The 72,089-nt window shown below is 42.3% G+C and overlaps 1 protein-coding gene across 1 annotated transcript; it reads left to right on the forward strand.

Moving 5' to 3' along the window:
* The first annotated feature begins 340 nt into the window (after positions 1 to 340).
* Positions 341 to 43,005, forward strand: Agpat5 (1-acylglycerol-3-phosphate O-acyltransferase 5). Its single transcript, XM_036166347.1, has 8 exons — positions 341 to 843; positions 17,581 to 17,650; positions 25,188 to 25,303; positions 26,912 to 27,001; positions 35,168 to 35,258; positions 38,490 to 38,651; positions 40,154 to 40,277; positions 42,772 to 43,005. Exons 1-8 carry the CDS (start codon positions 625 to 627, stop codon positions 42,995 to 42,997), a joined length of 1,098 nt encoding a protein of 365 aa, XP_036022240.1. The 5' UTR covers positions 341 to 624; the 3' UTR covers positions 42,998 to 43,005.
* The last annotated feature ends 29,084 nt before the right edge of the window (positions 43,006 to 72,089 follow it).

Genomic DNA, 72,089 nt, shown 5'->3' on the forward strand with positions numbered 1-72,089 from the left:
TGCGGCACGCCAAGCGGCTGCAGCCGCCCGTAACCTGCGGCGCTGAGCTCCCCCTGCGCTCCACGACCCGAGTCGGCTCACGCGTGTCTTGCAGGGAGCATCCCCGTGTCCCCACGCCGCTCTCTTCAGGCTGGCCCAAGTCGGGATCGCCCGCACAGGCCCAAACCCACCTTCTCACATCTTCCCGGGTTCATCCACAGCCAACATCCGCAGCCGAGCATGCGTCGTGACGACACCGGGTCCGGGCCAATGGGAGCACGCGTTACGGCCACAAGTCGACCAATCAGGAGGCGCCTTGTTGCCCCGGAGGTCCCGCCTCACGCCGTCTCCCCGCTGACAGGCGCGGTTCGCCCGGGAGCAAAGCGAACGCGCCGGAGACGAGCGCCCCGAGGCGAGCGCGCCCGGCAAGCCGAGGCGTGCCCTTTCCGCGGTGGCGGCGAGCGGGGGCCGCCACAGTCCCCGCCGGGTCCGGGGCCCCCGCGGCCCATGCTGGGGGCGGAGCCAGGGTGGAGGGCGGCGGCGCGGCCGGCCCCGCGCGGTGATTGGCGGGCGGCCGGCGGTGGCTGAGGTCCTGGCGGCCGCGCGGGCAACGCAGGCGGAGTCGGCGGCTGGCGAGCCGAGAGGATGCTGCTGTCCCTGGTGCTCCACACGTACTCTATGCGCTACCTGCTCCCGAGCATCTTGTTGCTGGGCTCGGCGCCCACCTACCTGCTGGCCTGGACGCTGTGGCGGGTGCTGTCGGCGCTGCTGCCCGCCCGCCTGTACCAGCGCGGGGACGACCGGCTTTACTGCGTCTACCAGAACATGGTGCTCTTCTTCTTCGAGAACTACACCGGGGTCCAGGTGAGGCGCGGCCCCGGGACGGTGCAGCTTGCAGCGCGGCGAGCACGTGCTGCGTGCAGCACCCGGCCCTCCCGCCGCGGGGTGGGGTGCGGGGTGCGGGGGGTGGTGGTAGGGGAGAAGTTTGTGCTTCTCACTGGAGGGTTCCTTCTGGAACGTCCTGCGGAGGCTAAGTGTGTTCCCGGGTCCACCCCACCCCCCGCCCCGGCCGGCTGTTCCTGCCTGTCTCGGTGCCTGGCAAAGTAGGGCATTGAGTCCGAGGTGGGGATGGTGGGACTGGCCCCATTTGCACTGCCGAGGGCTTTTGGATGAGGAAGCCCTCTAGACGCTGACCGGAGTGACTGTTGTGAAGGACAACTCTTCGCCTTGCGTCCGTCCCTCCCGGGTGAAAGCGAGAGCCTGGCGAGGAAATGAATACATTGGTTACAATAGGAGCCTCACTGTGGATACAGTTCTCCGCCAGCTTCCACTGGGCTCCAATGCGGGGCTGATCGCTTGTCAGATTGCTTTCTTCCTGCTACTGTTTCTCTTTTCTGTGGAGGTTGAACTTGGAAAACAATAAAAGTAGAAAAGGCCTCCCAACATGGCTTTGGTTGTATGAAGTCTCTTTAAAAAAAGAAACTTGCGAGTGTTGCTTCTCTCTTAGTGTTCAGTTGACAAGAAGAGCTCTGTGTGGGATCCCCCTCGAGTTCAGGATGGACAGAATGGAGCTGTGTCATTGATGTTTCTTCATCCCCCCCCCCCCCGCCCCTACTTCGCAGCTCTTTTCATTCTGTGTCAGGGGATGCAGTCGGGGAGAGATCCTTATTGAGTTTGCTCCAGTTGGAAATGATGTCTGAGGAAGAGAATTAGGAGAGGCTAGAAGTCTCACTCATTATCTTATCAGTGTTTTCCTAGGAAACAGAAAAATCACCGTTCCACGTCGAGGTTTCTGAGCAGTTGACTTTTAGAATAGGATCTCATTCAGAATTTTCAGGAATTCTAGGCTGATGGCTAGAATTCCTCCCTCTTCCACTTTACCAAGTGTGTCAAATGAATGCCTGGTATAACCATGGGGTAAGTATTTAATGTCACATATTTTCACTAGCTGTTGGGACAGCTGAGAATGGGACTTAAAAAAGTTGCTGACCTTGCACATGACAAGTACCCCTCAGAGCCTCGGGGACCTCAAGTGCGGCCCATATTCTTGCTGCAGAGAAATTCAGGATGAGTCAGAGTGAAGCAAAGTTAGAGAGTTTATTGATTGGGAGAGAGGGCATGCATTTGAGGACAGCCGAGTGCAAACCTTACGAAAGGAGTATACCCCAGTGTTAGAGCAGCTGCTATAGAGGTGATTTGAGGACTTTTGAAGTTACTAGTATGAAGGAGGCAATCTTAAAACTAAGATTAAGAGAAAGAGGGAAAAAAAATGTGTTCTTCTACTCCTTTTTCATATCGAGCTTTAGAAACCATGTAGTCCTGGTGAGCTGGAGTTCTGTACATAGACCTCATAGTCCTCAAGCTCACAGAGATCTGCCTGCCTCTGTCTCCTGAGTGCTGAGACTAGAGGCATGTGCTACCATGTCTGTCTTCAACTTGTTTAGTATATGAAACTTAAAGGGGGTTCATGATGGTACTGAGCAAATTTATACGAGGAAGAAATATAGCTAGACGTAAATATAGATCAAAATAAAATCATAGTAATTAACTGTTCGTTGGTTACAAGAGTTTAAGACATAGGCTTTTTTTCTACCTTGGTTCACTAGCCATATTAATTTTTTTGTTTGTTTTGTTTTCCAGACAGGGTTTCTCTATGTAGTTTTGGTGCCTGTTCTGGATTTTGCTCAGTAGACCAGGCTGGCCTAGAATTCACAGAGATCCGCCTGGCTCTGCCTCCTGAGTGCTGGGATTAAAGGCATGCGCCACCACTGCCCGGTACCATATTAATAATCTTATGTGCAATAGTTTTAGAGAATATGTACAGTGTAGGATAGTCTCCAGGCAGCTATATCCAAACTCTTACAGTTCCTCCTCAATTCCACTTGAGGAGGGAGAAGGTGAGGGTGAGGACCTCTTGCTGTCCAAAAGTAGATTGTGTGGTATTACATTGGATTCTGTGTAAATATAGGTGCTTCCCTATTCTCATTTTTGAGATCATATTCATTGCTGAAACTCTAAATTATCTGTGTATCCTTTCAGGTTTAAAAAAATCTTTGTGTGCATGTACGTGTGTATGGACTGCATATACATAGGTGTTCATATTCATGATTATGGGGGCACTGTGTCATGGCATACATACAAAGGTCCTAGGATAGTCTTGGGTATTGATCTTCACCTTGTACTTTGAGTCAGGGTCTCTTGCTCCCCACATGTGTGCCAGTTTAGCTGGCTTCTGAGTTTCCAGATCCTCTCCTGTGTCTGCTTCCAGCTCACTGTAGGAGCACTGGATTACACACAGTGCCTTGTCTGGCTTCATGTGGGGTCTGGGGATCTGAATTCAGGACCTCATGCTTGTGTGACAAGTGCTCTACCCACTGAGCCATCTGCCCACACCAGTATAGTTTTTCAGGTTCCTGTAGTTGGTCACTACTGAAAGTGAGCAGTGTGTCCCCTTTCCGATTTATTCCTTTAGGGTAAGTAATGGGATGTTTCTAAGTTTTACTAATCTAAAATCCATTGAAAAGGAACTAGAGGGACTGGAGAGACATCAGTGGTTAAATGGACTGCTCTTACAGTAGACCTGAATTTGCTTCCCAGAACCCCCATTGGTTCTTTCACAGCTACCTGTAACTCTAGCTCCACGGAGGAGGTCTGATAGTTCTGACCCCCTTGAGTACTAGCACTCACACACACATATCCCCACCCCTCCGTGTGTATATTTTAAAATTATTTGTAATCTTAAAAAAGGGGGTGGGGGGAGTAAGCAACTGGAGTCTCTTTAACATCGTAAAAAGCCCATTTCTCGAGGCTACCACAACAGATTACCTCAGGGTTAGTGACTGAAACAGATCGGGTTATTCTCACAGCTCCGGAGGCCAGAAGTCTGAAGTCAAGGTTTAGTTTGGATTTCATCCCTCTAGGATTTTTGTCTCTTTCAGTTTCTGGATGCTGGCCACTTTCTTTGACTAGAGGCCCATCCATATCTGCCTCATAGTGAGAGTGTCATTTCTCCTTTTCTATATCAAATCTCTATCTCCCTTTGTATTGTGGTGACATTTGTAGGCCCACCTGGATAATATAGGATAATTTTGATCTTCTCAAGATTCTTAATTTCATCCTCAAGACTAGTTAAAAACAAAAAATAAACAAAACATTTATTTACTTGTGTGGGTACACTTGTTCCATGGTGTGTGTGTGTGGAGATCAGAGAACAACTTTCAGGAGTCACTTCTTGCCTTCCACCATGTAAGTAAGCCCCAGGGATTGAATTTAGGCTGCTAGTCTTGGCAGCAAGCACCTTTACCTGCTGAGCCATCTTGCCAGCCTCAGAGACACCTTTCCAAAATAGGGCAGTGTGCACAGCTTCTAAGGCTTAGGGTGTGGATGTAGGGCTTGGGGGGCACAGTTCAGTCCTTCACAACAGTGAGTTCTAAATACTCAATATTTTGTTGTTATTTCTTAGTTTAGTGTTGTAGCTTAGTATTTGTTTTTGCTTTCTTTGATATACAAGTAAAAGGAGGCTGGCTTTCTCTGCTTTGGTTAACTTAAATAATCTCATAATTATTTATGAATTTGTAAATTTACCTCACATTCCTTAAGCAGAACATGTGATTAGTTGTCTAATTTCAGATCAAGCTGATTTCTGAATAACAACTGACTTCTTGCTAATGTTTTGGTGCTCTCTTCCTTTTTTTTTTTTAAATTTTATTTTATGTGTGTGTGAGTGCTTTGCATGTATTTATGTGTACCATGTACCTGCCTATAGGAGCCAAATAGAGAGAGGGCATTGGATCCCCTGGGACTGGAGTTACAGATAGTTGTGAGCCACCATGTGAGTGCTGGCAATTGAACCTGAGTCCTCTGCAGTGTTCTTAACTGCTGAGCCAACTCTCTAGCCCTCTTTTAATTCTTAATTGATTTTGAAATGACTATCTCCTGATAGCTGATAGTGTACCAAAAACCAACAATATGAGCAAACCCTTCAAACCAGACCTCATAGCAGATGTGATATAAACCTTTGTTTGTTTGTTTGTTTGTTTTTCAAGACAGGATTTTTCTGTGTAGCCCTGGCTGTCCTAGAACTTGATCTCTAGACCAGGCTATTTTGATCTCACAGAGATCCATCTGTCTCTGCCTCCAAAGTGCTCGGATTAAAGTTGTGTGCCACCACCACTTAGTAACTTTTTAAAATTTCAAACTTTTATTCATACTTTTACATGGTCAGATCATAACTGACTTTAAGATTGTTTCTAGACAGGTTCTTTATAGAGTCAAATAGAACAATTTTAAGCCTTACAAATGAATTTAAAAAAATATGGCAAATACACAAGCTCTGCAAATAAAATTGTACTAACCCTTCTTGGTATCAAGTGAACAGCTTAGGCAGATATCCGGACGTTGCCCATGAATCACATAGACATGAGGAAGAGATAACTTTCATGTTGAGAGATTATATATGATAGGACGAGGACATTGGCATTTGGTTTTGCTTTTGTACAAAAGGGTCTTGGATTGGGCTGCTTGGAGACCTAGAATAAGAGGCCATGTTTGTCCTTGAGCCAGAGTTGAAGGCAAACTTGTGGGGAGCTGAGCAGAAAGTGTTCCATGCTGGCAGAAGAGTTACTGGGACACCTCCAGAAATGGCAGCAAGCATGTTGTGCCGTCTTTAGTTGCGGTAAAGCTGGATTTATCACATCTCTAATCAAAGACTCTGGATGAGTACTCAGGTTGAAATCACCATTTAGACTGTAGTAGTCATGATAGAAAATGAAATATCTTTATTTTCTTGTTTATATATTTTTTTTTTCAGACAGGGTGTCACTCTGTAGCTCAGGTTGGCTTAGAATTCTCTCGAACTTATAGTGATCCTCCTGCTTCGGCATTCTAGGTCCTGGGATTAAAGAAGTCAGCCACCACACCTGGCTTTAACATTTTGAGTGTATATGGTGTGTGTGTATGGTGCTTGTGTGTAAGTGTTCAGGTGAAGATGTACACACAGGGAAGCCAGAACAGGATGTGGGTTGTCTTCCTGTATTGCTCTCCCCCTATTGCTTTAACATGGGGTCTCTTAACTCGTTCAGAAGCTTACCATTTTCAGCTAGGCTAGCTAGCCAGCACACACTCTTGGGATTTACTTGTCTATCCATAAATTTTGAAATTATAGGCATGTGTAGACATGCTTGACCTTTTTTTAAGACTTGGGAACTTGTGGTTCAAACTCAGGTCCTGATACTTGCAGGGCAAGTATTCTTACCTGTTGAATCATCACCCCAGTACTTTTAGCTTTTTTTTTTTTTTTTTAATTATTAAAAGTTAATATGAGTGGGCTGGTCAAATGGCTCAGTGGTCAAAATCACCTGCCACCAAATCTGATGACCTGAGTTTGATTTCCAGTATCCACAAAGTAGAACTATTCTTAAAAGTTGTCTTTTGACCTTCACAAGCATAAGCTTGGGTTGGGCCGTGTGGGGAGATGGGGAGGGGAAGGGAGAGAGGAGAAGAGAGGGGAACCAGGTGCAGCAGCCTGGAGGCCAAAGGTACAAAAGGGCGGGTAACCATAATATCTGGATTATATAGGGAAGAGCTTCTGGGGAAAGGGTAGCCCAGCACCTGGACTGGAGAGTTCAGGGTAGAGGGTGGGGGTGGGGGTGAGATATGCTAGCCATACCCTGTAATGTTAAGGAGAACCTGGAGGCGAGGTCCACTTTGATATGTTAAATAGGCATCTCAGCCATTTGTCCCAGTTTTGAAACTAAACACTAAGAAGCGTGAAGTCCTGAGTTCAAATTTCTGGCAATCACATAACTGAGTTCAAATTTCTAGCAATCACATAGAAATCCATGTGTGGCTGTGTGTACCTGTAGCCCCAGCACTGTGGTGGATGGAGACAGCATCATTGGAGCTTGGTCGCTGCCATCCTGACATCAATTTCAGTAAAGACCCTGTCTCAAGGGCATAAGGTAGAGAGTGATAGAGCAGGGTACCAGAGGTCCAGCTCGAACCTCCAGCGCTGAGCCTGGGCATGCACACATGTGCATACACCACTCATACCCACACCCCAAAATTAATTCACGTTTTCAAGTATTCGAGTATTTCTCTTCTCGTTGCAATGAAATCCAATAAAAACTGGTTATTGGTATGTGAACATGTCTCCTCAATACTGGTGAATGTTTTTGTCACCATTTTATTTCCACTTAAATTTGTTATTAACAATTAGAATTTACTTTAAAATATGATTCCCATTGATGACTTTGACTGCTATTCCCTTCTGGCCCAAATATTAGTATTTTAACAACAAGTCTTAGGTTATTGTTTATTTACATATTTATTTTGGGATACAGAGTCTCACTTTATAGAGGACACCAACCTTGAATCTGGATATCCAGCTTGGGTCTCAAGAATAGCTGGGATTATAGGCCTGTGCCATCCTCACCCCTTGGCTGAAATCCTTAATGTAAAATGAGTTTAAATTTTTCAATGGACCTGCTCTATGTTAGAGAATAGTTTGAGAGTACTGAGAACAGATAGTGGTTAGGTCTGAGTTGCTGCTGCTTGTATAATGTGTGCAGACTCCAGACTTCTCTACGCTTTGTACCTTGCACAGAAGCTTCTTTCGAGTTCTCAGAAACAAAGGCTTCTACCTGGCGGCCTTATAAAGCTGGTTTGTTCTTTCTGACTTATCGAGCATCCTAAACTTCCTGAGTCAAGTTTGCATTTGATTCTTGCTGAAGGCAGCCAAATTGCTGGGATGAAATATGTTTAACTTAGAGTTGAAGGGGACTCCCAGGTCATCCAGTCTGACCCTTGTATCAGGTCTGAATTCGTTCCACTGTCAGTGATCTTTAAAAAAAAAAAAAAGTTAATTGTTTATACCCCCAGTTTTGTTCCTCTTTGCTTATTTATCATCCTTGTGATACTTAAACACACTAAATTACTTGCTTTGTTTAGCTGGGAGCAATAGACCTGGGTAGACCTGGGTGTGCCTTTGCTCTTAAGCAAAATGAGCAAAACCTTTGGTTCAGGAAACTAAAACGTTTCCCAAGTCTAATTCTAGTCTAACACAACTTAAATCTGACTAAGAAACTGGCTAAACTAAAGAGATTTATAAGAGAATTTTATAAAAATGTAATTAAAACTTTATTTTTATACTTTTTATAAACCTAACACAAACCTAGTATTTAATGTTTCAGTAGTGAAGTCTTCTGTAAAATGCTTTTATTTATTCTTTGAGATTTTTATATAATACATTTTGACCATATTCTTTTTCCTCTCCTCTGCCTTGTGTAGTCTTTTATGCCTTATTTTTCTATTTTGAATAACAGATGCTATCTTAATTGGTATTTCTATTGCTGTGAAGAAACACCATGACCATGGCAACTTTTATAAAGGAAAACATTTAATTGAGGTGGCAGCTTACAGTTTTAGAGGTTTAGTCCATTATCATTCTTGCAGAGGCATGGCAGCATGCAGATAGACATGGTGTTGGCTACATCTTGATCAGAAGGCAACAGGAAGTCAACTTTGGGAGTAACTTGAGCATAGAACTGAAAGCCCGCCCCCATAGTGATTCACTTCCACCAACAAGCCCACATCTACTCCAACAAAGCCACACCTCCTAATAGTGCCACTCCCTTTGGGGGCCATTTTATTTCAAACCACCACAGATATAATGAAACATTCAGACATTTTGAGAAAGCCATATTTCCCCATGTGCTTACTATATAAACATCTTCCTTAGGTCTGTAACTAGTTTGGTGTGAAATTTTAGACTGCTTTGAAGAACTTTAAATAAACATTGAAGTTGGGGGAGATGCCTCCATGACAGCGATGTCTTGGATGGGTTTTTAATCATGGCATTGCATATGACTGTGCACTTTCATGAAGAAAGCCAAGGGAAGCATGGCTGCTTTTTTTCTAAAATGATCCAAAGAGCTGAAGAAACTTGGGAGATGACACTTCTTAATGGAATTAGAGGTTAATTCTTTCTGTATTTTCATCTTACAGTTTCCTAGACAGTGGTTGATATTAATAGCTAGAGAATCTAGCACTAAGTAATATTCCCAAAAGGGTTCTCAGAACTTTGGTTTTCATCTGTGTATCCATATATCAGCATTCACATGTGCACTTTGTTCCAGGTGCTGGGCTGGTGTCTAATGGGTAAAGAACTGTGTGGAGCTCACATTCTATGGGGAGACAAGCAGTAACAAGATGACTCCCATTGACTGCTCTGTGGCCCTGTTTACCCTAAGGGCTGGAGGGTAGGGCTTTAGAAAGCTGCTCTGAGCAAGTGCTCAGAGTGTGTGTGCTCTGAAAAAGTATCAGTGTGAAGCTATGAGAGCAGTCCAGGTAGAGATGCTGGTCAGGGCAGTGAAAGAGCACATGTGCTGAGAACGACAAGAACCCTCCCAGGTCTGTTCCAGAAATAGCCAGTATGGGGGCTGGGGAAATGGCTCAGAGCATAAGAGCAGGTACCCCGCTGCCACAGAACCTGAGTTGTGTTCCATGTCAGGGGGCTTACAACCATCTGTGACTCTGATTCCATGGGGATCCAATGCCTCTGTCCTTTTCAGGCACCTGTACTCATGTGCACATGTCAATACACCTGGACACACAATAAATGAAAAATACAATCTTAAAAAAAAAAAAAGCAGGTATGAATGTGTGATTGGTAGCAAAGCCTTTACTGAATTCTACTGTATGCCAGTATTGTTTATAAAGATCATTCATCCTACACAGTAGGCACCATTCTTAGCTTTTTATGGACAGAAAACAGGTCCAGATAGTTCACAATGTAGTCTTCATGACAGTCCAATTTGGGGGCTGTGTTTGAAGATGCTTTTACAGGTGGTGACTGAAGTGAGTTCATTGTTCTAGGGGTATTCCTGCTATAAAAAACATAGAGAAACAATCACAGAAAATACTTGATATTTGAAACTATTGAATAGTTGTCTACTAGCTCTTCCAAATAGAGGGAAAGGAACACCTGAGAGTAACTTCTTCTTTGGGCTGTTCAGATATGCTACACTGCTGCTGACAAATTCCTTTGAATCTTCACTTCCAATACAAGTCACATAATTATATGCTTGAGCTAGGCAAAGTGGTTCTCAGTTGATACTAGAGAGAATGTGATACCAGAATTACTGTGAAGACTTCAGACGTGGCATTTAAGACCATTTCAGTTCTGCCCTGCCCTACTGCACCGTTCTCTGGTTTCACTCTACCCCATCTGTTCCGTTTTGCATTATAAAACTAATCTCTATAGTGTACTTTTGAACTGATCCTCTATTATTAAGGTGCAGCTCAAACCTGTGCTAGTCTTCATCTGTCATCATCACACCCTACCCTTTACATTATCAACATCATTTTGACATGAAATTTGTATGCCATATATGTATACATATGTATATATATATATGACAAGATTGTAGTCTTGGAACTGTGAGTAAAGGGAGAATGAACTTCCTTTTGAACAAAAAGGCAGAATACATCAGGGAATCCCACTCTAGAGGCCTGTGGCCCTGTGATAAGTCTTGCTTTTTAAGGAATGGGAGTTCTAGAATGGTTTGCTAAGATGGTTAAGTGTTTATCTAGCAAGGTTCACAATTGCTGAGACTATTGAACCCCCGGGAATATGATGAAACGGGTACAGCAAGACAATGTAAAAGAATTCTGGGACTGCCAATGAACAGAGAAACATTTGTTGGCTGGGTTTGAAAGCCTGTGGTTTTAGAATTTTTAAAACTGCAACACACCAAAGTTTCCTTTATTTCTTCCATGACACTAAAGCCACTACAGCTAGAAGTGTTGTGAAGGTATTTGAGTGTCTGTGTATATGGATAAGAGGTAGTTCACAGGCTGGCAGCTTTGCTGTTACATCTTAGGCTGGGAATTCAAGGATAGGAAATAAATGAATTTACATCTAGAAGAGTTACGTTAAGTTCTAGCCATGTAATAGGTGGTAACCACAGTTAGGGACCAGTGTTTTGCATTGATAAAATGACTATCATTCAGGATAGGAAGAAGTCAGTTAATAAGAAAGAACAGTAACTGTGTAATGAGATAAGGACCAAAATAAAGACATAAATAACTTTGGAAGTAAGGAATAGTGCAGCTGAATCCCAGTTTCTTTAAATGGGATTGGGGCTGTTCTTGGTATTAGTTAGTGATTCTCGGTGACTTGCAATGAATGTCACTTCTCTGTGCACCTATAGAATGCTTTGTTCCTTTTCTGAGTATGTTTTGTTGTAGGACATTTTTATGTTTTTTTTTTTATTCTTAATGGTTTTTATATCTTACACTTATGATTAATATTCAGAATGAAAAAACTGTGTATGTTTCTTTAATTTTTTTTTTTAAATTTAAAATAGCATTTTATATAGCCCAGGCTGTCCTCAGACTCATTATGTAAGATGACCTTGAACTTCTGCTGTCCCTTAATGCTAGGATTTCTGTGGTGCTTAGGTTCAAATCCAGGGCTTCATACATGCAAGGCCAGCTAGCACTCAACCAACTGAGCTTTCCCCAGGCCTCATATGTGAACCTTTTTAGTGAATAGTTCTGTTAAGTCTTTGGAATCTTGGAGAAGCCTGGGTATAATACCTTTTCCTTTGTCACACTGTATCAAGTAAGCTTCTCAACCTTGGTGTTCTTACCCTTAAATGGAATACATTTGTCATGCTGATTTGAAGACTTTAATGGTTAATCTGCACTGTCAACTTGACTAGATTTAGAATCACCCGGTTGATATGCTTCTGAATTTGTCTGTGAGGGTGTTTCCAGAAAGGTTTAACTGAATGTGTCCTTATCACATAGGGATGAGGCAAAAAGAGGAAGCCAGGTGAGCAGGAACATTCACCTGTTTCCCAGCCATGGACACTGTGTAGCCAACTGCATCACACTCCTGCTACCATGCCTTTATACCTTGATGGACTGGGTCTACTCTGAAACACACCTCATCCCCCTAGACAGGGTTTCTCTGTGTAGCCCTGGCTGTACTGAAACTCTCTAGGTAGACCAGGCTGTTCTGAAACTCAAAGGACTAAAGAGTGTGCCACCTTGCCCGACGAAAACAAATCCTTCTTAAATGGCTTCTTTCAGATACTTTGACACAAGAGAAGTAATTAATGAAAAATTAAATGAGATAATATATTGTCTAGTTCAGAGTCAGAAAAAAATGAACCTTTCTGAAGGACAGTGTCAAGAGACATGCATGCTGATTGTATGAGTTTTGTGATATGTAAGTTTCTACTCACATACCACATGGTAATTGTTTTGTATTATGATCATTAATCAAATTGTGTTTACTATTTTAGTCTTGTACAAAGTATAATTTTAGTAATATAGCAAATTTGCTGTTTACTTAATGAAACGTTGCAAATGCGCCTCAGAAAAAAGATCACAGGTTTTGTACATATTACAGTAGAAATCTCTTAGTCAAAATCTTGTGTTTCTTTACAAGGGCACGCCTAGAACAGGTCTTTAGGTGATTTCATTAAGCAAACAGAAGTGTGGTTGCACCAGTTAGCCTAACCAGTCAGCATGGTCTCTTAAAGCCATAAATGCAATGTGGGAGAATTTTTTAAAAAGATGTAGGAATTCTCTAAAATAACTATAGTATAGTAAGTACATGAACCAATAAGTTATTACTATAAATATTGTGCAGTGGTATATGCCATTCTTTTATGTGACTGGCAGAATTTTTTTCTTTTTTTTCTTTTCTTTTTTTTTTTTTTTTATACTAGTAACCCCTAGAAGATGGCTATCGTATAGGCTTTGGGAAGTTTTCAGCTCTTGAAACCTGAGGACTACTGCTCTAGTTATCTATGCTGTCCATGGTTAACTAAAGTGTTAAACGGTGCATGATTGTTTCGTGGACATAAAAACACATTTAAGAATTCATTTCAGGGGCTGGAGAGATGGATCAGCGGTGAAGAGCACTGGCTGCTCTTCCAGAGGTCCTGAGTTCAGCAACCACATGGTGGCTCACAACCATCCAAAATGAGATCTGGATCTGGTGCCTTCTTCTGGCCTGTAGGCAGACATACAGGCAGGACACCATATACATGTAGATAGTGTGTAAGTTCTTAACACTTTAAATTTTCTTTTTAATTTTTTTTTCCAGTGTCACTCTAATCCTAGGGTGGCCTCACATTCATATAATCCTTTTGACACAGCTTTCCAAATGCTGGGATTACAAGTAGGAGCTACCGTGCCTGGCTTCTTAGCTTTTTAAAATTTGAAAACACTACAACCATCTAATTAGTTACATATTCGTTAATAAAATAGTAGTAGCTGGGTCTGGAGAGATGGCTCAGGGCTAAAAAACACTGGCTGCTTTTCCAGAGGGACCCAGGTTCAATTCCCAGGAGCCACATGGTAGCTCATAACCATCTGTAGCTCCAGTTCTATGGAGCTGATGACCTTTTCTGGCTTCTGCAGGCACCAGGCAGGCATGTATACACAGACATACATGCATACACATGAAACAGTATTTTAAAAATGATAGTAATATCTTGAAATTTTATATTTTTGTATGTATATGCATACATGTGTGTAATATGCATGTTTGCATGTATGTGGGTGCTTATATGCAAGCACATGTGGCAACTAGAGGCTGATGCCAGATGTCTTCCTGCATTCTCTCCACCTTGTATATTGAGGCAGGGTCTTTCACTTGAACCTAGAGCTTACTCATTTGGCCAGTGTAGCTAGCTGCCTTGCTCCAGGGATCCCTGTCTATACTTCCCTATAGCTGGGATTACAGGCAGGCTACTGTGCCTGCCTTGTATTTATGTGAGTACTGGGCATCTAAAGTCTAGTTCATATGCTGTGGCAAGTGCATTATCCACTGAACCTCATCCCTAAAAATCTCAATCTTTTATGTATGTGTATATGAATTATTTAGTTCTTTGGTTTTTCAAGACAGGGTTGCCCTGTGTGTAGCCCCAGCTGTCTTGGAACTTGCTCTGTATATCCTCCTGCCTCTACCATCTGATTGCTGGGATTAACAGTGTGTACCACTCCCACCCTCTCCCCCAGCTAAAATCTCTATCTTTTAAATGAAAACTTTTGGGGCTATAGAGATGGCTCAATGGTTAAGAACACTTTTGCAGAGGATCAAAGTTCAGTTTCTAGAAGCCAGGTCTAGAACCACCCATAACTACAACTCCAGGGGATGAATGTCCTTTTCTGGACTCGCAACAGCACCTGCACTTGCATGTACATGTACCCTCATATATATAATTAAAAATACATCTTTAAAGTAGTTTCTTTCCCTTCAATTAATAAATATAAAACATAACCTTTATTCTTCAAAGAATGGAAGAAATTTGAATTATTTTAGATAGAAGTGTTTATTCATTCTTGGAACTTTAGAAATGTAGGGTCTTTAAAATTGTATATATTAGATACAGAAATGCTATATATGCATTCTTTTCTCAATTTATTAATATCTATTTGAAGTACTTGTGATGATATGCATTTCTTTAAGATTTACAGTTTGATTTTTTACTTTGTTTTCAGATCTTTTGCAGTTTTACAAGTCGAGGACTATTCTATAGTTTCAGTTTTTGTTTCTATAGATTCCAAGCAGTTGTAGTTTAAATGAAATAGTTAAAAGGAGGCTAGTGCTCATATATCTCCTCTGAGGTAATGCTTTTTGGTTTCTTTAAGTTTCAGCTGGGTACAGCTGCCCTTTCAGAAAGCTATTGTGCATATGGGCAAAAAAACAAAAATCTACTTGTGCATACATATACACACTTGAGTCTTGTATGTTTATATAAATAAGTACATAGATAAAATCTCTTACAGGGATGTATATTAAGTTCTGGGTGCTTTGTTTGTTTGAGGGATAGATTTTCTTGTATCCCATTTTTCTTGTATTCAAATCCAGTATATGTAAAGCTGAGGATATCCTTGACATTTTCTGTTGCTCCTGCCTCCATCTCCCTGGTGCTGCAGGTGTGAATTACTATGTCTGGTAAACAGGAGCCTTCTGTACACTGGACTTAGCACTCAACTGAGCTACATCCCTAGCTTCATGAGTTAAGTTCTTGGATGCTACTTTTCTTCCTTGTTTTCTCTCTTTAAGATTAGAGAAATTTGTTGGTAGAAACAGAATAGGCAGCCTTTGCTGAGCTTTGCAGTCATACTTGTGTTTAAAAGCAGTAGTAGACTGGGTGGATTCTTAAGCTGACCTTGCCATTATCTGATCCTCGGGCTTGGTTTTAATTTGTTTTAACTGACCATAGGTTGGTTTTTTTGTATTGTTTGTTTTCTTGATTTTGGTCGCTGTTTTTATACTTTATTGTTAAGAATTACACAAAAGTTAGCTAAGGCTTTTTTTTTTTAAACTTACCTACATGTCAAATCAGTGCTGAACCAGTCCAGAAAAGGACATCCATCCTCTGGACCAGTAGTTATGGGTGGTTCTGGATATGGCTTCTGGAAACTGAACTCTGATCCTCTGCAAAAGTGTTCTTTTTTTTTATTATTATTATTATGTGTTTTAAATTTTATACATCAGCCATGGGTTCCCCTGTCCTCTCCCCTCCCGCCCACAAAAGTGTTCTTAACCATTGAGCCATCTCTAAAGCCCCAAAAGTTTTCATTTAAAAGATAGAGAGAGATTTTAGCTGGGGGAGAAGGTGGAGGTGGTACACACTGTTAATCCCAGCAATCAGATGGTAGAGGCAGGAGGATATACAGAGCAAGTTTTTACTTTAATGCCTTAACTCACCTATGTGTAAAATCAGTGCTGATCCAGGTAGTCTTCATTTCCTTCTGTGTCCTAGAATGTATTGAATATACTATTGGGGTGTGTGACTGTGTGTGTGTCTGTGTGATGGAGGTATGTGGGGGGTGTGTGTTGCTGGATGGTGACCCCAGAACCTTTAGCATGCATGGCAGGCTTTCTACCAGCAAGTGGAGGCCATAGCTGTGGTGTTAATTTTATGACCATAGTCAGGGTACCACTTACTTTGTGGTTTTTTCTCTAGTCCTCATTATGCTTGTTTTATTTTTAAATTAGATACAGTCTCATAAAGGACAGCCTTGAAGTTCTGTCTTTTAATCCTGTGAAAACTGCCTTTTAGTAGTTTGTTTGCAGTCTACATTCAAAAGATACATTTTAGTAATATCAACCAAACCATCCACAGGAAATGGAGAAGGATGAATGGTAAGAGAGGGTGCTGGGGACAGAGAGAGACAGAGAGAGAGTTGGATGTGTATAACTGACTCTTGCTGTGTAGCTCAGGCTGGCCTCAAATTCCTAATCCTGCTTTATCCACTCAAGTGTCAGGGCACCTTTGGATGGTTTGAGTGTTGTCTTCAGCATGGAAGCTAGACCTATCTCTAAAGAAACCTAGATACCTTATCAAAAAAAAAAATTATATCCAAAACACTGCTGTGTATCTGTAGTTCTTCTAAATCCAGCTTGAACCCAGTAGTCCTCAAATAGTTCTAGTTTGTTGCTAAGAGAAGGATGATTGGTCATGAACTAGCACCTCAGTATTAACCCTGCACAGATCAACTAATCATTTGTTATTTACTTGTTTATAATAATAATTGGACAAGTGAATACACTCACTGCGCAGTTTTATAAGGTAACAGAGACTTTAGTCTAAGTCCTTGACATCCTGATGGTATATCATGTAGCTGTATTATTTTCACAGAGGGTTTACTAATGCCTTTTTCTTTTTTGTTGTTGTTAAGTAAAATATTAGTAATTTCACAACCAAGGAGGTAATCCCTTCAGATATTGCAGACCCAAAGCCTTAGGTAACTTTTGCATAATCCATAATGATAAAGTATAAGAATAGCAACTAAATAAAAATGCCCCGAAGAAAGAAAACAAATGAGCATTAGCAATCCTTTGTTCCCTTTATCATTGAACACTTAAGATCACAACAGAACCAGGACAGTGAAAACCTGTCCTCATCACTTAGTCCAAAGGTGAGATGTAGCCAAGTGGGTAGAGTGGCACTTGCTGCCGTCCCAGCACTGGGGAGGTGGAGGCCAGCCTGGGCTGCTCAAAGAGACCCTCCTGGCTTCCCTGTTCCAGTCTCCTCACTCCTCGGCCTAAGTTTTGTTCCACACACTGGTGTACTAACAGAGGACTCCAACACACGGCTTTCATTTGGTCTTTGTTCAGAAAACCTCTCATCTCATTAGCAAAAACCATACCCAACAAATACACCAGCTCTCCATTTTACAGATCCTTAAAATATAGAGTAAAAATATACAGTATTTTCATAGTATTCATGTTATGTCTCATTATAGTTAGTATTTATATGCCTGTCTCTTCCATTGTACGGTGAAGTTTTATATATTATTAACAATCAATACGTTTTCTGGATTTTCTTACAGGGATATCAATCATTCTGTCTTACTTTATGATCATTAACCTGTCCTATATTTAAGTACTTTATAAGCATGAGCTATTTATGGTGTGTGGGGCTCTCAAGAGAACTCTGATGTTTGTTAGTCATGGATAGGGCTCGTTATAGTATGTGCTTGTCCGTTTTCTTTCACATTCTTTTTTTGTAATTTCATGCACATGTTTTGAATTATCAAAGTAATGATTCTTTTTGTCTTCTCTTTTAGATATTGTTATATGGAGATTTGCCAAAAAATAAAGAAAATGTAATATATTTAGCAAATCATCAAAGCACAGGTATGTATTTCATTTGCATGAAATTTGGGCTTTTCTACAAATGATAAATGAGCATTAAAATATACATACATACATATGTTTTAGAGACAGGATCTCATGTAACCCAGAATGGCCTTGTACTCTCTAAGTAGCTGAGAATGAGTTTAAGCTTGGGATACACCTGCCTTCACCTCCCAAGCACAGGAATTACAGGTGTTTTGTACACATGGCTTATGTAGTGCTGGGATTAAATCCAAGGCTTCATACAGGCTAGGCAAGCATTGTACCATCTGAGCTACACCTCTAGCTCATCAAAATAATATCTTTAAGGTCATTTATTTAATTAGTTTCTTTATGTGTGTATATGTCTGTCTGTGGGTTTGACCACGTGAGTGCACTTGCCTGTGGAGGCCAGAGAGAATCTGCCACAGAGCTTTAGTTACAACTGGTTGTTAGTTTAGGTGTGTGGGTTTAGGAAGCTAAACTGTAAGAGAAATATGTACTCATAATGGCTGAGCCCTGACTTCAGCCTTAAAAATATTAATTATATTTAAACAAAGTGAGTTTTGTTTTGTTTTTGTTGTTGTTAACATATGAATGTGAAAGGTATGGACTTTTTCTAGGCTTCTCTTTTGCATGTACTAGGCCATCTTCTTACTTCTCGCCCATTTCCTGGAATAGTCTATTCAGTTTTCTGCTTGTAAGTTGTATTTCTAGAAGTGGAATTGGTGGATCCATGTGTATATATTTTAATTATTAATTCTTTGTCCAGCCTTTTATTTACTTTGAGACATACTCTTGTTATGTTGCCAGGGCTGGCCTCTAACTCATGATTCTCCTGCCTCAGTCTCTGAAGTAATGGATTGCAGTTGTATGCCACCACTGTCTGCACTTTATATTTTTGATTATTAAGTTGCTTACTGGTATGCTGATGTGTGACCGCTCATTTCCTGGATGCAGTGTTGTGTTATAATTAGGTCTCACATCTGTAGTTCCTGTTGCCTCTTGAGTCATGGTGGTTTAATTCTACCTTGCTATTCTTCCATCAGAGACAGCATAAGCCTAGTTTCCAGTATAGAACTCTTATTTGCTTTCAGTCAGGTCAAATATGTAAAACTATGTATTTTTAAATCATTGTCAATAAATTGTAAAAGTTGTACATTGAGTCCTGCAGTCCCTTGATGAAGTTCCTTTACATGGGACATCTAACAGGTGCAGAACATGAGCCAGGGGTCAGGTGATTAGCCAAAGTATGCTTTAATTATCCTAGTAATTCACTTCCTCCAAAAATCCCACTTTGTGTACTTTTTAAACCCATGGCTGCTTTGGATACATACCTTCTGGGTTTCGTTTTTATTGCTTTGAAAAGAACAGTACCTAGAAGCCCAAAGCCAAAACACCCCAAACAATGATAATATTCTGAATAGAAAGTCACTTGTGCCTATGGCCGTGTCTCCCTCCTGTCAGCCAACTTGTTGGGATTTTGTTGCTTTTACACTACGTGCACTATAGACAATGCAGAGACAAAGGAGTTGAAAAGAGTTTTTCTCTTTTGGCACACTGGTAGTTTTTTTCAGATTGATGGGACAGTAGCTGAAGCTCCAAAGCTGGATAGAGATTTTGATACCAGATGTGTTATCCTGGGTCATGTTTATGAGACTGGCTTAGACTCTGCATTTGACTTTGAGCAGAACCACAAAATAGCCCAGGGTGACTCTGCTTCTCATTGGCCTGTCCAGACATGCTGACCTTTTTCACCACAGCCTGACCTCCTGTTGTTGAGGGGAGTTTTCACCTGGCTCAAATATCCATGCAGGTTTCTTTAGCTTCTTTCTTCTAGTTTAATGAAAAGAAGCTTTTCTGCAGTCCTAGCAAGGGCATGTGGAACCACAAGCTCTAGTTCTTCTAGGAGCCATGCAGTGACAGGCCTGCTGAGGAGGGAGTTGAGGCTGTCATTTCACTGTTGTCCATGCTGGCCTTGGTGTTCCTTTAGAGTGGACCTCAGGAAAAGCATTGTAAGTGAGCAGCAGATAAGAATCCTACTCGGTGTTGGGAATTTGAAGGTGACCTGGGAAGCAAGAGATCCAACTCAGGCCATACTGACTAAGCCAGTTCCTTTCTTAGTCTAGAGAGACATCCCCCACCCTGCAACCAAGAGACCTGCTCTAGGACTGATGCCTGATAACACCCAGCCTTTAGAGGTTGAGAATGTTGTGCTCTGAGGCTCTGAATCAACCCAAGCAGACACAAGAGGTTACTGCAAGGCAGGATTTAATGCAGGGCAACACAGAAGAAGTGGGGAAGGAGAGGATCTGATTGATCGGGCCACAGATTGGGAGCTGAACTGAGACCCTGAATGTCACTTGAAGCAAGTATTTAAGCACAAAAATCACAAACATTTGTTGCCGAGTTACAGCTATAGTTTTCATCAATCAGGATTTAGATATTAGGGGCTTGCTTGAATGTTTCATCATTGTCAGTTGACATACAATGCAAGCTTTTCAGTCCAGCCAATCAGCTTCATTTGTTCCTTCTGTTGTTAAGAGCAGGCATAATGTTTCCAGAGAACCAAAGATGCATAATGACTATTTCTGTGATTTAGGGATGAGGTGGGTCAGCTATTGAAAGATTCCCAGCCTGCCTAGGGCTTGGGAACCTGGACTTGGTTTCATCCTTTAGGTAAAATGGAGTCTGAAGTCAAAATGGCAGTGATTTTTTTTTTTCCTGTTCCCAATAAGAATACCTTTCTCCCCCACACTCCCAAGCAGGCATTCTCTGTGTAGCTCTGGCTGTCCTCGAACTCACAGAGATCATCAGCCTCCATCTGCCTTTGAAGTACTGGGATTAAAGGCATATTCCACACTCTTTTTTCAATTTTTTAATTTTTTTGTCAATGTGAAGATAGTACCCAGAGCTCCTTGCTTGTTAAGCAAGAACTCTGCTGAACACCTTTTAAAAACCCACAATTTGGGAACATACTAGAAAATGACTTTGAATTGCATTTAGTCTGTATATGCTGGAGGAAGGTATGGAGTCTGGTCTGAGAAAACTACGCCTGTTTTTTGCACGTAATTCTAGGCTTCCAGAGGCTTCTAAAGCCCAGCCACCCAGTGTGGGTTGCCATATTTGTAAGAATCACAGTGGAACATCTCTGAGAATGTCAGAACTGTTGGTCTAGACTTGCTCGCCCTCACCTAGCACTTGCTGGTGATGCTCATGTAGAGTTGACATTTACATTAGTCTCTCAGCTGCTGCTTTTACTTGATATCTTTGTCTGGGTATCCTTAGTTATGTAAACTTTTGACTCCAGAGGAGCGATTCCTCCTCTCCCTTTTTTTTTTTTAAAGATTCATTTATTCATTATGTATACAGAAGAGGGCGCAAGATCTTATTACAGATGGTTGTGAGCCACCATGTGGGTGCTGGGAATTGAACTCAGGACCTCTGGAAGAACAGTTGGCGCTCTTAACCTCTGAGCCATCTCTCCAGTTCCCTCCTCTCCCTCTTAATTGTCTGCTTTGACACTGTTTACCTTCTAAACTTCATTACTGCTCATTTACTTTAGATGGCAGTTTCCTGACTATGTATGATTGAGTAGATAGATGGTCATAAACACGTGAGAGCTTTACAGTCTGGGAGACCCTGTGTGCGTGTGCCCCTGCTGTAGACTCTGTGCCAATGGGCAGAGTGCTAGGGTTCTCTGAGCCTGTGGGTTAGATGTGAGTGATACCACTGATTGAGGCTTTAAGGCAGTGTGCAAATAGTTACACTCATAATCCCAGTAGAGTGCCTGGCATATGGGTGACGTTTATTACTAGTGTGGATGATGGTGGTTATAGCACAGTGCTGGATCATGGGCATAAGCTCTTAGCATAACCCAAAGAATTAGAAACTAATGAGACACAACTGTACAGATGAGGAAAATAAGGCTTATTTCTCTGTTCTCTCTTCAAGTTAAGGGGAACATGGCTTTGCTTATCCTGACTTAACCAAATTAAATTATTCTTGCCAGAGCACAAAATACAAATAATTATGGGAATGCAGTACATTCCCTTCTGTGTTTCAATCCAGGGTTATCTCCAAAACCTCAGTGTGAGTGAATAGAGTAGACATGGTGAGTCTATGCTATATCATTTGACTATCTAAGTTCTTTTTTATTTGGGACAAGGTTTGACTATATAGCTCCAGATGGCCTAGAACCTGCTTTGTAGACCAGACTGGCCTTGAACTCACAGAGATTTGCCTGCCTCAGCTTCCCCAGCTCTGAGATTAAAGGCATTGCCACCATGTCCTGGCTTGTAAGTTACTTCTTAAGTGTTTTTACTAAAATTTTCAAATTTAAGGGCATGATTCATGGCAGTTTGTCCTATGATACATGATACATCCAAAGTACATGACAAATTTTGAAATATTTATATATTCTCTTAATAGTTCTTAGAAGGTGCACCAGAGTCCAGAATATAGCTGCTTATTTAAATATGGAAATGAATTTATTATTTCCTAAGCTTTAAAAAAAATATCAGGAAAAGATATCAAATTTAGCTTTTAGCTATTTATCTCATTTATATCCAGGATATGCACTGGCCAGGGAACACCATTGATTAGTGTTTCTCAACCTGTAAGTCATGACCCATTTGGGGTTGCATATCAGATATTTACATTATGAATCATAACAATAGCAAAATTATAGTTGTGACATAGCAATGAAATAATTTTATGGTTGGGGTCAGAACAGCATGAGGAACTATATTAAAGGGTCTCAGCATTAATAAAGTTGAGAACCCCTGCCATAGAGCCTACACAGAGTTTGTTCTCAGCATCTATATAGATAACATTTATATTAGATATTCTTCTCACAGGCTTGGTTATATTTCCAAGATATAACTAGAAATAATTGTTTTGTAATTTCTAATTTAAAGTAGTTAAGATTTTTCTTGAAAATTGATTATTCATTATTTAAAGAGATAAAATCTTAGAATGTTCCACTTGTATGTGCATTAGGAAAGAATTTTAAATGATCAAGAATTATACTATAGCTATGGAAAAGTACCCCATTTTGATAAGTCTTTAAACTCCAGGCTTTATAATTTTCTCATAGTTTGTACACACACACACTTTCTTTCATGCTGAGCTAGAGCCCAGGGACACACACAGGATTGGGATGTATTCCATTACTGAGCTATGCACCCAGTCCTTTATATTTCTTATTTGAAGCATAGTCTCACTAAGTTACCTTGGTGGGCCTTGTGATCCTTCTGCCTCAGTCTTTCAAGTAGCTGGGATTATAGGCCTGCACATCAGACTGGCTGTAATTGCTTGTTGTTTTACAATAAATGGTTTCTCTAATTGACTCCATTTGTTCTCATTTTCATGGCCCTGAACACACTTCACTTCAGATTCTCAGCAACATCCCTATTTCCTATTTCTTTTCTTTCTTTCTTTCTTTTTTTTTTTTTTTTTACATTTTTTGAGACAGGGATTCTCTGTGTAGCTTTGCACCTTTCCTGGAACTTGCTTTGTAGACCAGGCTGGCATTGAATTTAATCCCAAATGCTAGGATTAAAGGCGTGCGCCACCACCCAGCCAACATCCTTATTTCACACCCTTGAATTCTTCTCTAAATCCTAGCAGGTTTTTCTTTACCTCTCACCTTGATGTTTCCATTCTTATGGAAGGTTCAGCAGCCATTTATTCTTAAGTCTTAAATTTTTCCGAATTTTAGGACACTTTATTTTTGTTTATTTCACCTGAGAAAGTTTTACATGACCCCCAAGTATATAAGTATAATATGATCAAACATTTATTAATAATAAATAGTAAAGATATTTATTTTTAAATACATATAATTTTAGCATTTATTAAAGATGAAAGAATCTGCATAATGACATGCTTGAATTTGTAAATAAGAAGTTGACTTTGACTGAGTATTTGATACTACAAGATGTAGACCATTTCAGTGTTTTTCAGAATTCTTCAGAATTTTGATTTTGTAGTTGTTGATGCTAAGAATGTTGTTTCCATAAACACATAGTACAACATGGCACAATTGTGTTTAATGCCATTCCAGAAATTGTTTGAAATTCCATTCTATTATTAGGTCAAAATTCATTTAATGAAACTCAAGCTAACAATTAAACAGCAGTTTTTTAAATCAAACGTTCAAATGCAATACAATTGAAAGATATACTAGTTTGGTACGTATATGCTGAGGAATGGTAGTGGTGAAATATGAAATATCTTCTGTAATTAAACCCTTATATTTCTGTAGCAGCAGGAAACTGTGTAGGTGTGTGTGTGTGTGTGTGTGTGTGTGTGTGTGTGTGTATGGTGTTAAATGCACTGCACTTAATAACATTCTACTGGTCTTGAATCTGAGTCTTGTTTGTTTCTGGCCCCATTGATTGGCATTGCATGGTGGGACAGCACGTGCAGGTAAGAAAAGAAGCACACGTGTTTCTTGTTCAGAATGAAAGCTGCTCAATGCAGCATGGGAGAGAGATGCCGGAAATACACGAATCAATATGCTTTTGATTTTTAATTAATTTTGGTCATTGTTAAAAAAAAACTTTTATCCCCAAAGTTTTTTCAACCTCTAAAGTGACCCCTTATGGGGTTACAACTCCCAGTTTCAAACGCTGAGAAATAAGGAATACATATCTGCCTAGCACTGTTGTAAGTCATATGAGATCCTTGTCGGGTGCCGTTCCAGTTGAACACTGTCCATGAAGTCATTGGTAAAGATGGAGTGCAGTGGCCTTTTGTCAGAGACTGTGTGTATAGAACATTTAACTGCACTTGTTTCCTTTGCCATTTTTTATAATTTCCTACTCTTCATTTAAAAAAGAAACATTTCTGTTTTTCAGCCTTAATTAAAAGTGACTTTGTTCCATTTATATTCTGTTAGTGGATTATTTTAGTATTTTATTAAGTTTTCAAACATTTGTTTTTTGTTTTTTTTTTTTGTGTGTGTGTGTGTGTGTGTGTGTGTGAGTCCTTGCATATATGTATGTATATATATGTATGTACCATGTATAGACTTGGTGCACTTGGACTCAGAGGAGGGCATCACTGGATGTGGAGTTAGAGGCAGAGCCACTATGTGGGTACCAGACCTGGGTCCTCTGCTAGAACAGCAAATGTCCTTAACCAGTGAGCAAAATCTCTCTAGCCCTATGTATTTTGTAGTTTTTTTGTGTTTTATCTTTGAAATAAAAGGCATTTTAAGAAATGGGGAAAGATAGCTCCTCCTTAATTTAAGGTTTATTTATTTTTAATGTGTCTGGAGTTGGCTTTGTTTTAAGCATTTTACTCATATTTTCTTTATAAAAATTAAAGAAAGCTATTTCAATACATGTCTTGCTGTGTTGCCCTACTGGGCTTGAACCTGATCTGTAGCCCAGGTTGGCTTTGAGCTCGTGGTCCATCTGCCTCTGCCTCCGTAGTAATGTTTTCAGTTATCTTGTACAGACAGTACTCTGAAGAAGAGCTTTTGTTTATGTGAGGGGAAGGTGGAAGTTGACTTTGGCTAGTCATGTACTGACTGGATTCTTTCTTACAGTTGACTGGATTATTGCAGACATGCTGGCTGCCCGGCAGGATGCCCTTGGACATGTGCGCTATGTGCTGAAAGACCAGTTAAAATGGCTTCCGTTGTATGGGTTTTACTTTGCTCAGGTAACCTTTGTCTTTGCTCTTATATTTCAAATTCAACACAATTTAATGAAAATACGTCTGATTTTCTTTGTTTTATGGTAGTAGTGATTGGACATGGGACCTCGTGCATGCTTGGTACAGATGTTTTTAAAATGGCTTATTTTAAATGTAAAATTATACTACCTAAAGGTAGTAAATGTAGACTTTTTAAAAATTATTTTTTATGCCCTTCCCTCCTGGCCAGGCCAGCTTTCTTTATTTTCTTCTTTCCTCCCTCCCTTCCTTCCTTCATTTATTTATTGTTTTTAATTTATTTTTGTGTGATTGAGTGTCTTGAGTATATATATGTATTTCTAGTACTTAGTCTATATTTTAATTCCGTAAAGGTTGTAAGTGTAGATAGACTTTAAAGACATTTTTATACCCTTCCTTCCCAGCCAGTGGCCGCTTTTATTTATTATTTTTAATTGGCTTTATTTTATGTGATTGTCTTGTGTGTATATGTGTTTCTGGTGCTCATGGAGGTCAGAAAAAGACACTGAATCCCCTGCAACTAGGTTAGAGATGTTTGTGACCATGTGAGTGCTGGGAACTGAACCCTGGTCCTCTGAAAGGGCAAAAAGTGCTCTTAGCCACTGAGCCGTCTCTCATCCTGGATACTATAGTAGGAATCTTAATGGTGCTTATTAATAAAATCAAACCTGAGGCCAGTTATTGGGGTGAATGCTGGAAGAGCAGAGACACAGCACAAGCCACAGCTTCCTCACTTCACCAGTTCCTCAGCTGGTCTTGTTTCCTCAGACTGCAAGCTTCTGAGTCCTCATCCAAATGAATCTCAGCTGAACTGTGCTGCTCCAAAGCCTAAAAGCTTAACCAGCCAAATGCTGCTAGTTTCTGGACTTCACGCCTTATATAATCTTTCTGCTTTCTACCATCACTCCCTGGGATTAAAGGCTGGATTTCAGGGATTAAAGGCGTGTGTCACCATGCCTGGCTGTTTCTCATGTGGCCTTGAACTCAGAGATCCAGAGGTGTTTCTGTCTCTGGAATGCTAGGATTAAAGGCGTGTGCTACCACAGCCTATCCTCATGTTTAATATTGTGGCCGTCCTGTTCTCTGACCCTAGATAAGTTTATTTCGGGGAACACACAATATTTCGGGAAACACAATACCACCACAGGATACTTTTAATGACTTTGTTGATGATAGTTATCAATGAGTCAATAGAAATCAATGAGTTAAGATCCATCACAAAATTTTGAACTAAATCTTTTAAAGCAAGGAAGAATATTTTAACTGCTAACAAAATTAAATGTTTGTGTATTTTCTAGTACAGTGCAGCATGCAGTTTTTCTTGGGTTCTGTAGAAATAGAATTTTCTTTCTTTCTTTTTTTTTTAATGTGGAGCTGAGGATCGAACCCAGGGTCTTGCACTCTACCACTGAGCTAAATCCCCAACAGAAATAGAATTTTCAGTTATAAATTGTATAGATGGTAATATTTGAACTGTAGTTCTGAAATGTAGTTTTATACTTTATTCATTGGGAGTAAAGCTGCCTTTTTGATGACTGTGATGAGTAGTTAGTTAAAGAGTAATTGCTCTTTCTCTTTTTCTTTTTTATGTGCCAGCATGGAGGAATTTATGTAAAACGAAGTGCCAAATTTAATGAAAAAGAAATGAGAAACAAGCTTCAGAGCTACGTGAATGCAGGAACACCAGTAAGAGTGCCTGTTTCCATTCCTCAACTCAGTTTGCAATTTAAGAAATTAAAATCTGAGTCATTTTGAAAACATATTACCCCATAAGGAATAACTAATTCAGAGTTTTGCTGAGATAAACTGTCCTTTTGGCTATCAGGAAAGATTGTTATTGATGATTATAAGTTTTTTTTTGTTGTTGTTGTTGTTTGTTTGTTTGCTTGTTTGTTTTTTGGTGATTATCAGTATTGACTCAGGAAGAGCAAGTGTGTGTCTTTTAGTCTACAGGATGGAGGTTCACTGGCAGCTTTACATTTGAGCACTGAAGAACTAGTCTTTATTTTACATTTAGTTTTAGAAGAACAACTGTTTTCTGTTTGTGTAAATGTGGATTTTTATCACATAAGTTAAGGTTTACAAAAAGCAAAGCAAAGAGTCTCCTGATGAAAAATCATTTAGAGTGAATATTTTACAGAACTTTTCTCCATAAAGGAGGGAAAATAATTTCAATCTTCTATTTCAAGAATGCTAATTGCTTTTTTCCAAATGCCTTTTCCCTGTGGCTCCCTCTCTATAGTTGACCTTCATGACTGTGGTAAGAACTTGCAGAGTTCTCTTTTTCCTCTCACCTGCTTCTAACATCATGCCCTCCACTTACCAGCTTATTGGCTGGTATGATCAGTGTTTACTTCTGAGTACCTGCCAGGACTTTCTAAGGTAGGAAGTTGCACCTAATGTGGAGATGCTGGTAATAGGATATAATGGCGAGCAGTGGCCTTTTCTCCATTTACAGCACACCCAGAGAGCAGCCGTAACACAGAAAAGGGGGTGCCTTGGTTTGAAATGGTGTGAAATTTAATAGAAGTTTTGTTTGTTTGTTTGTTTTTAAATATCTTCAGAAGACAGAATTGTACTTTTCTAAAAATGTAAAATATGAAGGCATGGACTTGTGTGTGCCCCTTCTTTCCTCCAGCTTGCCAACCGACCCAGCCAGAGACAATTACTTTAGAGTTTCTTGTGTCTTCTGTTGTGGGGTTGAGACTAGGAAACAAATAAACAGCTTCACTTTTGCACGGACATTGACCTTATAGTCACAGTCTGCCCTTTCTTTGTGTCTTCTAGTAAAATGGTCATCAGAGTGCTGTGTGTGGGGACTATTCTGTGTGTTGCAGCCTATTAACTCTGGCTGCTTTCATCAGCTGGTCTTTGCCTCTTTCTTAAGCAAAGTATTATAGGTTTGTTTGTTTTTGTTTTAAACCTAGATGAGCCTCTCTGAGCTTGGTTCTTTGGTTTATTATCACTAATTTTGGAAAATACATGGAAGTTACAAGTTCAATACTCCTGATCTAAAATGTTATAGTTCCTTTTGGAGACTAGAAAGAATAACATTCTTGACTTTCCAGCTTTTAGCTGTTGCCTTTCTGATGATTTCAGGACATATCCAAAACCAGCAGCAACTGCTCTGTGCTTCCCTTAATGGCACTTCCTTGGTCTGATTCTTCACCAAGGCTTTTCCTGTGATAGGTCCTTTGTGATTACATTGGCCACCTGGATAGTTCATGGTGATCTCCACAAGGGCCAGGGAGCTTCTCTTGTCACGTCACATGACTACCATGTTGTCACAAGTTTCTGAGATACAGGCATAGATGCAGATTACTGTCTTTCCTTCCATACTCTGTGTGTGTGTGTCTGTGTCTGTGTGTCTGTGTGTGTGTGTGTGTGTGTGTGTGTGTGTGCACATGTGACATTTCCATGGTCAATAATAAGCTTGATGAGGAAGGAATTATATTTTACAGTTTTCTTGTAAACATTATGGAGTATACAACTAATCAAAATTTAAAGTTCTAAGGTAACTGCTGTATGAATGTGTTGACTCTGAAAACTAACTAGGAAGTTAGGTTTTTTTTTAACTAAAATAGAAGGAAATTTTAAGAGCATGCAAATTGCTGCTTGGAGTTTCCTCTAGTCCTTTAACAGTCTCTCACTTTGAAATAAGAGACTGAGACTCAGTGAAAAAGTAAATGAATTTATGCAGCTCATAGGGAAAGACTGCTTTTAATAGAAAATTATCATTTCAATAATAGGCTGTAATTTAAACATTTAGAAATTTAATAATTGTGTTGATAGCTCTTCATTTTGAATAGTTTTTCAGTGTAAAACAGATTTCCACTTTTCCATCAGAGGCTGAAGCATCTCTTTAAAATGGTGTTTTGTGTCTTAAATACATATTTTTAAAAAATACATAGAAGATCATCATAGAAGAGAATGAAACTGGTTCTTTTGGTAAAAGTTCAACAGATAAGGCAATGAATGTGGTAGTAGCAAGCAGCCTGAACATGGTCTGTGTGATGTAGCTTGCCAGGCTTTCTCTGTGGTTCTCACTCCTCCTGTTCTTGAGCAGGGATTTCATGTACATAGTTGCGAGAAGAGAATCCAGAAGTTTAAGGCTGCCCTTTGCTCATTCTTTTCTTGCCGGGCACTTCAGGTTTAACCTCCTCCTCCTTTGTGGCCAGCTGCCTCATGTCCATGACAACACCATGATAAATACCAATTTTTGGCCAGCAGCAAAGAAGTTAGTACATGTAGCCAACGTTAAAGTTTTATTTATTTATTTGTTTTTGGTTTTTGGTTTTTTGACACAGGGTTTCTTTGTATAGCCCTAGCTGTCTTGGAACTTGCTCTGTGACTAGGCTGGCCTGAAAATCAGAGATCTGCTTGTGTCTGCCTCCCAAATGCTATAATTAAAGGCATGCATTATCACTACCTAGCTGAATATTTTTAATAAAGGGAGAAGAAAACTATTATGAATCCAGGAGGGGGTACAAAAAAAAAGAATTGTGATTTTCAATTAATAGAGTAGTTGGCCTTGTTTATATAGTATAGCAGACAAACTTAGAAAAAGAGTATTGGAGTAAGATTTGAAACTAGCCCACTCTTGGCAACTGCCCTAAGAATGTTTATTTTGTGTGCTTTTTTTTAAAATTTATTCTTCTGTCATACAATACGTCCCAACTACAGTTTCGCCTCCCTCCACTCCTGCCAGTTACTCGAACACATGCACCTCCCCTCTCCCCCAGACTCATTCCTTCTCTGTTTCTTTTCTGAAAAGAGCAGGCCTCCCAGGGATATCAACAGAACACAGTATAACAAGACTAGGCACAAACCCCCATATCAAGATTGGGCAAGGCAACCCAGTAGGAGGAAAAGGGTCCCAAGAGCAGACAAAAGAGTCAGAGACACCCCCACTTCCACTGTTAGGAGTCCCACAAAAACACTAAGCTAACAACCATAACATATATGCAGAGGACCTAGTGCAGACCCATGCAGGCTCTGTGTCACTTTCTGTGTACCGTCATAACGTTTGTGTTTACCCTATTTACTCTTATGAACAGACTCAGTTTGCCTCATTCCTAGTTGGGTAATCTGGACTCCTCCCCAAAGCCATTCATCTATCAAGATTTGAGTTCCTTTTTCAAAGACACACCAGATGCCACTCATCTGAGCACTCTTCCCATATACTGTAGCTGCCTCTCAGCAGGGAGGGCCGTTAGACCCACCCTCAGCAATGCCTTAGGGACACATGCTCTGCCTCTGTGGGCCATTTCTTTCCACTTACAGTAGAGAATGCAGTTTGCCTTGTTAACTCTTAACACACCTATAAAGAGCCCTTCCTTGCCCTTATACCTAGCTGGGAAGATAATCTACTCACTAACTCCATCCACTCTATGCAACCCAATCAGCTCTACCTTGCCTGTCGGGACCCATAAATATTATACCGGAATTCACACTGGTGAATCCACAACATCACTCATTCCATGATTTCTTCTAAATCAACAGTTCTATCCTGAATGTCAGACTCTGTGCCCAAGCCTAGTCCTGTCAGCCCTGTCCAGAGTAACCCTAACTTTCAGGATTAGACCAGATCTATATCCTGCATACCAGACTAGTTCCCTTTGTCACCTGAGTTCATCTCTTCCATGACATATCCAGTGTTCAGGCTCAACCCTCTGCACATATGGTGGGCTTTCCCAGCTTCCTTCACCCATATCAAATACATAAACAACAAAAGAGGTCCACATGCCCAGGCCTCATCACATAAGCAAAAACATTATATGTGATACTTTGCAAGACAATCTCCACTTGAGGCTCAGATACTTGAAAACTTGGTTCTCATGTAGTCACGCTGATTACATCAGTTTAAGAAGCATGGCTTTGCTAGAAAGAGTATATAACTGGGGAAGGGCTTTGAGATTTAAAAGCCCCACACTATTCCCTGTTGTTTGAATCTTAGATGGTTAATAAAAACCCAGAGCCAGATATAAGGATGAAAGCTGAAAGATCAGAGAAGCAGAACAGCCAGCCACTACCTCTTACCTCTACGAAATCCTCAGCCTGAAGAGAGTTCTTCACGCCTTATATACCTTTCTCTTCCCAGACATCACTTCCTGGGATTAAAGGGGTGTGTGTGCTTCCCAGTACTGGGATTAAAGGTGTGTGCCACCACTGCCTGACAACTATGTCTAATCTAGTGGCTGGCTCTGTCCCCTGATGCCCAGGCAAGTTTATTAGGGTACACAATATATAACCAAAATTCCCAGTTCAAACTCTGCAACCTGCTCAAAGTTTGAGACATGAACTCGCACTCTTCCTGATGTCTTATCTCCTGTCTGCTTCCACAATTCCCGACCATGATTGATCCCTTTCCTCCTGGAATCCTAAACCGAAATAAACACTTCTGTCTTAAAAACAAACAAATAAACAACAACAAATTTGGCAATGATAATGGATTTTAAAGAGTCTTCTCTGGTTGGGCAAAAAACTAATATATTTGCGTGGACACTGTATTGCTTTGTCATTGGTATGACTAAATACCTGACAAGAAGTAAGGTAAAGGAAGAAGGAGGTATTTGGATGTGTGGTTTGGGGGTAACGACTGAGAAGGCATGGCACCAGCTGTGGCAGCAAGAGCCTTCTTGCTCAGATCTCAGTGGGTCTGGGGACAAGACAGGACAGAAAGCAAGGCCAGGCTGTAAACCTGAGTTCCACTTCTTCTAATGGGGCACCATGTCTTGAAGGTTCCACAGTTCCCAAAACAGCTCCTGCCACCTGGAAACCAAATGTTCACATTCCTGGCCTGTGGTGGGTATTTTACTTTCTAACAGGCACATTTCATCCCTAGCCCTGTAAGTTCACGGCCATCTTATAATACAAAATGCTTCTGGTCCAACTTCAAGTCTTAGGGTCTTATAATTCCAACACTTCAGAACTACAAAGCCTGCTGCGACTCAAGGCAGATTGTTATTTGTAAGCCCCTATAAAATTTAAAAAAAATCAAAATACATATTTCAATATACAGTAGCACAGAATAAACATTGTGAATCTAAAAAAGGAATTGGGAGCACAAGGAAAGATCAGATCAAAGCAATACTGAAACTCATCGTTGTAAACACCAAACCCTGGAGTTCCGTGTCTGCCAACTTGGGTTCTTGGTGTCATGGGAGCTCTCCTGGGCCTGGGTAGACCCACACCTCTCCAGCTGTGTTACCAGCAATGCACATTCAGCCTCTCTTGTTAGTCTGGCTCTCTTCGGTGCCTGTAGCTTTCCTGGGTCAGTATCCCTCACTTTTGGATTCTCCATTACAACTTAGGACTTCTCCTTTATAGTTTCACATAACAGCTCACTCAGGAGCTCCATGAAGGGAATACAACCCTGCTACATGTTTGATTGGCTTTCTGGAGCCTCTGTACAAGCCTCCATTACTTCTTCATTTCACTTTTAATGCCTGGTATGTGTACAGACCAGCACCAACTTGATGCTGCTACCAAAATCTACTGCTCTTTGGAGAAACAGCCTGGACCCCTAGAACCACAGTGGCCTTTGAAATGTAACTTCAAAATATACTTTCCTAGGTGATTGTTTTCGAGGAAATAATCCCTGCTGAGGCTTTTTCAGTTCAAACTCTCACTTCTCGGGTGATTTTGCTATTTTGTAAGCTGGACCCTTCCATGGATGGGAATCTTTTGCCCTGAGGGCATCCTCTGTCTTGGTGAAGAATATGAGGTTTTTCTGTACCAGCATTGACCTCTAATGTAGCTGCTTTCTTCACACCTCCTTTGTCTGCAGCTTTAAACTTGTTCACATACCTTTCATTCCCAAAGCACATATTTTCCCCCACATCTTTCTGTTCTTTCTCACTGTAAATCTGACCAAGAGTGGTGAGCAGTAATAATGCCAGAGCCTGGACACTATTGTCTTGAGAGTTCCATCACCAAACATATTAATCCATTGCTTTTTTTTTTTTTTTTTTTTTTGAGCTGAGGAACGAACCCGGGGCCTTGCGCTTGCCAGGCAAGTTCTACCACTGAGCTAAATCCCCAACCCCAATCCATTGCCTAATTGCCCCAATTCAGCCTAAACTCATATTATCAGGAAATGGGTAAAATGCAGCCAGATTCTTTCTAGAATGTAATAAAAATAGTCTCTTGGCACAACCCCCAGTCTTTATTGTTGTTTCTGAAACATCATGAGCCTGGCCCCACTGTTTGCATTTCTCTCGTCCTGATCATCAGATTGGCTAATCAAGCTCTAGTTACAATGTTTAGGGATTGTCTACATAATAGCTCCAAAATCTTCCACATTCTACCCTCAAACATCTGTAAAGGCCTAAAACCAAATGCCTAAGAGCCATGGGTCAGGTTTACCATAGCAAGAACACCACTCTCTGTACTAATTTTCTGTATTACCCACTCTGCTTAGTGCCCTAGTTAAATTTCTAATAAGAAGCAACTTGAGAGAAGGCTTTATTTTGGCCTGTGCTTTGTTGGTATGTTCCATCATGCAGAGTGGCACTGTGACATAGCTGAGGCCACCAGAGAATGATACTGTTTGCTCGTGTCTGGGTTGGATAGGAGGTGGAACTGGGTTATAATTTTCAAGGCCTTCCTCTCTGTGACTTCCTTCAGTTAGGCCCTATACTTTAGAGGTTCCACAAGCTCCCAACATAATGCTACAGCTGGGGATCAGCTGTTCACAATGCCAGACAGCCCTTGGGACAAAAGGAGCTGCAAATGGAGAACTGCAGAGATGCTGTTGTACATTATACTAGCTTTTCAGATGAATCACTGCATTTCTTTGTAAGCTTGTTTCATAAACAAATTTATATTCTCCTATAGGTTCATTTAGTAGGAGTTTTATATCCACAGATTGCTCAGGAAAAAAAACATTTCTTATATTAGCTGTGTAGGGAAATAGTATTGTTGGCGATCATTTGATCATGGATAAATGGACAAAGTTTCCTCTCATGAATCCCTATCCTATTGTTTTCTATATTATTGTGTTTACTTGGTGAGTTTGTCTGTTGGCCACCAATTAAAAAGTGTTTTTACACCACTCAGTTCTCACGTAGAAGCTTTCTTGTTACATGGCTTTAATATCTTTATTTTTACTTTCTTAAGGTATTAAATATAAAAACATATCAACTGATGACTTACCTTGATACTTCATTTTGTTTGCAGATACTGCATTCTCAGTTTTATGTATGAGTATGAGGTGGCTTAAAGTAAATGATGTAAAAAGCACTCAGAGCTCTATAAAATGGACTGTCATAGGAGCCTTTTGAAATGCAAATACTAAATTCATAAGCAGTTTTCAGATAGATGTACTGTTAGCCTTGATACTTAAGGACATTGCTAGCTACACTCCTGTAATGGTAGAAGATTGAAGGTTGGCTGTGATGAGTGTGCTCTGTGTGTGTTTGTGCAGACATACAGCAGACTCCACTAACATGTAGAGCTAATATGTGCTAATAAAATTTTAATATATGTAAAAATAAAATGTCATGGTTTGTTTTTGGGAACTGGAAGGGGTGAACATTAATCACAGGGCAGCATTTTGTGTCTAGATTTTATATTAGTGACTACTAGCATGTTCTAAAACTTTTTAAAACAGTTTCAGATTTTTAAAGATTGGCTTTACCATAAATGTAGAGCTACGTTTTATTATGGCCTATGTTGTGGTCTGCCTTAATTGAATCTGCATTTGGGTGACTCTGCTAAAAGTAAAGGTTGTCTGTACACGAATACAAGCTTTCTCACCACAGCAACACCACAACAGGAGCAGTTGGAATTGCTGAGTCAGTGCTAACAACAGCGGACTCCCACAAACTAAAGTTCATTTATGCCCCACAGATGTATCTTGTGATTTTTCCAGAGGGAACAAGGTATAGAAGAACACACACAAAACTCCTTTCAGCCAGTCAGGCATTTGCTGCTCAACGAGGTAAGTCCAAGTTTGACTATATGCAGAAAAATACTTTTTAAGGAGAATGATCTTTGTTTTCTTTAGATTCTTTCTTCCTGGAGAACATCTGGGTTTTTTTTGTGTTTTTTGGTTTTTTGGTTTTTGTTGTTGTTGTTGTTTTTCTTTTTAAGATTACTTTTTGTTATGTATACAATGTTCTGCTTGCATGTCAGAAGAGGGCGCCAGATCTCATTGTAGATGGTTGTGAGCCACCATGTGTGATTGCTGGGAACTGAACTCAGGACCTCTGGAAGAGCTCCTAACCCCTGAGCCATCTCCAGTCCATGAGAATATGAGAATATGTGTTTCTCATAAGAACTGAATAAAAGAATGTCTGATCTTTTACAGAGTTAAGTAGATTCTTAGTAATTTGTGTTGTAAAGGTTAGATTCACATGCTTGCTGTGGCACATATTCCCATGCTGTGAATTGAGTTAAAATGTAAGTAAATGGTTATTCAGAGAAAGTACACTTTTGTGAGTGACTCAGTATAAAAACTGGTGTATAACAAAAATAAACATACACAAATATATATATATGTATCATACAGAAATACAGGCGTATGTGTAATAATCAGAGAGTGGATGTCAGATGCCACAGCAGGCAAGTCTGTTAATGATTGCTAAGCTAATGTTAAGAGGCACAGTAGAAAGACCAAGAAAACTGGATTTGCTCACTCTGTGAAGACAGAGCTCATTATGTGCCATAGCTGTATGTTTAAGAAGTATGTGTTAGGGAGCAGACCCATGTGCCATCTCAGCCATCTCACTAACCCCACTGAGCCCATTTGTTTCTGCCTCTCATTTCTGAAACATCAGCAACCCTATTTGTTTTCTCCTTTCTCTGGCCATTAAGAACATCATAAATTCTCTGCTGTCTTAGTTAGGATTTCCATTGCTTTGATAAAATACCATGACCCAAAGCAACCTGGGGAAGAAAGGGTTTGTTTCAGCCTATAGTTCTACATCATAGTCCATCTTTGAGGGCAGACAGCAGAAATTCTAACAGGCAGGAACCTGGAGGCAAGCACTGATGCAGAGACCATGGAGGAGTGCTGCTCATTGGCTTACCCCTCATTACTTGCTCAACTTGCTTTTTTTTTTTTGGTTTTTCGAGACAGGGTTTCTCTGTGTAGCACCTTTCCTGGAACTCACTTAGTAGCCCAGGCTGGCTTCAAACTCACAGAGATCCACCTGGCTCTGTCTCCCGAGTGCTGGTATTAAAGGCATGCACCACCACTGCCCAGCCCAACTTGCTTTCTTATAGCCCCTAGGACCACCATCCTAGATGTGGCATTGCCCATCATGAGCTGGGCCCTCCCACATCGGTCATCAATAAAAAAATGCACTATAGGCTGGCCTTCAGGCAAATTCTTCTGGAGGCATTTTCTTAATTGACAACCCCTCTTCCCAAATGACTAACCTGTGTCTAGTTACCCAGCCACCACTGTGTATCTGAGGGTGAACCTTGACCAAAGGATTTAGTAGTAAAGGGAAGCTAGGTTGTCGTTATTCAGCTCCCTAGTTTTATCACATGGCAAGTATAACTGCTTTTGACCCCATATTTGACCCCATTTCTGAAGTGTGGTTTATAGAACAGAATAATTGAGGAGACCTGGAGACGAAAACAAGGCAGAATAAATACCAGAGCAGGTGCTAGATAGTCCGGGGGGGGGGGTATTTATTTTGTCTATTTTTAGAGACAATTTTCATTTTTTTAATATTATGGTTTTGGTTTGGTTTGGTTTTGGTTTTTTGAGACAGTTTCTCTGTGTTGTCTTGGCTATCCTGGAACTTGCTCTGTAGGCCAGGCTGGCCTCAAACTCACAGAGATCTGTCTGCCTCTGCCTCCCAAGTGCTGGGATTAAAGGCATGCGCCACCACCGCCTGGCTTAATTATTAGTTTTTTTTTTAATTAGTCCATAAAATATGGGTTCATTATGGCGTTTTCATACAAGTCCCTTAAGTCTATGTCTGGGAATTGGATAAATATACTATGAAGGATCAGTTAGCCAATTACTTCACATTTTAGGAGAGTGTATACCACATCATGCTTCAGAACTGAGAAGCACTTGGTTGGGATCTCAATTCTTTCTTCATGAAGACTAGAGGGACATGCTATCTGACTTAGGGTGGAGGGTTCTTCTGTGTCATCACAGAAGGGCCAGGCTTTGTCTTAGTTGTAGACATAGTTTGTGTGGTTGGAATAACTGGACATTCGTGGACTGGATGTTAATAGGTATAGACAGGCAAGAATTTTCTGTGAGTTTTTCTCCTCATATGTTGACACCACATCTAACCCTCCTTTTGGGCTTCTAGTCTTAGTCATCTAATAAAAATACTGGTTGAGCCAGAAATGGTAGTGCATCCCTGTGATCCCAGCACCTAGCTCTAAGGTGGGAGGATCAGAAATTTGAGGCCAGCCTGGGTCTGCAAAAAAAAAAAAAAAAATCTGGTTAAGGTAACATGCAAGTTTGACAGTGTATGTTTATCAGAGTCCTGAGATTGGATGGCCTCCAGTAGCAAAGAAGGACTTAGCTGACAAGAAATGTTCCCCAGTTTGGTTGACTTTTCAGACTTTGGTACAAGTTTGTGAATAAATTATACTCCTTCTGCCCTGGGGACTGAAGTCAGACATGTGGTTGTGGGAATCGTTTTCTTTCCCACACCATCCTGCATTTTGAAAATTCTTCTGTAGACAGCCCCACCATACTGTAGCTGTTCTTCCTTATGTAGCCACTTTCCCTGGAGAGAGGCAGTAGATAGAGACTTCAAACCGAGTTCTCCCTAGTCACTGTTCAGATCACATAGTGGGACCTAGCGTTTCCTGTGAAATTGTCAGTCCACACTCAAGTCAAGAAGAGGAAGCAGCAGAAGAGAGTCGAAGGATGATGAATTCTTGCCCTTCTGTGGTATCTTTCCTGCTAGGGTTACCAAAGAGAACGGTCCCAGTGGGTCATAAGCTTCCTGAGGACCACCTTCCATCAGGAGGTCTCATTCATGTAGAAGGTTAATGAAGATTCAGTGCGTTTTGACCTAAGTAAAGATGGTAATGCAGGAGAGCATTCTAAGCATATAGCCAGCTCATAGATGTAAGGGTAGGGCATAAACTTTAATTCCTGTCTCTTTGTGGTAACTGATAAGTAATTTAGATGTTGAACTTAATATATTCCTTCCTAATCATGACCACACTGAATCCACCTGCTTTCTAGGCCTTCCAGTATTAAAGCACGTGCTGACACCAAGAATAAAGGCAACTCACGTTGCTTTTGATTCTATGAAGAATCATTTAGATGCAATTTACGATGTCACAGTGGTTTACGAAGGGACTGAGAAAGGGTCAGGAAAATACTCAAACTCACCATCCATGACTGGTAAGTCCATATTTCCGTGTATTGGAGGCTGAGTAGTACATGATACAGGTAAGATATAAACCCTTCTTTTCTTTCTTTCTTGTTTTAATTGGTGAGTAAACTCACTGCTTTCCTGGGGAATTACGATGTCTTGCTATTTAGCTCTAGCCTTGAATTTGCAATCCTCCTGATTCAGCCACCCCTGTGTTAAGATTGTAATAGCCCCACAGATGGCTTCCTTTATTTCACTTACTGATGGGCACTAATGTATATCATTAGAAATTTCACTCATCATTCTAAATTTCACGTGTCTGATGAGTCTGTGGGGTCTTTAACCTGGCTTCTTTCTGCCAGAGGTTCACATATGAAACTGGAAAGATCTGCAAAGATATGAGGACAAGCTGCTCAGCTAGCAGTGTCAAGGAGTACAGTGATGGTCAGTGTAGCCTTGAACCTTCTTCTTATGTTGTCTTTTGTTTTGTTTGGCTTGGTTTGGTTTTATTTTTCAATACAGGGTCCCACTGTGTTGCTCTGGCTCTCCTGGAACTCAACTATGTAGACCAAGCTGCCCTGGAACTCAGGCTACTACACCCAGCTCCCCCCCCCCCCCCCTTCTTTTAATGTTTTTTGACTTGAACCTTCTTTATAGCATGTTTGGGAAGGACATTTGTATTATTGGACAAGAAGAAATTGTGTCTTTTCAAGCATGTGCTAGATTTTAACCAAAGGATTTTGAGTGAAAATAGTTTAGGTAACTGTAGCCACAAATTCAACATTTGAACATGGCAACAGGTGAATAAAGGAGTGGTGAAAGATTCTGGCCCTTTCAGAGTATCTGTTTTAGAGAGATGGGAAAGAGGGAGAGAGGAGAGAGACATATTTGCCACATGCAAAGAGCTCTCTTATAATCCCAGTACTACGGATGGAGGAAGAGGCAGAAAGAAGACATGCTCTAAGAAATGTCTGCATACCACAGTGTGATGAAGACTTCAAGTTTATTTTTTAAAAAATCTGCAGTCCCTGGCTCCACACATTCCTTTTGTATGAAATACTTTTCTAGCACTCATCTTTATCTTCCTGTTAAACTGAAGGAACATGAAGCAGTTTGATGGTCAAAACCAGCCAGCTTTCTTACATACTTTGAGGAAGGAACTGGCTTTGAAAGTAAAAGAGAGAAAGCATTAAAACACAAAAGATTTTAACTTTTAACTTTTTAAAATTAATTTTTAAGTTAGTATACAAAGCGATAGGTTTCATTAGAACATTTCCATTAGGAGGGATGGCTGCTTCTTGAGTTCGGCTGTTAGAGTCAGTGATAGCCGACACAGAGTTAGCAAGTGCTGTGGGCTAATATGGGTGGATTTCTCAACCTGAGCTTCATACTGCAAGTCATGAGTTTATAGTTGTTGTTTTTTTTCCCCCCAGCATTTTGGGTCTTTATCGCTTTGTTTTCATTGTAAGTTACATTATATAATCATGAATTCTAGAGTAGTAAGACCTGAAATCTTTTTCTTCTTTGTTAGAGTTTCTCTGCAAACAGTGTCCCAAACTTCATATTCACTTTGATCGTATAGACAAAAATGAAGTTCCAGAGGAACAAGAACACATGAAAAAATGGCTTCATGAGCGTTTTGAGATAAAAGATAAGTAAGTGGTAACAGTTCCAGCATTCAGAAACTGCAGTTCTAAATTTCACTATAGTAACCAATTTGAAAAGGTGTTTTCATTATTTAGGGAATACTAATTAAACTTACATAGATAAAGCCTTACATACTTCCTATATAACACGTTTAATGGTGCATTGCCCTTGTATAAAAATTAACTTTAACATTTCTACATCAGTACAGCTTTTGGTTTCTGTACAGTGACAACTCAACATGGTCAACTGGGAGGCCTTTTTCAAAAGCTAATGACACAGCTAAAGTGAAACTAAAGTTTGTATTGTTTCAAGAATGCTTTTGATGAACTCAGGTTAAATCTTACTTTGTCCTTATGTGCTCTCGTTTTAAACTGTTATGAGTCACTGTAAAGATCATGTCATGGTGGCCTACCTGTAGTGTTATCTGGGCAGCAGGTTGCTCTGGGATAAGATGTAAAGGAAGAGCATTTCTTCTGTGCTAGCTACACAAGGAACAGCAAGGCTGTGGAGATGGAGACTTTGAAGTACAGGTGAGCACCACATCAGTGTGCTGTGGGAAGAGCAAGGGCAGTTGATATTTTCATAATGATATTGTCTCCTTTCTTGAGTTAGTAAACAATACTGCAAGTTTAGCCATTTGAAAATGAAACTTCATATTAGATTTATGCATTTCATTGTCACGTGTTAGTACCTGACATAATTTTTCAGCCCATCAATTCAGGATCGCTTTGGTGATGGGAACAGTTTAAGAAGACTTATGTATCTTAATATGAAAATGTATTTTCAGAAAAGGACTGGACAGTGTTTAATATCCACCTGTTTGGGTTGCTGTTTTTTTTTTTTTTTATTATTATTATTCTTTGGATCTTTTGCTCTTTGGAAGTTCACCACCCAACTCCCAAATAAATCACACAGAGGTTTATTCTTTCTTATGAATGCCCAGCCTTAGCTTGCTTGTTTCTAGCCAGCTTTTCTTAACTTAAATTATCCCATCTACTTTAGGTCCTCTGGGCTTTTACCTTTCTCTGTTTCTGTATACCTTTCTTCTTACTCCATGGCTTGCTGTGTGGCTGAGTAGCTGGCCCCTGGAGTCCTCTTCTCTTCCTTTCTTTTGTTTGTCAATCTTTTCCTCCTGGATTTCTCCTCTTATCCATTCTCTCTGCCTGCCAGCCCTGCCTGTTCTTTCTCCTGCCTCGCTATTGGCTGTTCAGCACTTTATTAGACCATCAGGTGTTTTAGACAGGCTCAGTAACACAGCTTCACAGAGTCAAACAAATGCAACATAAAATAATGCAACACATCTTTACATCATTAAATAAATGTTCCACAGCATAAACAAATGTAACACACCTTAAAATAATGTTCTACAACAAGCATGTACTCATCATTACCTCTATGAATGTGCCCATAAGGCAATAGGAATACTTCCTGTGTTGCATGGGCTGCAGCTATAACCTTATATGTTTTAAGTCAGAGGGGAGAATGAATGAACTATTCTCTTTATTTGACTCTCTGTTTTTATAATTACATGGGAATAAGAACTTTGGGGAGGTGTCTCAGTCACTGTTCTATTGCTGCAAGGAGACACCATGGCCACAGCAGCTCTTAAAAGAGGAAGAATTTCATTAGGTACTTCCTTACGGCTTCAGAGGTTTCTACCATTATCATGATGGGAAGCATGGGAGCATTCAGACAGGAGTGGTGCTGGAGAAGTAGTTGAGAGTTAAATCCTGATCCACAGGCAATAGATACTGAACCTGGCATGGGCTTTTGAAACCTCAAAGCCCACCCCCACTTCTAACAGGGCCACACCATTTTAGAGATTGGATCTAGGGGCTCACACATGATAGGCAAGTGCTCTCCTGTTGAGCTGCAGCTCAACCCTTTTCTTTACTTCTCATGGGCTGAGAGCAGTGGGAGGAAGGAGTGAAAGTAGTCACTAGTCATATGAGTCAGGTTGCTACAGCTTCTTACAGATGGAATAAAAGTGGGGCTGGAGTGGTTGGTGGCTCAGCAGTTAAGAGCTCTGCCAGAGGACCTGGGTTCATTTCCCAGCACCCACATGGTGGCTCACAATTGTCTGTAATTCCTATTTCAGTGGATCTGACATCCTCTCTGGCCTCTGAGGGCACTAGACACACACACACATGGTATACAGACAAGCAAAACACCCATACACATAAAATAAAAGCGTGTGTGTGTGTGTGTGTGTGTGTGTGTGTGTGTGTGTGTGTGTGTATCTCCCAAAGTCTTCATCAAAGGCTTAAACCAAGTGCTTTGTGTTTCACTTCCTGTGTGGTAAGGATAGACTACAATACTGTAAACCAGTAGTGAGCGCCCTGCCAAGCTGTCTCTGATGTCTCTTCTACCTGGGTTTTCTAAGGAACTGTACTTGCTCAGGAAGTAATTAGTATCCAGTAGATGATTTTTGTTTGCTTGTTTCAACACCAAAATGTCCAAAACTGAAAATATCAATTCTGTTGTTTTTCATTCTGGCCACAGGTTGCTCGTAGATTTCTATGATTCACCAGATCCAGAAAGAAGAAACAAATTTCCTGGGAAAAGTGTTCATTCCAGACTAAGTGTCAAGAAGACTCTACCGTCAGTGTTGGTCTTGAGTAGTCTGACTGCTGTCATGCTCATGACAGAGTCTGGAAGGAAACTGTATGTGGGCACCTGGTTGTATGGAACCCTCCTTGGCTGCCTGTGGTTTGTTATTAAAACATAAGCAAGGAACAGGCTCCAGTCATGTCTCTTACTGATGGCTACACATTACGTCACATTGTTTCCTGAATTAAATAAGAAGTTTTTTAAAAGCCTTGTTGATTGAACACTGGATAAAATAGAATTAGTGACCACAGCCAACATGCGGTTGATTTGGGGCAAACACACGTGGCTTTTCAGGTGCTGGGATTGCTGGAAACATGAAAGTTAAGTGGAGTTTATGCTATTTTTCATGTTCTTCATGAACTGATACCCTATTGTGAAGATTATTTGGATTATATAATTTGATGTTGTTTGTAATTCAGATGGCTGTATTTTAACATTACTTTGTAGCATATTTCACTATATTGGTTATCTTCCATTTTGATTACTTGGCAGCTCAAACTCTTTATCACTAAAGTATTTTATATTTTGAAGCTATGTGATGCTGGGTTTTTGTTAAATTTTGCAAGTCAGTGAAAGATACTGTAATTATGTGTTGAGATGTTCAAAGAAAAAGGTGAGAAATATTCATGGCAAAAAAGATCTGTCTATTGTATATTTTTATTATATTGCTCTATTTAGCTACTTTTCTTTATATTTACAAAATAACAAACATTTCTACTATTTATTAAAATTGCTTAATTTGCATACCCCATTCTATAGAGAATAATATGTAAAGTGTCAGAATGGAGTTGAAGCTCTGTTCTAACTTTCTCATTTGGCAGAGCCCAGCATCTGAGCTGCTGAGTTAGCGCCTCCTAGCATCTGTGCTGTGAGTGCTTATAAACTGAGGGTCCTTATTACTTTCATATCAGACTGGACATCCACAGAGCTCTAGGTGGTGGAGGTTGGCCAGCATCCTGACTCTGTCCTAGCACGTGCCTTCTGCCTCTCTCCCTCTGCTTTGGCACTGCATTTGGTCTGGGTGTGTGCACTCTGGTCGCTTGCTGCTTGTTCCAGCCCTTGCCCTCTGGCTTGGTGTCCTGCAGTGGTGCTGTTCATTGTCTGGGTGCAGGCAGTGCTGCCCAGCCCAGAGGGCTCCTGTGGGTAAGCCTCCTTGGCTGCTGCAGAAGTGGTTTGCATTTGTTTATGTCAAGAAATATCAGGATTGGGTAAACGTCATTTCTCTTTAGTTTTCATGGACCCACACTGTTGATACATATCACCTGTGAACAAGAGCTACCTTCCAGGACCAAATCACACTGTCCTCAGTCATAGAACAGTGTATCCTATGGAAGGAGGCTTGCTATAATTTGATTTGCTGTATTTTTATGTTGTGATTTAAGCGTGATTGCTTACTAGTCCTTTAAGGTAACATTTCTGCATACATCATACAGATTTTTGTCACAAAATTATTATACCAGTGATCGAGTTGAAATAGACCATTTGAATCACAATAATTCTTTTTTAATTGAGGGAAAATTTGCCTCTTATATTGTTTTCCTAAAACCAGAAAATGAGCCGTTTTAAATGTCTTTGAAGTGTCATGTGCTGTCACTTGATTTCTTTGTGTTTGTATATTCATATATGGATATGTATGTTCACATAAATTGTATATCCACATATGAATATGCATATACATATATGAGTATGTATATTCACACATGGATATACATGTTCACATGTGGATATGTATATTCATATACAATACACATACATCCACAGAATACAGTGGCCTAAAAACAAAAAAACTTGTTCATCATGTTACTGTGCCGAATTGTAATCATCTTCTACTTAAAAAGTGAAGTGGAGATCAATCTTACATCTTAGCTAAATATATTTTCTTAGTAGTCCTATTAGAGCTTATTTTGACCAGATCAAAATCAGTACAAATTATAAGACTTTAGACATGGCCGAGGGCTGGAGAAGCAGCTCAGCAGTTAAGAGCAATTGCTGTTCTGGCAGAGGGTTCAGTTCCCAGCACCTGCATGGAGGCTCACAAAAGCCTGTAATTCCAGCTCAGTTGGAATCTGACACATTCTCTGGCCTCTGTGAAGAGCCACATGCACATGCATACATACATACACACACATAAATTAAAACAGATCTTTAAATATTATGTATGTGCTGTGCATTTGAATTTTAGAAGACAGCACCATTAGAATTACATGGGTATAACTGGTTCTTTTTAAACAGAGCAAAGCAGTCTGCATATGATCTTTTGAACATTAGCACTGTACTTACTCTTCTCAAGAGCCGTCAATGTGGTAATTGGAAATAAATTGTGTCAAAATGTTTGAAAAATTAGAAGCATCTCTTCAACATGTTAATTTTGACTTGACATAACTATTTTCTGAAAATTAACAGCCTACCTGTGAATCCTTTCACAATATAATTTAAGATTTTATTTATATTACTGTTGAATTGCAGCTTTTAGGGGCTACAATAGCTTTCTTTGTGAGAGTGCCATCAGTGTGCATGCTTTTATGTTTTCAGAAAGGGTGTTTGGATGAAAGTAAAAAAATAAAATCTCTCATTACTCTCATGTCTGTGCTGTCCAACGTTTCATGACTCAGGTATGCATAAAAGGTTTAGTGCTTAGTTCTGCATTCCAACCTTATAAAGCTACAATATTTTTTAAATATTGAACAGAGTTTAAAAAAATACATTGAAATACCCAAACAGTGAAGCAATACGATAGTTGGACTATATTAGCTAATTTTCCTGCTTTGTAGGATATGTGCCCGTGTTTGTGATTGGCAGTTCAGAGATCAGCAGGTGACCCCCGGGAAGCATGTCTGGTGTCATTCAAAAAGGCTGTAAATAAAAATGCTAATCTGGCCAGTTCTTAGACACTTGGTGGCTTCTTCCATATTTTTTTTCTATGTGATTTTCTTCTTTACTTAGATTAGTATCAGTTTTTCTTTATTGTTTATATATATGTTATGTTCCCCTTTATAATATAAAATGTTTTATCAACCAAATGACCTAACTAGATTAGCTATTAAGAAAAAAACTAGAAATTAAAATCTGCCAAAATGTAGGCATAAAGTAACTGACTCCTAATTGTGTACCAGATCCACATTTGAGACAGAAATGTCTCACAAAATAGTATGGTCAAGTATAAAATATTAAAAATGAGTTTTAACCTTACAAATTGTTTTTGAAGTGCTGAGATTGAAGACTGGGTATAAGGTTTTCTGGCAGGTTCTCCAGCACTGGTTTATGGAATGTTAACGTATCTACAGGCAGGCAGATTGGTATCTCCTTTTTGTCTTTTAGACTGAAGATTGCCTGATTTAAAATATTACCAGTTGCATAAAATTTGCATTATAGGCTGAATATGTAACATTTAAACATTAGTGTGAAAATCTGTACTCTGATGGAAGTAACATTTGGTATATTCAGATATTATGTAGGTAAAGTGTTTATGTGATTGACTGAATTTAAAACGTTTTATTCAGCTCTCATGGATAAAAGCTGGGTGTTGTGGCACATGGCTGCAGTCAGGGTACTCAGAAAACCCAGGCAGGATAGCTGCAGTTTGGAGGTCAGCCTGCTCTACATAGCAAGTTCCGGACTAGCCAGGACTCCGTACTGAGATCCTCTTCACCTGTCCACACAGACAAAAGAAGTTATATAGAGACTCACTATGAATTTAGTTGCAGTGTTTTAGTTAAGATTTTGTTTAAGGGGCTGGAGAGATGGCTCAGAGGTTGGGAGCGCTGGCCGCTCTTCCAGAGGGCCAGATCTGATTCTTAGACCTCACACTGCAGTAACTGAAGTTACAGATTGTGACTCCAGTTCTCTCACAGATGCACATGCAGGCAAAACACAAGCACACATAAAATAAAAATAAACAAGTTATAAAAAATGTTTAAAATATTTCATTTGATATGTATTTTTAGTTTGCATATGCTGAGGTAGATCTGTTGTTTTTGGTAAACGGAGTCATACATGGAGTTTTATTAGAGACCAGAAATCTACCTGTCATAATGTACCTTATATAACACTTACATGTATTATTTATGTAATTTAACTATACTTGATTGTTACCCAAGCAGAGAAGTTCCTTGGAAGAGCTGCTTCCAATAGAAATCTGACATCAGAGCAGATGCTCAGTGTATATATATATATATATACCTTTTGATGGTGAGACAGGCCAATGTTTCCTCCAGACTATTGGTTTGAGATTTATGTCTGAATAAATAAATGACAAAGATATGTTCTACAGTTTCATAAATCCTAATCTGTAAAACAAAATGGGAATGCTGCTGACACAATCTGTTTCTGAAGTGATCAAGTAATCCAGTTCTGAAGTAATCAAGAAGTATTGATAACTGCATTTCCTTCTGCAGCTTCAGAATAAATCCTGAAAGAGTCCCTGGGTTCACTGGTGCTTCGTAATTCAGCACAAGGGAAAATACAAACCTCAATTTTTTTGATAATAAAAATCTACTGACAAAAAGTTACATTGTTAGGAAAAATGTGTTTGTTTTATGTGTATGTGTATGTTTTATTGCCAGGTGTAGCTCTAAAGCCATGATATTTCAGATACGTATTTTGTTGGAGATTTGCTGAGTGTTCACTGTGTGCCAGGCACTGATGAACCTCTTGTAAGCACCACCCTGTCTGATCCATGAGTAGTGAGTCTGCAGGCAGGTCACTACATGTTGAGTCCTACCACTGGGTAGCCATCCAACCTTGGACAACTTTAAATAAACTGTGTCCCAAATTTATCACCTGTAGATGTGGCTAAGATGTTAGCCACAAAGGATTCTTGAAACCAAATGAACTACAGATAAAGCAGCCGATGTTAATGCAGGTTCATCTCCTGTCTTCATAGATGACTGTCAGGGCGGACAGAGCTTGAGTGAGGTCACATCAAACCCACAGCACTGTGATGTAATCTAATCCTTTCCCGTTTCAAAAAGAGACCATGGGGTGTGAAAGAGGATGGTCCTAGTTGTGGTGCAGAGTGTAGGCTTTGTTTAAGATTCGATCAAGTGCTGTGGAGGTATGACCAAAGGAAGGACATCTCCATCCTTTATAAGTCTCTGGGCCTCTCAACAGCTGCTGGGTGGGGCCTGACTGCTCCTGCTGAGGCTAAGGTGAAGAGAATGACATGCCCTCTGCAGTGATGCCTGAGGGGTTCCTCCTAGCATTCTGCACTAAGGTAAATCCTAGACTAAGTCTGTGCTGATGGCACTTTCCTTTATCTGTAGTGGGGAGTGTGCTGAATTCTGTTGGGGAGGTCAGTGGTAATGACTCTGTGGAGTGCAGATTCTGTGTGTAACGTTTCACTCAGCTCTACTTGTCAAAAGTGTGGGTAAATATTGTTCATTATTTTCTGATATATACTGGAACTCAGAATTGTCAGAAATGTTTATTATTAAATATTTTTGCTTGTCACTTAAAACCATACCTATATATTGGCTTCTATTCTATGCCTGCATGAGTTACTTTCTGCCTGGACCAGGAGTAATTTTGATAATTGTATGGACATCTAACATATTTCCACTTGGTAACATTCGTATTTGTTCGAGGCCTCCTTCCTTCCACTTTCTTACCTGCACTGTCTCTTCACTATGCTGCAGAACTATTGGAGAAAGCCCTCTTGTCTCCTAGCCCTGCCACGGTCTCTGCTCCCTTGCTGGAATGGAAAACAACCAACAGCTAGTTTGGCAACCATCTTTTCTCTTTGTAGTAGAGATGAGAGAAGCTAACTTATATTGAAGAACCAGGATACCTCTATGTCACTGTCTTTCCCCCACCTCATCTCTCCTGGAGAAACCCATCATAGTTTGGGTGGCTGGAAGTCCTGATCAAAGTGGCAGCTGCTGTGGTACAGTGAGGGCCTTATTGCTGAGCTGTGGGAGGCCAAAGGGAAAGGACCAGGCTATGCCAAGTCCCTTGATGGCATTACTTCATTCATGAGGGCTCCGCCTAGTGCCCGACCCTTCCAAAGACCCTGCTTTTCAAACTTGTGACATTGCTGATTAAGTTTTCAGTGCTTGAATTTCAGAGAGACATTCAGACCATGGTAAACCCTTCATGATCACCAAGTCAGAATCTTAGGGATATTCTTAGGGAGTTCTGAAGGAACTGCTTTTAAAAGTAGACAGCCTTCCTGGTGAAGTTGGATTGGGGTCCTGCTATATACAACTCACCTCAGAATGAACGGCTTGAACAGCTGTTTTCTTTTCCGAAGCAACATAGAGATGGATTCATCTATTATTAGGGACCTAAGTTCTCATCTGACTGCACCGCTAGCCTCAGCCTCACAAAATGTACTTCATAGGCCATAGTGGTTGCCAGAGGCCTACAATCATCTCTCATTAAAGCAGGCAAAAGAAACAGTAAAGGACAAAGGGATGCCTGTGTCCCTCTAAGGCATTTCCGGAGAGTTCCTAACGTTTCTACTTACAGTTCCCAACTAGAATTTATTTGCAAAGCTTTATTTAGCTGCAAGGGAAGTTGAAAAGTGAAATCTTCAGCATTGCTACCCCGAATAAAATTGAAGATCTGAAGGATGATAATGTTCTGAGAAGAGTGGCAATGCTCGCAGTCCTTGAGTATAAATGCTGAAGATTGCTTTTAAATGGATATGGTGAATTTTACCAGTCAAATCAGTAGAACAAGCTGGGGGTGTTATTAAGTTGGTACAGTGCTTGCCTAGCATAGAACACCCTGATTTGGTCCCTGGCACCACATAAACATGCTGTGGTAACACGATAATCCCAAGCACTCAGCTTGCAGATGCAGGAGGATTAGAAATTCAAGGTCATTCTCAGCTAAATAGTGAGTTGCAGACCACCTTGGGGTAGCTTCCACCTTACCTTTCAAGACAGTATCACCGAATCTGGACTTCACTGATTTAACAGGACAGACTCACAAATCCCAGCAGCTCTGCCTCTGCCTCCCCAGTACTGTGGCTTTTTCTTTTCTTTTCTTTTCTTTTTTTTTAACATGCATGCTGAGTATCCAAACCCATGTCCTCATCCTTTCATGGCAAGAACTTTACTGACTGAGCCTCCTCTCAAGCCTACTCTGTTGTTTTTGACTGGCAAAAATTCACTGTGACTATTTAAAAGTGCTCTTCAACATCTATTTGTGTTCTCTTCTTTTTTGTTTTTTAAGGCATGGTCTCTACATAGCCCTGGTTGTCCTAGAAGTCACTGTGTAGATCAGGCTGTCCTTGAACTCATAAGGATCTGCCTGCCTTCACCTCCCAAATGCTGGGGTTAAAGGTGTGTGTCTCCACATCCTGGCCTATTTGGGTTCTTAAAGGCAGTTTCCAAGACCAACGAAGGAGAGCTGTAACGATAAGAATTTTTGTAAAGGTACCATTTAGCTAATGTGAATTGTGACTGTATGCCCCAAAGTCCTGAAACGTATCTACAAACTAGAATGGGATTTTCATTATCTTGTTCACCCTCTTCTGTTGGTTTGATTTTACTCTGAGTAGTTTTCACTAGCAACTTTCAAGGTGGAATTCCAGTAGTTGAAATTTAATCTTAGAAAGACAGGAAAAAAAAATAGTGCAACTGTACCATTGTTCTGCAACCTCCCCAGAACTGTTTCCCTCCCAATGTCTGTGGAGTACCTGCTGTGCATTAGGTGCCAGATAATGAGATGCCAACATTTCTTGCCTACTGTAAGGCAAGCTTGGTGAGCACTAAGGATGAAAGAAAGAACTCCACTGTCCCATGAACACCACTGAGTGTGCAGGCATCCATCTCTATCTCCTCTGCCATGCACCTGGTTCAGATTTTGGTAGACACCATGAGCATGGTGCTTCGGAGGACTGAAGGATAGCTCTAGGGGATGGTGGCACATTAGGGTCACATCTTTTTTTTTATTATGTAGGTGGGTATGTGCACATGAGTGTAGTGGCCATCCAGGCCAGCAGAGGGCATCATGTTCCCTGGCTGTTGTGAGCTGCCTGGAATGGATGCTGGAAACTGAACTTGAAGAGCATTGAATGCATTTAATCACCATCTCTCCAGCCTCACACTCCATCTTTCAGTATGTCTAGTTTGTGAGGGCAATTTGGGGAGGCCTAGGAGTGGGTCAGTTACTGTGGAGATAGGTTCTGGAGCTGATAGGACTGCATCCCTGTCTTATCACCAGCCAGCAAGGGAAGCTGTCAAGTGTCTTCATATGTCTGCCTCAGTTCCCTTAATTCTGGAAAGGAGGACCTGATGGCATCACTAAGTTCAGGCTTATTTTAAGGATCCATCTTTGTGATGTATTTGCAATAGTGCCCCTCCCCTTCTGAGCAGCAAGCATCAGCTGTTGGCTCTACCAATTCTGTGCTGTGGCAGGAAGTCCAGCAGGAAATGGGCTGCAAGATGATCACAGCTCCAGCATTTGTTGCAAACTACTTTGCTCACACATGTTGTAAGATTATATTTCATCCTCGAGCAGATAACTGTTTCATCTTGAGACAGGCTTTCATTGCATAGCCTAAGCCAGTCTGCAACTCATGCTCCTTCTGCCTCTCAGTCCCTTGAGTGTTAAGAATGGCAGCAGACATGTACCACCCTGCACCATCGCTCCTGATATTTTGTTTGAGGTTTTCTTCTATGCTGTTCTAACGTGGCGTATGACAAGTGCAAACCAGGCCTGGTGAAGTGAAGTGAAGCTTGTGCATGCCCACAAAGACCAAAACAGTGGATGCCCGCTCCTCATGTTTGTTAGCATTGTCTCGTTTGGTCCTGGTCTTCCCCCTCTCTTTCTAAAAACTGAAATGAAGGGTATGAGACATAAATCCAACACAGGTCTGTCATGTGTCTGGATGCTGAAGCCTTGGGTCTACTGTTCTCTCTTGCAAGCTCCCGTCCCAATTCCCTCACTTACTAGTGTCTGATGCTTGTCTGACTTGCTATATGGATCACTTTCTTTCCTTGTCTGTCTTATGACTGGCCAGCTGCAGTCTCCAGTGAATCTGGAGCGAGATGTTAAACTGAGATTGGCCTCAAGGTCTCGCACTATGCAGAAGTATTGCTCTGAGGGTCGAGACACATAGAGTTGATGTTGGATCCTATGTGTCATATTTCTGGACCCCCACATCTTAGGACATGGCTTTGCCACATGGCTGACAACAGCCCATTCTTGTATGTAGTTCTCAAGTGTTTTACCCTAGGACCTAAAGCCTAGGACTGTCTTCAACCATCTCTACCACCTGCTGCAAGCCTGTGTGGTGGGTGATTCTTCTTCTCAGCTCTTCTGTCTCAGCCCTCCTCCTTGAGTCTCTTCACTGAGCTCTGGGGTAATGCAACTTCCAACTCCCTAGCTGCTCTCCTAAGACCCTAAGCCATTCCACCCGGCACACCAGCACTTTCCAGAATGGTAGCTGCACTCCTAAGGAGATGTAGAGTTGAGGAAATACCAACTGTGCTAAAAGTCGAAAACGCATGGTAGAGTTTGAAAACCAAGCACAAAACAATGAAAAATAGTTCATTAATATTTATAATGATTATGTAACATTTTGGAATTTTGTGCTTAACAGAATTAATTTAACCTTTCTAAAAAAATGTGGCTACTAGGAAGTTTAATATTGCATGTGTACATGGCATATTTCCCTCAATGAACATGGAACATAAGATGACAAAGGACAGGACATTTCCTTCAACTTTCCCCGCCAGAAATTGTGGCAATGTGTGGCACATGTTAAGCCCTCAAGAAGAGTTTTATTCAGTAGATAAAAATCTGAGATTGGAAAATCCACAGCTTAATCACAGCATGTTAAATATTTCTAAAGTTTTTATGTTACATTTTAATTTTATGGGACACAGTGAAGCTGTTTCAAAACGTAAGTGGTGTGATGAATAAGCATTGATAAGATGTGGGAGTTACATTTTAATGGTCACCCAGGGATTGTTGTCTTCATCTGTGTGCAGCCAGGAAACAATCTGAAGCAAATACGAGAAAGTTGAGGTATGCTTGCTCTGGATCAGGGTACAGCAGGTACCATTTCACCCTGTTCTCTCTGTCAGTCCTTGCCCATCGTAGTTGGTATTGCCAACTTGATAGGGTTAGAATCACATAGGATAATTCTCCGGCATGTCTGTGAGGAGTCTCTAGACTGGATTCACTGAGGTTGGGGTGTCTACCCCAACTGAGTAGTACCATTCCTTGGGGTAGGGTCCTGGACTGAATAAAAACTTGAAAGTGAGGTGAACACCAGCTTCCATTTTCTCTGCTTTATGACTGCAATGTAATCAGCTACCTCACACTCCTGCCATGATGTCATCTCTGTACCCTCAAACTAAACAAAAAACCCATCTTTAATTTGCTTTCATTAGGCATTTTGTCACAGTGATGAGAAAAGCAATATACCCCCCAAAATGGGGGTTGAACCCAAAGCCTTGGTACATGCTGGGTAAGTGCTCTACAACTGGGCTCTATTCCCAGCCCATTTTATTTTGAATAGAGTCTTAGTTGCCTAGATTGGCTTTAAAGTCATAATACTTCTGTGTTAGCTTCCCAAGCAGCTAGGATTACAAATGTGAGCCCCAGAAAAGTATATATACATTCATATGACCAGGCCATACATATGTATGTATATATTCATATATGTGTATGTGTGTTTATACATGTCCATGCTGCATTACGATCACTAGTTAAATACCACTTTCCCCTGCTCCTCTAACCCAACTAGGAGTTGAATCTCTGAACTCTTGTAATCTAAGGACTGAAAAACAGTGGAATCAATTAATGTTACCTGTAGCTACGATTCCAAGCAGTGGTTACTGGGAATACTTGTTCCTGTATTCCCTTATAAGGAAGCACTAGAATGTTACTCATCTCCTCACAGTTGCACATGGTCCTCCTGTTGGCCTCACAGGCCAGTAAGCAAGGCTTTATGGTTTGAATTGATATTCCCCCCACAGGTTCACATTTGAACATGTGATCCTCAGATAATGGAGCTGTGGGGGGAGGTTGTGGAAGCTGTCTAGGAGGTGGACCTACCTCGATGAAGTGGACTTCTAGGGGACTGGCGTTGAGGGTGATAGGCTTTCCCTTGTCTGCCCTTGTTCTCTGCCTTCTAACTACTGTTGTAATATCCAGATACCTCACTCCCAACACCACCGCCCTGAAGTGAGTCACTGCCAACACCAAGCTTCCCCTTCATGGTGGACTCTACCCTTGTACCCTGAGCCAAAGTAGATCCTTTTTCCTTTGTTCTTGGCTAGATTTTTGGCCATGACAATGAGAAAAAGTAATGAACATAGCATCATTATTTCCATTTTATAGTGCAGGAAATGAAATCTACCAGGCGGTAGATGCCAAAGGCTATCAACCTTGAGTGTTTAAGAGCTTCAAGGAATGGGAATGCTTGTCCTTCACCAGGTAAACCTGGTGGGGGTGGAGGAGGAAGTGAGACACTGAGATGGCAAGAGGGAGGGGAGGCTTGACTCAAAGTCACTGGAACACCAGGGACCAATTGTGTCCCATGCCCTCCCTCAAGCAAGAGGATCTCCAGTAGAAGTCTGCATCTGTTCTTGAGGCCAAAGTCCTTCATGTGGAAACTAGGTCTTTCAAGGACTCTCAGATATAAAGATAATGGCTTCTGTGCTAATTTCCACTCAGTGGGTGTGTGGGTCCCACTGCTCACTGGGCTAATATGGTGGCCTGGACAGTCACACAGGATAGGGTGAGGATGCGCATGCCACCCACCCATCCCCACAGCAGTTACAGCAAGACGGCCCCCACAAAGAGCCTATTTTTTTTTCAATGCTGGCCCTATGTATCTCTTGTCACTCTTTTTGTTCACAAGACTTCTTTCCTTGGAAGATGTGATTTGGACAACAAGCTCTCAACAACCCCTACACACCCAAGACCTAGACAGGACAGTCTGTGGGGGCATACACTCCTTGCCTCCCTCCCATTTGTCTGGGAAGGCCGCCCACAAGCTCCTGGGCCGTAAGGGTATTGGCTCTGTCCGTATGTACAGTGGTGTCATTGGGACTGATATGGGGCTAACAATGAGCAGATACCCACTCACTCATCCTCCTCTAGCTTGCTCACAGGATGCAAAGAAGGAGTTGAGTCTTCAGCAGCTGTTCCTGTCCATGGAGCATAAGATGGGCATGGCACCCGTACACTGGCCAGCCTTTCCCTGAGTCCAGCGGAAGCTCCTGAAGACCTCCAGTACGGTGTTCAGAGCCTACTCAGCTTCTAGCCTGGCCTAGCCCTCCAAGCCTAATCCTCACAGTCTCCTGTCTCAAAAAAGTTAGCCCTCTTTTATGTGCCCTGAGCTTGTCCGATGGAGGGGAGAAGACCTTTTGGTGTAGGTAACGGATGTGCCAGACAGCCCCCACAAGCCAGCTCAGGCTTGGCTCTGCCATGGTGAGACTGCTAACTATAACCAGCACCCCCCTATGTGTTGAAGCCCCGACTCTCAAATCCCTCAGCACACACTGCATCTGGAGATGGCCTTTCCAGAGATCAAATGAGGTCATGGGGGGAGGGGCATAGACCAGTCAGACTAGTCAGAAGGAAGCCCATATGAAGACATAGGGAGAAGGTGGCAACTACCCCTAAGTTGAGGGGGCCCAGGAGAAAGCAGCCCTGCTGATAACATGGGCTCAGGCTTCCATTGTCTATTCCGAATGACTGCTGGAGTCTCCCAGTCTTTGGCACTTTCTTGCAGCAACTGGGGCAAGCTAGCCCAGAGATCAAGATGTCCACTCAGGGGAAGGAAGCTGTCCATAAAATATGTGGGCACCCCTGCAGACACTCTGTACCCACTGCTTCTGAAGGCTGGTGTGACCCTGTGGGGCTGGCAGGGCCCCTCTGCTCTCTGTTCACCAGGCTCTGTCTATGCTGAGGGTGTAGCCCAAGCTCCACTACCATCACAGGTGGGCCAAGTCCATGAGGAGCCTGTGCCAGCCAGACATTGATGGAGACAGCCTAGCTGCTTTCAGACCCTTCTCATCTGAAAATTGCCAAGGTCTGTTTTATGCCTCTTGTCACTGACATTCTAAAAGCAGCTAGGTAGCCATCTATCTGTCTAGACATCTGAAATCTATTATAAGAGAAGTGCAGCTGTTCTTGGAGCAACCTGGGGGTAAGAGCCAAGTTAAGTTCTTTTTGAATTATTAATTCATTAGATACACTGTTACTGTTCTATTCTGAATAATTAAGAAAGATTGATGCTGCGTAACCTCTGACACAATCGTTTCTTTCAATACACTTCCCACTCTTATCCACCTCACAAAACCCATCTCAAGGCTCATTCCCCACCACGGCTCAAGCTCAGCAGAGCTCCCCTTCATTATCAGTGCTTCACAATCTAACGATGGAGTCTCACAGACCAAACTCTTGTCCACCCTAGAACTCCCTTATTGAAGTCCTAGCTCCCAACCCGGTGATGTTTGAAGGTGTGGTTGGGGAATTAAACAGGGTTAGTAAGTCTAGGAGCAGTGGTTCTCAACCTTCCTAATGCTGCGACCCTTTAATACAATTCCTCATGCTGTGGTGATCCCAACCATAAAATTACTATGTTGATACTTCATAACTGTAATTTTGCTACTGCTATGAATCATATTGCAAATATCTGATATATAGGATATCTTATGTGTGACTCCAAAGGAGTCTTGAGCCATAGCATAGGTTGAGAACCACTGGTCTAGTTATCAGACAGGAGCGATCCTCAACTGAGAAAATGCTTCCATAATGTTGGGCTGTACACAAGCCTGTAGGGCATTTTCTTAATTAGTGATTGATTCAGGAGGGCCAAGCCCATTGTGGGTGGGGTTACCCCTGGGCTGGTGGTCCTGGCTGCTATAATAAAACAGAGTGAGGAAACCATGAAGTACAGCCAGTAAGCAGTACTCCTCCGTGCTCTCTGCACCGGGTCTTGCCTCCAGGTCCCTGCGCTATGTGCGTTCCTCCTGTCATTGATGATGAACAGTAATGTGGAAGTAAGTGTAAGGAAAAATAAGCCCTTTCCCCTCCCTATTTGCTTGTGGTCATGGTGTTTCATCTCAGTAAGAGCAACCCTAATTAAGACAGCTGTTGGTGCCAGGATAGTGGGGTATTGCTGACAGACCCGAATCATGTTGTTTGGGGGAAGATTGTGGAAGGACTTTGGAACTTTCGAGCTAGAAAAGCCATTGAGTGTTGGGAGCTCAGTGAGCTGTTCTGGAGGGCCGTAGAAGATAATAACATTGAGAGCAGTACAGAAGATGAAGGCGTGGCTTGGGAAGTTTCAGAGGGGAAGCAAAGTCACTACTGGGGCATTTGTGTGAGAAATCTGTGGTGTCTGGTCATCTGGGGCTGTGATTATCAAGAGACCGGCACTGTCAAAGAGCAGACTTTGCTTTACTGGGACAATTGATGCTGCTGAGCTGGAGCTGAGTAATTAGCAGTGATGAAGAGACCAGCATCACTGAGGCAAAATCTTCTGGTAAGTATTTCCTGAGAGGCAGCACATGAAAGCTGTGTGCCAGAGGTGGCCAAGGTTGTACCTAATGCTGGTAGCCGAACGCCGTTGTGTGAGAGCCACCCAGGTGGTACTGGTTTTGAAATCATGAAGGGTGATGGACAACAGCCGAGGCTTGGCACTGTGAGAACCCAGGAGAGGCCATGGGTGAAAATGCAGTTCAGCTGCAGCAGAAGACCCCAGCATTTTGGAGATGCCAGTGCTGTGAATGACCACCAAGAGGAGCAGCAACTGTGGAATGGAGCCTACCAGAGGTTAGAAGACAAGCTGTGTGTGCTGTGGAGGGCAGAGCCAAAGAGTGACCCAGGCCCTTGGGAGGAGTCTGGAAGACAGTAAGTGAATCCTAGGCATTAGACATTGAGTTACTTACACAGTTGGGAGTTTGGTTTTGCTTTGATCTGATTCTTCCCTCTTGAAGTAAGAAAGTATTTAATTTACTTTTGATTTTACAGGAGCCCAGAGATGAGAGACTGAATTTTAGGAGAGATTTTAGGCTTTGAAAAAGACTTTGGATTTTTAAGTAGACTGAATTTTAAAGGTTTTGAATTAAGACTGGTACTTTTAAGGTTTATTAAATGTTCTATGTTGTGATATTTGTATTGATGTGTGGTCTTGGGGATGAACAAGAAAGGAAAGGTTATGGCTTAACAGTGATGTGTTTGTGTGTCAGGTTGTCAAGGGGTCAGCTGTGCTGGCTTATTTGATGCCAACTTGACACAAACCGTAGTTATCAGTTAACTAAGACAAGGTGTAAGGGGGCCGCGAGCTCTGCGCCCTGCAGGCTGGCATCTATGGAGTTAACTCACCTGGGTCCTGGATTCCAGTATCCAGAGCTGTAAGGTTTAGCTGTCCGTAGTGGAACTGCCCATCTGGCACTTTGTGACAGTAGCTGAGCTGACTAGAATGCAGGTGATGTCACTCACCTTACAAAAGGGGCTCCTGGAGGAAGGGGCCTTTCAACGCTGCACCCAGCACCTGGTGAGTTTCCCTGGATGGAAAGTCCACATGGTGGGATTTCCCTGGGCATGAGCTGAGTTAGCAGGATGGCCAGGGTGACCCAAGAAAGACTCTCAAAACAATGAGGTCAGGCCTTTCTGATGTGTCTCCTGTCGCCTGACCTGCCCCTCTCCCCAAAAGTTCTAGAAACCAGTTTCCTTTCCCCACCCCAAAGGAACCCAGAACCTGCTAGTGTCCCATTTCTTAGGTGTGCAGGAAGAGAGGGAGTCTTGTAGGTTCCCTCCATCTGACCTCGACTCAGTCACATTCCAGTGTGGCTGTCCATCCCTCATCAAAATGTAACATAAACCCAGGGGTTTTTCCCACGGTCTTTGGGGCTTCATTCTCTATGGCTCTGGCGTCCATAAATCTGTCATTAAGTAAATTTATTATACTTTTGTCTTGCCAATCTGTAATCTGCCTGTTGTAGGAATGTTGGTCAGGCCCTTTGTGCTGGGTGAGGAAGAGGTTCCCACCTGCCCACCCCTGTCTTTGTTTACACTTAGGTAGGTGCTGTCAAGCTGCCAGTAAGATCTCTCAGCCCTGTGCTTTCAGGCAGGTGGGAAGCATGTGCTTTCTATCTCACAAACAGACCATAATAGCTCCTAGGGAATCAGGCCTTGCTGTTCCTTTCCCTTATGCCTGGGCTTTCTGTTTGTCCTGGGATAGCAGCAGCCTGATGATGCCTGTTACAAGCCTGTTCTGTGACAGATCATTCAGAGCCCAGGCCTGCCCTGCTGCCCATACTGTTGCCCCCAGTCGGAATTCACAGGAACATGCAGTTTCCTCAGGACAGTGAATGAAGTGACCCTCCCCTACCCAGAGTACAAGCTGGTGGTACTGAAGGATTTACAGCCAGCCCTAGCAAACAGGGTGAGTGAGCCACTTTTGGCCATCGCTGAGGAAAGGCCTCTTTGTGGATGCAGAAGCAGTAAACAGCTCTCACTTCCTGAGGGGAAGAGCGGCCAATCGCACAAAGAGAAAGAGAAAGGCAAATCGGCTCAGGATTGCAAGCAAGGGAGCTAGCTGGAGAGAAGGGTTAGGGTGGTGGGTAGCACCAGGCAGCTCCATGAACGAGGGGCTGCCCTGGCTGCCAGAGCTTCCACTGGGGATTCTTTTGGGGACTACTCCAAGACTAGTTTGGGGGTTCAAGATGTTTGCCTCCTCCACCCTGTTCATTTTGTAATTCTGTTCAACATTTGGGCTTCGTTTTCTAGTTTCTCAGTTGAAGTGGGACACCAACTGGGGATTTGGCACCACCTAGTGGCCAGGGGAAGAAAAGCCTCCAGTTAAGTTTCTGAATAGTTCTGGTTCCAAGTCCCGAAACAATAGCTTGAACACAAAGATGAAAATAATACAAAGCAGAGAGAACAGCGGACCCTGCGAGCCTCGCCACCATATTCACACCAATGAGCCCTCCCCTCTGTAGGCACCTCTGTGGGGAGAGCGTTGCTGCTCCTACCCAGCCAGTTCTTTCTTTTCTAATCTCTTTTAGTTGTTTGTTTGGTTAGGATTTTGTTATGTAAACCAGTTTCTGCGCTTCAGAAGTGCTGAGACTGGAGGTATGTGACACCATACCAAGTTTGGCCCATCCTTTTTAAAAAGCTATGAGTAGTATTTGCTCTGTTTTCTCAGGAGGATTTGGACCATCCTGCACGCACGCACGCACGCACGCACGCACGCACGCACACTCAGTCCTTAAGTTTTCACGAGCTTTGCTCCTGATAGGAGAAACTCCCCAGGTCAGTGCATTCATCCCTGGTAGCTAGGGAGGGATGGTGCCAATGGGTTTGCCCCTGGTAATCTTATCCTTGAGTCTTCTTCGGCCATCTGCTGAGACTAAGCCAATAGCTGAGAGCCTTGTTTTTTCAAGTGTTTGGGGCAGAGATGGTGGCTGACTGTGGGCATGAGAAAAGCGTCCTACTACCAAAATCATATGCATCCACAAACTCACTAACTTCAGTCTAGTTCTTTTAGTTCATATACGAAGTCTACCCTTTGGAGAATCCCCAAGATTACATCCAAGGATGTATGGTGAGGGATTTTTTACACAATTATTTTGTGTAAAAAGAGGTATCTATGCTACCTGACTGGGAAGACAAGAGAGTCACATGAATCATAGGAGACTAGCTAGGTGGACAGTTTCCAAGAAGTGCAATAGAGGGGGCATTGCAGAGCCCAGCACTGAATCCTGTGGTGTGGGGGCATACAGAAGCCACAGACATGGAGGACACACCTCACAGAAATTTGTTCCCCTGGTGATCATCCTTTTGGCTCCATAGAATGATAAAGATCACATGAAGCAAGGTTTTAAGGAGGCCTGAGGGGAAGAAGTCTGTAATGGCATGTTGCCAGGAGGAGATGAAAGTCCCCTGCAAACGGGAAGTCCCATGCATCACTGCAACAAAACGGAGTGTAATTCTAGGGATGTCTATGAAATTGTGTTCACTCTTGCTATTAGCGTCTGAAGACAGTGTAACTCATTCAGAGAAGTTCCAGGAACTGAATGTTGATCTTAACCGGGAGCCTTTTCCTATATAGGAAGCGTATCTTTAGGCTCAGTTCAGGGTCTCTTTCCCTGGAGAGACATAAAGAAATGTGTAGCCCCTCCTTAGAGCGTGCCCATGACAAACTGAAGAGCTGTTTTCACGAAGTCCAACTTGGGGAGCCAATGTGTTTACTGGCCTTGCTCACAGGGCTGGGCGAGCCATTACTAACATGAGCAGGAGTGACAGTAGCCACCCAGCACTGGACAGACTTGCTCCAGAATGCATGAGGACTTCCCATAGTTGGATAGATGGGACACATTTGACATACAGAACATCCCACAGCATACCGGCTTCCGTTAAACGTCTACACTTTATTAACTCTAATGCCATGGAAAGGCCACAGGCAGTTAGGACAGAACTGCATACAAATAATCTGGAGTGTGGGAGGAGTGGGTGCTCCCTTCTACGATTCATAGAATGTCAACAGCCCACAAGCCCCATCTTGGGGGCGGGGGGTTTCTCTTGGCAAGTGGTCACCTGCTCTGATGATGATGACTGTAGTGTTCTACAACAAGGCCAAAAGCAGGAACAATTTTTTTTTAACTTGTTACTTTTTTTTCCCATTAAAAATAACCTCTTGAAATGTAACAAGAAAAGAGTGAAAGGAAATTTACAACTTGGGGAGCTGTTTGACTCCAAGATCTCCCCTGGGACAGGGTGGATGCACTGGCTCTGTGGCTCTGTGTGGAATCGTTAGAGAATGCCCTTCCCGGGACTGGATGGGATGACTGAGGCACATTTTCCATCTGTGATGTCTACGATGCTGTGAGAACAGTTCTCACTGGCCTCCGACCAGCCCCAAACCCATGTTTAGGTGACAGTGTTCTTCCACATGGAAAAACCCCAGTGAGTAGAGGAATCCCACCATGGGACCCTGTATACCTCATGACTGTCAGATGTGTTTCCTAGTCTGTGTCCCTGAGGAGTTCATCCTCAAATATGAAAATCGATATTGTATGACTAGAATTTTCCCCAGCCATGGCCGTGCAGGGTGAGTTGGAATCCTTGTTCATGTGGCTCTTACCTGCTGATGGTTTCAGTCCTATTGTTCAGAGAACAACAGAAATGTGCCTTTGCACAAGCAGCGTGCCATAGTCCAAGTATCTAGTTTCACATACTGTGTACAAACTGAGATCTCAACCCAGGCATGGTGCATATCTGTAATCACAACTCTTGGTGAATTCCAAAGCCAGACTGTGCTACATGAGACCTTTTCTTTAAAACAGTGGAGGTCTGGAGAGACGACTCAGTAAGTAACGTGCTTGTCATGAAAGTATAAGGGCAGAATCCAGGCCCCCAGAACTTACATGAAGTCCGGGAGGGTGTGGTACCACCTGAAATACCAGCAATGGGAAGCAGAGATAGGCAATTCCCACAGCAAGCAGGCTTGCCAGAGTGTGGAAATGGTGAGTTCTGGATTCAGTGAAAGATCCTGACTCAGTTTACAAGGTGGAGAGCAATTGAGAAAGATGCCCAGGATCAACCTTCACCTACACACACACACACACACACACACACACACACACTCTCTCTCTCTCTCTCTCTCTCTCTCTCTCTCTCTCTCTCTCTCTCCCTTACATACATTTGAACATTCATATACACATGCAAGAACCCCAAACACATATGTACAAAACACAAAATGAAACTCAAGCAAAAATAAAAACAATGACCTCAAGAAAGTTGCTCTTTCCCAACCATTGTGTATTTGTACAAAATGAGATTAAAACAAACAAACTTTAGAGTTGGTGGGAAAATGCTATATATAGGTATACTATCTCAGTATATGAGAGGGAACCTAGGTTGACATATTGGTGACATCAAGGTTACAAAGAGATTGCTGAAGTTGTAAGAACTCATTTTTAGAATATTTGTGAATATATGTCACATTATTTTTTGCTTTAAAATTTTACATCTCAGTGTGTGTGTATGTGTTTTGCCTATATGTATGTGTGTGCAACACCTGTGTCCCAGGTGACCACAGAGATCATAAGAGAGTGTTATATCCCTTGGAACTGGAGTTATAGGTGGTTGTGGGCCACTACTACATTGGTATTAGGAGACAAGCCCAGATAGACTCTCTGTAAGAGCAACCAGTGTTCTAGACCACTTAGCCACCCCTCCAGCCCCTCCCTGTGTATTCTTAACAGTGGGCCAGTGATAGGCAGCACTATGTGTGTGCGTGAACAGTAAGTCAGTCAACTTGAGTGAAATCCCTGCAGCTTCTGATGTCTGTCACCTTTTAATGGGCAGGGGCCTCTGTGAGTCTTCCCCTGTGCTAAATGTTATGGACTGTATGTATGGGATAAACAGGCACACTTGGGGTGGGATGGGATGGGGTGTGGTAGGGAGAATGGGGTGGAATGATATGGACTGTGCCCTGTATATGGGGGAGAGAAGAACTCCTCCAATGTAAGCCTGGCATTCACACAAAGCAGAGAGATGCATGAGGCTACATGGTTTGTGCCTCCATTGATGGACGGTAGTGAGCCACACCATCAAACTTTCTCACTGTACAATATGGAAGCTGACCATGGAGAGGCAGGTGCTCTTCAGGCAGGCTTTGTTCTGGGTGGTGTGGAACATCTGGCATAATCCCACACACATCTGGCAGTAGATTCTGGTCTCAAAAGTGAGACCCAACCCCTCTCTCCCAAAACACGACCCTTTAAGACTCAGATCAATACGTCTTGTGCCACAACACCTATGTACGAGGTATTGAAGAAACCAGTTTTAAAACCTCATGTTTATCCTCTTGCCTAGGAAGGGAACAGAGGTTTGAAAATAATGGAGCTAGACTGCAGGGAAGTTAGTGCCATGCGTTTTGGCCATGGCTGACTTTGATGTCTCTAGCTGGTATTCCTTTGGCTTCTGCTTTCCAGGCATCTGCAGACACCGGACGCTCCCATAGGGCTGGGATTCTAAGGACTGTGACTGCAGCTGATGGTCTTAGTTCCTTGTCTTGTGGCTGTGATGCAATGCTTAACAAAAGCTAGTGTTCCTGTTTCATTATGTTGCTGTGATAAAACACCTTGACTAGAGGCAACTCCGGGGGGAGGAAGCAGCTTACTCCCACTTAGGGGCCGTAGCCCGTCATTGAGAGAAGTCCGGGTAGGAACTCATGCATGAACCAGAAGCAGAAACCATGGCGGAACACTGCTTGCTGGCTCACTCAGGCTCATCTTTCTACAGCTCAAGATCACCTGCCCAGGGGGGTGGTATGGCTCACAGTGGGCTGGGCTCTCCTGTATCAATTAACAGAATAATTCCACTCGCCTAAGACATGCCCAAAGGCTCATCTGATCTGGGCAGTCCCTCAACTGAGACTCTCTTCTCAGATTACTCTGGACTGTGTCAAGTTGACTGTTAAACTAGGACATTAACATAAAGGAAGGGTTTACTTTGGCTCGTGATTTGAGTGATAGTCCACGGTGTCAGGTGTCAGGGAAGTCATGGCGTCTGGAGTGTCAAGCAGCTGGTCCCATCCCATCTGCAGTTGGGAAGCACAGAGGAATAAATGTTGATACTCAGCCCACATTCTTCTTTCTATTTAAACCAGGCTCCCAGCTCATGGCAGAGGGCCACCCACATTTAGGGTAGGTCTTCCTAAGTCTTAACTTCGTTTAGAAGCTCCTCACAGATACGCCCAGAGGATGGTTTTCTAGGTGCTTCTGGATCCTGTCAAGTTGCCATTAATTATCAGAGGCTCTAAGTGGCCAAAGTCAAGAAGTCTCAGCTGTGAGAGTATGGAAGGGATTGTGAGTGGTGTCTGGGGAGGGCAGTGAGTGGCTGGCTGGAACAGTGGCTCCTATGGAGTAGTGAAGGGTAGCTGCTAAGGAGCAATCCCTGGTGCACTGAGGTTTTATGATTTAAAAATCCAACTCCCTCTGCCTGGAGAGATAGCTCAGCAGTTAAGGGTGTGTTGTTCCTGCAGAGGATCCAGCTTCAATTCCCAGCACCCACATGGCAGCTCACAGCTGTCTGTAGCTCTAGTTCCAGTAGTGTAAATACATACATGCAGGCAACACACATATAAAATAAAATTAAATAGAAAAAAATTCTATCTCTCAACTGGAGTTCATCCACATAACAAATGTAGCACAGGGACAAGGATCAGAAAAAGGCAGAGGGCACAATGCCACATGAGGACTGGGAGCCAGGTATCCACAAGGTACCCTTTGTAGGCAGTATTTAGAAGGTCAGAGGAACCAAGAAAAGATTGCTACTGTGTTTCCTGGAGAGTATGGCTCGGCCAGCACCTTGACTTGGGACTTCTAGTCTCTAGAACTATGAGACACTAAACACATTGTCTGAAGCAGTTTGTGACATGACATTTGGGCAGCCCTAGGGAAAGAACACAGATTTCTGGAAAGAACTCTTATTTCGCAAAGTGTTAAAAACTCAAGAACAAAATTAAGTGAAGTTAAGATCCTCTTAGGTCTAATGGACTATTACTCGTAACAAATTTGTTGGACCAAAGTGAAACCTACTGCCTACCAAATGCCATTGACTGGATTTTCAGGTGAAATTTCTAAAAACAGATAAACACAGGAAAGCTATTCTTGCAGACTTAAATCTTTAAAGTAATAGTTTTTACACACACACACAGTTTTTACACACACAGTTTTCTAGATAGACTGGGAAGGTACTGTTTGCTTTCTAAGTAGGTGCCATTCACTTTTAAAATACCCAGGATGCCTTTAAACAGTAAGTAGGCTGTTGGTTTAAGATTATTACAAATAATAGTGGATGGATATAAATGCATCTGTTGACCGTTTACTTCATCTAGAGGAAAAGAAAAGGAGGGAGGTCTGGTCAACGTTTGAATTCTAATGTCTTTCTATGTCCCTCGATTAAGGTCTTTCTAAGTGCCAATCTCATGGGGAATATTAGTTATTAAGAGTATCAAAGGCTGGCAGGGAGGAGCCAGACTTTGATGCCTTTAATCCTAGCACTAGGGATGCAGAAGCAGGTGGGTCTCTGAGTTCTAGGCTAACCTGGTGTACATGGTGTTGGCTGGCTTTCCTCCTTTTCCTGTCTTATTGTCTGGACCCCCAGCCTATGGGCCAGTGCCACTCACACTGAGGGTCGATCCTCTCTTCTCTAGACACACTCAAAGGTACGCTTTCCTCATCGTCTCTGAGGAGTTCCTCAGGCCGATCAAGTGGACAATCAGGACTGACCCTCACAGACAGTTAGTGGACTTCAAACTGGCAGAGAACAGAACACTTCATGGTCTGGTCTGGACTTTCTTATGGAAGAGCCTTAGTGGCTTTATGACCATCATAATCTCCCAAGGCACACCCATGTTGTAACACACCCCTCCCCCTCCAGGCTCCTCCTGCCTCAGCCTTCCTGGTGCTGTGAGTGTTGAGAGAGCAGGCCTGTGCCTCCCTGTTCTTGTTAAGGTCAATGACGCTCCTTTGTATGGGCAGACTTGCATAGCTCAAGCCATCCCTCCATGTTGGGCCTTGCACACACAGTACCTGTTGAGTGCTGTTTGTTGTCAAAGTCTGATGACTTATTTGGTACTCTTCTTCTGTTTGTTTTTTGAGACAGGGTTTCTCTGTGTAAGAGTCCTGGCTGTCCTGGAACTTGATTTGTAGACCAGGCTGGCCTCAAATTCGCAGAGATTAAAGGCGTGCGCCGGCCGCCGCCACCACCACCACCGCCTGGCTATTTGTTGCTCTTAAAGGCTTATTTTTGACCTGACTCAGACTTGACATTCCCAGCGAGGACAGTCTATGTCACTTGGCAATCTGTTTCTGGTGGTTTCTTTGGCTTCCTTCATTCTCTTGACCAAAAGTTTAGCACACTCTTCAGCCTCATCTTCTTTATTTTTCTCAGTGCATTGTTTCCTCGGAGCAATAGGTTGATGTTTGTGTTGCAGAACACATGGGGTAACAGGTCACTGAGTCTTGGGGTGCTTTGGTTCTGAGCTTCCTACCTTCTTTAAGGGTTTTCTGAAATCTTATTGGTGGATGTCATCTACTTAGATTGAAAAGCTTTCAGGTTCTGCTAGTTCTTTTGGGCCCCAACCAAAGAGATACCCGTAATACTTGTCAGTCCAGTATTGGTAAAATTATTAAGGCCACTCCACGTAGTTAAAAGGAAGGTTTATTTTGTGGGGTAACTTACAAATGAAGGGATAGGTTGTAGGGTCTGGCAAAGGTATGGCGCAGTCCGGCGGTGTTCTCTGGAGAACTCTGCTTGGTCTACCTCCAGCGTCCAGGGTCCCAGAACCAAAGAGAGACCTCTCCTCTCGATCCCAGGTCTTCAGCTTCTTCCCTCAGCCCTGCCTTGTGGGCGTGACCATTACTGAAGCCTCAATGAGGGTTGGAACTTCCAGGCCAAGGCTGAGACGGCTACCTGCTACAGTCCAGGAATATAATTTTCTCCTTTTTTCTTTCCTTTTTCTACAACAATCAAGTTGAGAACACTCAGATTGACAACCAAAATGCATCTTCAAAAAGACTTCACTTCCTCTGCCCAGTTCTCCTTGGTCTGTAGCAAGAATGCCCCTCACTGAATAGCAGATATATTCTGCCAGGGTCAAGACCCCTTGCTTCATGTGAAAATCTTGTGATTCCCACCACTGATTGGACCACATAACCCTTCTGTTCTTTATGCAGAGCATCAGCAGCTGCTTCTATGGCCATTTACTCCTCATGGAAAATATGAAGCTTATGGACATTGCTCACTTGAATGAGTTTCTGAAAGCTGACGGCTTGGAGGGAGATACTCAGCTTCCTCTTGACATAGCCGAAGGTCTAGGAGGTGCCATGAAAATAAAAGGCACATTTCACTCTCAGTTCTGAGGCAAGTTCTTCTTCTTTTGTTTTTATTTTAGAGACAGGGTTTCTCTGTGTAACAGCCCTGACTGTTCTGAAACTCACTTTGGAGACCAGGTTGGCCATGAACTCACAGAGCTCTGCCTGCCTCTGCCTCCTGAATGCTGGGATTAAAGACGTGTGCCACCCCTGTCTGGGTGAGCATCAAGTTCTTAGTCTAAAGTTGTCATTTAGATGGGATGCCTTCAGCTGGGAGTGGTGGCGCACATCTTTAATCTCAGCACTCTGGGAAAAGAGGCAGGGGATCTCTTGAATTAGAGGCCATCCTGGTCTATAAAGCAAGTTCCAGGACAGCCAGGGCTACATAATGAGACCCTGTCTTGAAAACAAATGAATAGCTGCCCTTGTCTACAGCCATACTACCCTAAAAATGCCTGATCTCAAAAAACCAATAAACAACACACAGATAAATAGATACAAAGCCATCATCCCTAAAAATTATCTCATGCAGCTAAAAGGAGAAATCAAGGGAATGCTAAACACCGTTAAAGCCTGAGATCTCTTGGGTGGGTGTGACCAGGGCGGAGGCAGGGAGCATGAGGGCACAGATCTACTAGCCTAGCCTAACCATTTGCTACATTATATCGTTGTCCTTTATGGATTAAATGGGACAGGATGGGTTTAGCATTGTGCTTTAAGACCACTGTGGAGGGAGGTTCAGATGTTCAGACATGGGCCACTGGACTCCATCTTAGGAGCTGGCCCAGGTCTTTCCCTTCTAGGGAAAGAGCCCTGCTGGCCAGCACAGGTTGTGGCCGGATGGTGGTATCTTGGCTCCATTTGACTCTCCTGGAAGTTGCTTGCTTCTCCAGGCCAACCAGGAGAATCTCAGCAGAGCATAGAGCAGGTGAAGGCCACTGCTCCTCCCCAGTCAGGTCTAGGGATGGGGCTGGGCTGGCAGTGGCCTCCAGGTCCCCCATTCTTTTTAACTTGGCCTGGGATGGGGGTACAGCAGACATTCACCAGTGGGCTGAGATTCTCAGGAAGCTTACTGGACAATGTAGCTTGCATTTCCTTTTCCTTAATTACCCCATTACTCCTGCATGACACTCCTGTGCCAGGCACAACTGCCCTTCCTGCTGTTTATGCCTTTCCCATATTTGTGTTCGAAGTGCCCCTCCTGCACAGTGCGTGGGAGGTGTGGAATTCCATGAGGTGCGCTCCTACCTCTCCACACCCAGACCCTCTGCTCCACTAACCCCAAATATCCTCTGCACCAGCTCTGACAGTTACACACACAAACACACATGTTCATACATGCAAACCCAGTCACACTCAAACATACACTTAGACACAAATCTACATACTCAAACACACACACACACACACACACACACAACACACACACACACACACACGCAGTAATACTGTCAGATTTAACATACTCAAAAATTCAGACACATAGATGTATCCCTACATTAGCATGATCTGTATATTCAAACACCCCCAAACCCACTCACTCAAATATAGACACACATTACCATAGTCACACCTTCCAATAGACACATATCCAGACATTTAAGCACATTCACAGATCTTCTTATATATTCACACACCCAAACATACCTAAACACACACTCTGACATATACGCAACTTGTACCCATACTCAGATACAGATCACAGAAATAACACCTATGTCACCAGTTATGGGGGTGTCCCTCAGACCAGTCAAGCGTCACATACATGGACCTTCTCCTCATAGCAATCCAAAGGGAATTTTTACACCCTGTCAATTACACTCCCCTTCTGTGCCTGAGTTCCAGTGTCTGTTCCTGTGGAGCACCAGCCCAGGCTCTGGGCTGAGCAATGCACCATCACCTGTGTGCCTCCACTTCCCAACTGCCCAACAGTCTGCTTCTGCTTTACCCAGAACTCCTCTAAGGGAGCCCGTGTCTGTGGCACCACCACTTTCCTCCCGTTCTTGAGAGGGCTCCGAGTTGGTTAGCTCCAGACACTTTGGCCAAACCACCTTGTGGAGATGATCAATGATACAGTGGTTAGAATGGATCACTTTCCCAGTCCACACAGTATTGGTGAAATTATTAAGGCCACTCCACATAGTTAAAAGGGAGGTTTATTTTGTGGGGTAACTTACAAGTGAAGGGGTAGGTTGCAGGGTCTGGCAAAGGTATGGCGCAGTCTGGCGGTGTTCTCTGGAGAACTCTGCTTGGTCTACCTCCAGTGTCCAGGGTCCCACAACCAAGAGCGACCTCTCCTCTCAATTCTGGGTCTTCAGCTTCCTCCCTCCGCCCCGCCTTGTGGGCGTGACCATTACTGAAGCCTCAATGGGGGTTGGAACTTCCAGGCCAAGCCTGGCATGGCTACCCACTACAACACAGGCCTTGGCTCACCTGCCACATTTGGTGCAGTAGCTCTCTTGTATGACATTTCAGGGCCCCACTCAAGGCTGGTGCCCCGTTGCCTAGCCACTCCCGTGTTTCATGTGTGGTTTTTCCTCTTCTTCCCAAACTCATTAGGAGCTTGGCCCATCCCTTGCTCCTCAAAGATCTCTGGGCCGGTGAACTCCAGCTTTAAATCTCCAGGCCCAATTTACCCCTGGAAGATCCCAGTGGCCCAATCTGATGTAACATTATTACCCTACTCTAGTAGGCATCCCACAAGGAATGCATTTGCTACATGAGAGGTGTTGCTAGTGAATTCTTAGGGATGTGCCTCCCGAGTCTTTCTGGCTATGGGTGAAATAGTGTGTGGATGCACTGGGGATGTCTTGTGTAGTGCTTTGTTAATCCAGGTCATGTGCTGCCTGTGAAAAGGCTAAGTGTACTGAGTCATTTATTTATCTGTTATCCCTTTTATCTTGGGTAGACACTGTCTTTGCATTTCCATGCCTTACCCCAGAACCTGAGATACAGCAGGCTTAGGATATGTCTACAGAGTGAGTATAGTGCTGTGCAGAGTAGGTGGCTGGAGCTGATCTGAGACCCAGAACTCTGGTCCTCTGTCTCCTGGGAGACAATAGCATCATCTATGTCTTGAGAGTACAAGCTGGGGGATAAAGAGGAGCTGTGACCCTTGGCTACCGCTTAGAGCTTCCTTTATAGTCTTTCTCAACTGTATGGCCTGGTAGCATGTTGATTTATGCTTCCCAGTTGAGGAGTAAGCCATATTCATGGTTGTAGATGTGTTGCACATGGGGCTACCAGAGTTTCAGCTTGGGTAGGCAGATTCCCAAATGAGTTTCGAAGGACTAGTGGAACATGGTGGGTACCAGGAGAAGGCGCAGGTACCTATGGAGAGGAGTGTAGCTGTGGGAACTGAAGGGTAGACAAGTGTCTGGAGAAGTGAGTCACCAAGTCTTGGTGGTAGGGGGGTGGAGCAGTGCTTGATTTCCAGAAGAAAGCAGGAGCCTGTAGTTAGGGGGAGCTGCGTTTGCATGCCTCATGATAGCAACCACTAGCTTAGGATGGTGGGTGAATCCTACAGAGATATAAAGAAGAGTTTATCTGTAACCTGAAAGACATTGAGACCAATTGTGGATTCCCTCAAGACAATGCTTTGGCTTTGATTTGGGGTATTTTTGTCTCATTATATACTCTAAGATGACCTCAAATCCATGGTCCTCCTGCCTTAGGCTTCCAACAGTTGGGACAGCTAGAAGTGTACCATCATGACCATATGAGATGTGTGTCTTGGGGAGCAAGCTTGCTAACTGAGCTATTGTTTCAATGACTAGTTCAATCAATGACTACCAGGGTGACTATGCCATTGACTGGCAGCCATGATTTGAGTCCAAGGCAGTTACATTTAGTAATTTAACCTTCTTTCCCCCAAACCCATAACCTACTAAAGCTTTAATTGTTCCTATCTCCTCTTTCCTTCCCCCAAGGGGACTGATGAACTCTCCACTTGGCTGGCGCCCACAGCCACCCACATCTTGACCCTGTAAGATTTTTTTCCTTGTATACCATCCCAGGCACGAAACTTGACCACGTGGTGTATTTTCACAGCTCCAATTTTCCATTTTCCACGCCAAGATGAACTAACAAATCTTCCAAAACACTTTGCAGAGGCAGCAGCCACACAATGCTGCACCTACAGGCTTCTCAGGGGGACAGGATGCATATTGAGGTGCTGTTAAGGGGGAGGCGGCTGGAAACCTGAGTGTCTGGAGCAGTGTTAACACCTCCTTAAGATGCCTGCCTCCCATGCGGAATCAGCTCCCAGTAATTGCTTCCTCTCTGCTCCTGGCACAGTGCAGGACTCCAGCACAGTAATACCTCCTCTCAGAGTTTTTCCAGTTGATGTCACATTTCCTAAGATCTACCATCATCCCCAACCCACCAGGGCTCCAGTTCTCAAGCTCC

The sequence above is a fragment of the Onychomys torridus genome, chromosome 17 (assembly GCF_903995425.1).
Source record: "Onychomys torridus chromosome 17, mOncTor1.1, whole genome shotgun sequence".
In the NCBI taxonomy this organism is placed as follows: Eukaryota; Metazoa; Chordata; class Mammalia; order Rodentia; family Cricetidae; genus Onychomys; species Onychomys torridus.

Excerpts from the sequence above, each read along its gene's own strand:
- Agpat5 (XM_036166347.1), top strand. The coding sequence starts at position 625 with ATGCTGCTGTCCCTGGTGCTCCACACGTACTCTATGCGCTACCTGCTC. Across the intron at positions 844-17,580 it reads AGAACTACACCGGGGTCCAG|ATATTGTTATATGGAGATTT; the intron begins GTGAGGCGCGGC and ends CTTCTCTTTTAG. Across the intron at positions 40,278-42,771 it reads CGTTTTGAGATAAAAGATAA|GTTGCTCGTAGATTTCTATG; the intron begins GTAAGTGGTAAC and ends TTCTGGCCACAG.